Here is a 72,089-nt window from a genome sequence, read left to right as displayed (position 1 = left end):
ATCTCATTGGTTGCTTTTGTGTTTGGAGCTGGTCTGGTGAGACTGGAGTAGCAACCACAGACGCTCAAGCTCAATCTCGTCAAAAATAGATTCCTGAAGTAAGAAAATGTGACCATAGCTGGTGCAGGGTTCCTATCATTGGCACACGTCGTAATAAATACCAAAAGTTCGTGAAACTTAAAGTATTTTTGTCTCGATTTCTTAATTTTTTAGAAAGTATGGAAACTCCACAATCATTTGGAATATTGGTGACATTCTTCGGTCTTCTTCTTATTGTGGTAGAAATACTTTTCTTGAGGTAGTGCCATGACAGGTACAGGCACCACAGGGATCTTTTAAGGAAGCACCTTTATCTGGTATTTTCAGAACTTTTATTAAAAATGTTTCAAAAATTCCACTGGGAATCACAACAATTTTTTTTTAAAGCACGCTCTCATACTCCCAAACCTCCATTTATAGGTAATGAGTCGGGACTGCCTAATTAGAATTTTCACCTAAATGGGTTCATTACGTGAATGGATTCTGTTTATTACCTCAATGGATTTGAAGATTGCAAAGAAGTTTAAGAATGGCGAGTGGCCTGTAGATTTATCGAATGTCGATTGCTCAGATCTACTACGTGCTCATTACAATAAATTTTCTTTAAATTATGCTTCTACGTACTTTATTGGCGATTTCAATACAGATCCTCTTAATGAAACTCGTAAATCAAAATGGTTCAGAGATACTATATCAAGTATGACTTACAGCATAATCAATTCAGAACCAACTTTCTTTTACAATACAGGCTCTTCTGTGCTTAATCTTCTAATTACGGACTCGGCAGAAAAATTTTAAAGTCAAATATCGATGTCTGGAATTTCTAAACATGATCTTATATTTGCATCACTTGATTACTCACACGAAAATAAAGCAAACGGATATTGGCTTCGTGACTACAGCAGTTTTGATGTCACTGCTTTACAGGAGGCATTTTATAGAACGAATTGGAATGAATATTTTGATGTAGATGATCCTGATGTTATGATTAACATACTGAATAACAACCTCTGCACGCTTCATGAATATTTTTTTTCCATTGAAGTTCCGGCGAAAGAATCCGTGGTTCAACAGTAGTATAGAAAGGGCAATAATAGAACGGGATTTCACATACAGAAATGGGAAGTTATAAGCAAGTTATAAGCAGCTTAGGAACAAATTCAGTTCTGTTATATCAAAAGCAAAAGCAGAGTTTGACCACAGACAAACAGACGTAGCACTCTACAAAACGGCTTGGCACATGCATTTAACGATCAATTCAAATTTCATTTGATTTGCGCGATCCTTCCACCAGATGCGCTAGTGCTCGATCGCTTTGACGTTTGCCAGTGTACACGTTGCTGAATGATGCAAACGAAAATTACAGGCGATTTGTGTAGTAGTGTGCGTGTTAGCAAACGTCAAATCGATATCCATCATGGCCGACAGTGTCTCGCGCGGTTATACCAACAGGTGGCAGTGTGCTCATAAAAAATACACTGGGCAAAAGTTTTTGGTGAATTTCCTTTAAGAATTACGTCTGTTTGTTTGTGGTTTGACAGACAAAAGTTGAATGTCAACTTGCCATGCAAGCAACTTTGGCAGAATGTGAAATAGTAATAGTAATTAGTAATAACAAATAGGAACACCAACTCATACAGTGAAGATTTCACTGCGGATTCAATAAATGACTTTTTTTCTTCAAATTTCTGTACTGAAGAAACCAATAGTGTCCAATATTTAGGAAACGAAAATGGGTTTAAGTTTCGGCCGGTACTTGATAATAAAATAGTCAACGCAGTATTCGAAATTAAGTCTAATGCCGTCGGAATAGACTGCATTCCCATAAGGTGCGTAAAAATCTTAATTCCTCTTCTGCTGCCCATCCTGATGTTATACAAGTATAGATCGTGCTTCAATGTTTTCAGAATAAGAATTACCTCCAGTCCAGGCTTCTAAAAAAGACACGGACACGTTCAATGCTTCCAGTGAGCTTTTCGCTCTTTGAAGGAAGCACGACACTAGACAACGGACTAGCATGCAACGCCCAGTGGCACAGCCGAAAACTTTTCCTGACAGCTGCGGCGGGAATCGAACCCGCGCTCCTCAGCACGATGCGACTAAGAGCTTGGTGACCCTAGCCGCACGACCACGGAGCCGCTTCCTTTTCGAAAAACTGGTTCCATTGAGAGGCACACGTACAGCAAATTACAGAGTTCCACAACATAATTCTATGTATTACAGCCAATCCTTCTTCGTCAGAGGTATTGTTAACTGGAATAGTTTACCAATTTCTGTTAAAACAATCACTTCTAAATCAGGTTTTAAAAGAAATTTCCTACAGCACTTGCAATAGACGAGTAATTTAGTTAGTTGAAGAGAACAATCTTTCATTATGCACATTAGATATCTGTGTATCAATTTATTATTAAACTGTAACAATAAAAAAGATGTATGTCTTACGTTACAAGGTATTCAATAAATAAAAAAAGGTGTCATACGGCGTTTCAGAGGGGGATCAGAAGCGTTGCATGGGGGCTTCAGGGGCCTTTTTGGGGGGGGGGTTCCTAAGGATCTCAGTTGTGTTACATGGGATTTTATAGAGTTTCAGGGGGATTTCGAAGACGTTTTTAAAAGCTCCAGAAGATTTTAGGTGCGTTTCAGAGGCGCAACGTAGTCATTTTCGGGGGTTTCTGAGGGTCTCAGGCGCCTTACATGCGGTCCAAGAGGATTTTAAGAGGGGGGGGGTCTTCGGAGGGTCTTGGCGCGTGACAAAGAGTGTTGAGGGGGTTAAAGAGGCCAACAGTTTCTGAAAATACATTTTGGTTCACTGCTATTAAGTGTGCTTCAGGAAAATTTCAGCGGCGCTTATAATCGTTTCATAAACATTTCAGGTGATTTCAGAAGAGGTTCAAGACGTTCCGGACTGTTTACGATTGTAGATCAAGGGAGCGCTTAGATATTTTTAAAACAAACATTGAGCTTATTTGTAAGCACACAGTTGCATGAGGCTGTATAAGCATGACGTTCATTCAATCATTCGAGAACACAAGTTATGCATGTAGATTCGATAGTTTATACTCAAGAAAGTTTTAGGAAACCTTAAACAGTCCCAAAACCCCCACCCCCCTAAGCACGCCTTAAACTCCCCTTAATGTGAATATAGAACGAAGCTATACGTCGAATTTCCAAAAGCACAAATCTGAGGAACCAAATGACTGATCACCCTGAAAACTTGATCGATTGGTCACCACCAGCAGGTAACCAAACGATCAACTTTTCAGCGCAGTAGAATGTTTGGTTCTTCAGATTTGTGCTTTTGAAAATTCAAGGTGTGGCTTCGTTATATATTCACCTTAACTCCACTCGCTACTCATTTCCCGTAAACCAACCTTATCCCTAATCTAAAACCCTCCAGCTGTTCTGAATACAATCAAATTCCATTTAGGTAACGTTACCTTAATGGAGGGACCATTATAAATTTTACCTAAATGGATTCTACCTAGATGGAGGTTTCAGTGTAAATAGAATTTTTACCTGAACGGATTTATTACCCAAAGGAATTCAGTTTATTGACTAAATGGATTACACGGTTGCAAAGAAGATTAAGATTTAAGAAGGGCCAGTAACTAGGAGGGGGTCATGCGAAGTTTCATGAAGGAGGGTGATCCTTAGAGGCGTTTTCGGGGGTTCCGGAGGGTCTCAGGTACGTTACATGGGGTCCGATTCTCAAACAAACAATAAATTCACCAGTTGATGGTACACAGTTACATGAATCTGTACAAGCATGTATTTCGTTCAACTACACAAGTTATGCATGTATATTCGTTAACTATCTAACGTTTCTAAGGAATCTTAAATAGTTCTAACCAGGGAGGGTGATGAGGGGGTATCTCATAACCCTGAACACGCCCTAAACTCTCCTTAACTTCACTCGTTATTCTTTCCCGTAAACCAACCTTATCCCTGATCTTAAGTACTCCAACTGTTCTGAACACAATCAAATTCTACTTAGGTAACGTAAACTACAGTGTATCAAACAATTGTCCGTACAGCAATTTTTTGGTCAAAATAATTTTTCAAATAAATGATTATAACTTTTTTATACGTCAATCAAAAACATTGAAATTTTGACCAACTATAACTCATATCTTAAAGCTCCATTGGTAAAATTTTGAGCTAAATCGAATAAGTTTTCTGAAAATTATAGAACTTTTAGTAAAACTTATAACATTTTTGAATACATTTTTAAAACATTATATCTCAATATGTACTCGATGAAACTTTTTTCAAGTTTTTCGTGTTACAGCTTATACCTAAGGCTTTCATATGCAGCTTTGTTTGAGATTTCATATTCACTACAAAAAATATAAAAAATCTGTATATGTTCAGAGTGTCATTTGGAAATTTATCATATTTTGATCAATAAAAGTGCCAAGTGTTTTCAACTTTTTTAAACTCTCTTAATGATATATTTTTATACAGGACCTACTAAACTACGTATGAAGAGTAGGTCCTATGGATTTTTTGTTCAATTAATGCATTTTTGTTGGTGGAAAACGTTTGGCAGATTATATGTGCAAAATATGGTAAATTTTAAAACATCGTCAACTACATACGCACATTTTTCATATTTTTTGTAGTGAATATAAAACCCCAAACAAGGCTGCATATGAAAGACTCAGGTATAAGATATAACCCAAAAAAAATTGAAAAAAAATCATCGAGTACATATTGAGATATAATGTTTTAAAAATGTGTTCAAAAATCTTTTTAATAATTTTTATATAATTTTTACTAAACGTTATATAACTTTCAGAAAACTTATTCGATCTCGCTCAAAATTTTACTAATGGAGCTTCAATATATGATTCATGATTGGTCAAAATTTCAGCGTTTCTGATTGACGCATAAAAAAGTTATTAACATTTGAATGAAAAATTATTTTGACAAAAAATTTGCTGTACGGACAATTGTTTGATACACTGTAAATGGAGGGACCTAAATAGACTTTACCCTTGACTTTACCTAAATGGAGGTTTGATTGTAAACTCCACCATGAGCCAAATCTTCGACAAAATGTGTCTTCATCGATTTCTTCTGGGAGAGCTATGATGTTTTTTTTTAAGTTTTCGTTGTTTCATTTTATATCCTACTAGCTGTCCTGACAAACATCGTACATAAGCGACCCGATTTTGTCAGCCCCTTTCCAGAACACATTTTTTGCTCCTCTCAAAAATCTAAACAGATATTCACACTTTTTATCCCTCTATATTCTGCCTTTCAGCAGTAGGTTGACGATGATAATATTGAAAAAGTGGTGAAAGTTTGACCGCTAGATAATGAGAACAAAAAGTTCGTCGCAAAATGGAGCTGACAAAATGGGGTCCGTACTGTACTGCCTGCCTGCTGTGTTTTTTGACATACTGCTCTATAGACACGTCCCCCGCAACTTCATCTGTATAGGTATCAGGTATCAGAAGGCCGGCTCCAGAGGCACGTTATCCTCCATTTGGGACATTTGTGCCATCGCCAAAATAACAGCCTATTTCATCATCTACCTGAGGGAAGAGGAAGGAAAAAGGATTTGGATGGGGATAGGGACAGGTAGGGAAATAGGAAAAAATACCCTGGAAGAGGGTACTAACGCACAAGCGTACCACAATGGGTTCAAACAGCGCCCTGAAAAGGGCACTATAATAACGCATAAAGCGAAAGAGAGCCTATAGCTCTTTACCACAGCGGGTTAAGAACAACAGAATATCCTGAAGATTCAGGTTTCTGAAGTCAGTTTCACTTAATAAGTGTTTACCGAATACTCGGAAACGCAGTTGCGCGAAAACTGGACAGTTACATATCAAATGATACGAAGTTCCATAATCGGATTCACAGCTATCACAGGCAAATGAATCAGCTTGCTGAATATTCGCCATGTGATAGCTGAGTCGGCAGTGGCCAGTCAATGCTTTGACCAGCATGCTGCAATTCTGCTTAGACAGATTAGTTAGATACTTCGCCACCCGTAGAGATGGCTCAGCACTATACAATTTGGTTTGACGACATGACTCCAAACTATTCCAATATTGTCTGTGTTGAGTGACAGCCCAGGTGTGAATCTGAAGCTTAATCCAACACTTCGATATCGGAATAGCTGGCTCAGGGCCAATGAAATCATGTGATGCTCCAGAGCGAGCTAACTCATCAGCCAATTCATTTCCAGCGATGGAAGAATGACCAGGTACCCATAGAAGGTGAACAGCGTTTGCTGAATTCAGCTCCTCGATTTGAGTTCGACAAGCGATAACTATCTTCGACCTGGAGTTGGCCGAAGCAAGTGCTTTAATAGCAGCCTGGCTATCTGAACAGAAGTATATTACTTTGCCCATTACGTGCTGCTGAAGTGCTGATTGCACTCCGCACATAAGAGCAAAGATTTCGGCCTGAAAAACGGTGCAGTGTCTACCAAGTGAGTAAGACTGATACAGCCTTAGCTCACGAGAATAAACACCAGCACCTGCTCGACCTTCGAGAAGGGAGCCATCAGTGTAACATACGATGCCGTCTGAAATACTTCTTTCCAGATAACCAGATGTCCACTCTTCCCAGGAAGGGAATTTCGTGGAAAATGTCCTATATGGAAAATTACAAGCAATTGTAAGATCACTTGGAGCAAGGACAATTTTGTCCCAATTCACTAAAAGTGGAAACAACGAGGTGTGTGTTGATGTGCGGTTCACAGGAGTTTCCTCTAGTAGACCGAGTACCCGTAACCGGTAAGTGCAAGAAAGGGCTTCTTGTTTGAGATGAATGTGTAGTGGGGCAACGTCAAAGAGAACTTCTAGCGCTGCCGTAGGAGTTGAAGAGAACGCTCCAGACATCGCCATTAAGCACATCCTTTGGAGATGGCCTAATTTTGATTGGACCGTTCTCACTTCACCCTTTTGCCACCACACAAGACATCCATAAGCCAATATTGGCCGAACCACAGTTGTGTAAATCCATTTGATATACTTGGGTTTTAGACCCCAAGTTGTACCAAAAGTACGCCGGCATTGCCCGAAGGCCATACAAGCTTTCTTGATTCTGAACTCAATGTGAGGTGTCCAGGAAAGCTTGGAATCAAGAATGACTCCAACGTACTTTACCTGTTCAGTCACATCGATTTCAGAATCAAAGAGACGCAAAGGTCGAACGCCATTACGGTTTCGCCTTTCCGTGAAAAGAACAATAGATGTTTTACTCGGATTAACCGAAAGGCCATATTGGCGACACCAACCCTCAACTACCTTAAGGGCGTTTTGCATCAGGTCGAAAAGGGTGCTGATGCACATACCAACTAACAATGTTAGATAGTCGTCGGCAAAACCATAAGTAGGAAAACCGCTATTATTGAGTTGCCTCAATAGCGTATCTGCTACGAGATTCCACAAAAGCGGTGATAAGACTCCCCCTTGGGGGCATCCACAAACACTCAATTTCCTAATCCCTGCTAGACGCAATGTCGAGAAGAGATGTCGGTTTTTGAGCATTTGATGAATCCAATTGGAAATCATTGGAGATATACCATGACTCCGTGCGGCTTCCAATATGGCATCGAAAGGCACGTTGTCAAAGGCACCCTCGATATCTAAGAAAACACCCAAACAAGATTGCTTTTGAGCGAATGCTTTCTCGATATCGTAAACAACCTTGTGTAAAAGAGTCACAGTGGACTTACCAGATTGGTAGGCATGTTGGTTCACATGAAGAGGCACGTTGGCCAGATGAACATCACGGATGTGATGATCCACAATGCGTTCTAAGCATTTCAGAAGAAAAGAGGTCAAACTGATAGGTCTGAAACTCTTTGCTTCTTCATACGACGCACGACCCACTTTCGGAATAAACTTTACAGTAATATCCCTCCAGGATTTGGGAATATACCCTGTAGCAAAACTGCAAACAAGTAGTTTTTTCAAAGCATGTTTGAAATAATCAAATCCCTTCTGAAGCAAAATAGGATAAATCCCATCTGCCCCAGGAGATTTGAAAGGAGCAAAGCTATTAAGAGCCCACTTAATCGATTCTATAGTTACAATACTCCGAGCCGAAGCTAAAGAATCATAACTACAAGAAAAGACATCAGGTTCATCCGAAGATGTAATATCCACACATCCAGGGAAGTGTGTGCTGAATAAGCATTCCAGAACTTCCTCATCAGAGGAAGTCAGATCGCCATTTGGCAAACGGAGTTCGTTCACCCGGAAATCCTTAGATTTCGCAAGGATTTTGTTTAACCGACTGACTTCACTCAAGCTGGAAACATTTGAACAAAGGTTTTTCCAGCCGGATCGTTCAGCAGACCGGAGAGCTTTCCTGTAGGCCTTGCGAGCCGACCTGAAAGCCTCCGAACCAGCCGAACGTCGTCTGTTCCAACTCTTTCTACATTGTTTCCTGAGTTTCGCCAGATCAGAGTTCCACCAAGGGGTTCCTCTTGTGATTTTCACAGACCGTAGAGGGCATGCTTCTTCAAAAGCTTCCATGATGAAGGTCGTTGTAGTATCAACGGCATCATCTAAATCACTTGGAGTGTCAATGGATGGTGAGTATCCATGAAATTTGGCTGCAACCAAATCAGTATAAAGATCCCACTTTGTTGACCGAGGATTCCTGAAACGCAATGTTTGCGAAGTAACATTTGAATGTTCAAAAAAGATGTAGCGATGGTCAGATAAAGATTCTTCATCTGACACATGCCAATTGGTCAGCTCGTGACTAATTCTGCTAGAGCAAAGCGTTATGTCTAACACTTCCTCTCTAGCAGATACCATGAAGGTTGGGCGGTTGCCTATGTTAAGTAATGCAAGATCTGTACTACTTAAGTGCTCCATCAAACTGGAGCCTCTCAAGTTAATGTCTGAGCTGCCCCAGATGATATGGTGAGCATTAGCATCACTGCCAACAATTAGCGGAAGGCCTTTTGAAGTGCAGTATGCGATGGCTTGTTTGAAAGCATCCGTAGGGGATGGTTCATCATGCGGTAAATACACAGAACAATAGACGTATTTCCTATTGAGGTTTCCAACAGATACATCAATTGTGATAGCACATACATCTCTGGTGGTTAGTTCAGCGATGAGTGTAGCAACTATTGCGTTGTTGACAAGCACACAGGCTCGAGGCATGACACGCGAGTTTGCCATTTCATGTTTACTGAAAGTGGCAAACACCGGGTTCACAAGGTTTCCTAGATAGAAATTTCCCTTACGAAAGTAAGGTTCTTGTACCAAGGCCACTTGGGCTGTACCATTTTGCATAAGTCTGCAAAGATTGATCGTTGCTGTTCTTTTATGCTGAAGATTGATCTGAGCTATCTTAACCGTAGCCACTACCCAAACTAGGTAAGATTAAACTCTTCGCAACAACAGCACAACAAAGAACAGCAACAATAAAACCAAATCGGTATCGATTGGAAAACGCCAAAGGCGAGGATACACAGAATACACTGTGTAAATCGCATAATGCGAAACCATATAGGTGAAAATTTAAACTAATTAACAACATCTTCATAATCCCGCCCTTATTTAGCCTCAAGTGAGACTAAAGAAGGGCAGCTGATTGTCTCGGAGAAACACAAGGTCCACTGCACCATTGCTCCGGTTAGCGCAGTAAGGGCTACATACTGTGGAGGGCGCCCTGGTACTCCACAAGCTCCGTTAGCGGTTAGGTTTTTATTAGACCCCCCTAGCCATTCATTCCTAGGCACGGTAAGCATAAAGCCGCATCACACCATGAATTAGGGGTCACCTGTTGGTGGACTCTTACCACCGGAACAGGCGGTCCGTAGTGTTATTCTTAGCCAATTGAGACAATCGCTACCGACACTACACAGCTATCTAGGCTGATCGAGAAAAGAAGTTAATATTGATGATCAACTTCATACGGACTCGAACAGTCGACTGTATAGGAGCCCCCCTTTCCAGAGATCGTAGATGTCTCACACTATGCTGAGAACCTTCCCCGGTCCCAAAAGTATCGACTTCACGCCGATCGGTTCAGTAGTTTCCGAATCCATAAGGGTCACCCAGGCAACCAATAAGCATTTAAATAATCTGTACATATTTCTGTTTCATATCTGCATTCTATCTGCTTACTGCCGCATCATAGCAGTTCAACTGCTAAACTGCCCCAAAACAATTTGAATGCTACTTAAAATTTGACAGCAGTTGCGTAGCATTTCAAATGCACGGTAAGTTTTGGTTAACAAGTATCATAACTGCCACTTTATTGCCATAAAACTGCTAAGAGAAATGAATGATGCTACAACCTCAGAGCATTTCCACTTCTAATTTAAGTATCAAGGCTGTAGAAGCCACTATCATTCGCAGGCACTGCCATTCATAGGTAACAACGAAGAAGATCACGGGGAAAATCATGCTATGGCAAACAAATTCCTTTGCTGGTTTCCTATGATCGATTTCATTATCAGCACCTGCATAGCCCATAACATATCGAAGAAACTGCCGGTGTTAGCCTTAAATAGATCAAAAATCCAACGCACATTATCTAGATCTACAGCTTACCCAGTACCGTCGTCAACCCGAGGATCGAGAGATCAAATCCTAATTGCGAAATCAGCAAGAAAAAAAACAACAACAACGACAGTTCCGACCATGCAAAAGTTCCTTATGGCGCATATACGGCAGATTAGCATTCAATGATCTGCTGTAAAGGCGCATATAGTGCCGAATTAATGCCATTATAACTGCTTATTAGTTATCTGGGCAGACAGACAGACAGACAGACAGACAGGAATTCATTTATAGATCTAAAGATGATTCTGCCAGAAACGTGCTCAAAAGTGCAAGAGTTTAATTATTTTTCTGATGTTTGGTCGTGTGGATTTTTCCGCGGCAACGAGTGGTCATCATAATGACTACTGTGCTGTCGTAAGCGTTGGTGTGTAGTTTCGTGTTCTCCGGCGGACGTAATGGAAGATTCAAATAGGTGAGTTCGCTCCATATTATTGTTCGAAGTTTATGTTTGGATTTATGCAATATTTTCAAAAATTTGCCTTTTTAATTTGGGAAGGTTTGTTCCGACGTAGATCAACGTAAGCACTGGTAATTAATTGATTTCGTTACTTTTTACCCTTCTTACACCCATGAGAAGGGTATAAATAACGCTCGTAAAACCGACTTTCGATCCGAGGCCCGGAGGGCCGAGTCTCATATACCAATGAACTCAGCTCGACGAACTGAGCAAATGTCTGTATGTATGTGTGTGTGTGTGTGTGTGTGTGTGTGTGTGTGTGTGTGTGTGTGTGTGTGTGTGTGTGTGTGTGTGTGTGTGTGTGTGTGTGTGTGTGTGTGTGTGTGTGTGTGTGTGTGTGTGTGTGTGTGTGTGTGTGTGTGTGTGTGTGTGTGTGTGTGTGTGTGTGTGTGTGTGTGTGTGTGTGTGTGTGTGTGTGTATGTGTGTATGTGTGTATGTGTGTGTGTGTGTGTGTATGTGCGTTACAAAAAAAAGTCACGCACGTTTCTCAGCCGTCTGTCAACCGATTTGAGTTCTCTTGGAAGCAAATGAAAGCTACAACATCCTAGTAGAACGCTATTGATTTTTTTTTCGATTGGACGTTTGGTTACTGAGATATCTCTCGAAGATTACTTATGAGTCATATATCTAAACTTTTTAAGAATTTTGACCAAGTGTATCATAATAAATATTTCGGCCGTTTGTCAATCGATTTGGGTTCTCTGGGCACCAAATGAAAGCTACAGCATCTAAGTAGATCGCCCAGAAATTTTATTTCGATTGGACATTTGGTTACAGGGATATCTTTCGAAGAGTACTTAGGATTTATTCAACTAAACTTTTTGAGATTTTTGACCAAGTGTATCATAATAAATATCTCAACCGCCTGTCAACCGATTTCGGTTCTCCTGGCACCAATGGGGCACGTTCGGTGTAGTACTAGATTTGTAGTAATGAGCGGAATTTTAGTATGGTGAGAAGGCCAGTTCTCTGTTTCTGCAATGAAATGGTACAAAAAGCGTGGGTATTATGATTCGTTGCCTAATTTGATGCTGTTTGAGTAAAACTTTGGATAACTATGTTGTTTATGATGCAAGAAATGGATAAAACAACAACACTGTTGCCCAAAGTTTTGCTCAAACAGCATCAAATTAGGCAAGGAATCTTATTACCCACGCTTTTTTACCATTTCAGTGCAGAAACGAAGAATTGACCTTCTCACCATACTAAAATTCAGCTCATTACTACAAATCTAGTACTTCACCGGTCGGTCCTATTGAAAGCTACAACATTCTAGTAGAACCCCATACAATCGGGGCCCGTGGCGTAGTTGGTCACACGTTCGCTTCATATGCGGATGGTCATGGGTTTGATTCCCAGCCCCGGCACTTGCAATTTTTCGTCAGTTGCTTTTCCCCCGAGAGCAACTGACACTGATCCTCTTCTGAGCCCCATGGCTCAAACGGACCCGGATACCTGGACATCGGCGAACTGCTACTCATAATGGACCCCCAATCGGACTGGAAAGGAACAACGGCCATCCATCATCATCCTTGTGCTCATCATTCTACTAGGTATAAAGTAGAAAAAGTGAAAGCAGCAGAAAGGCAACCAGTTCGATAAAGTAGAATAGAATCTAGATGCTGTACAAAATGTAAGTGCAGCTGTCAATTGGAATTGCTCACGTAGTGCCCCAGTGGACAATAGAGCTGTAAATTAGGTTAAGTGATTAAGAATAAAAAAAAAACCCATACAATTTCATTAGGATTGGACATTTAGTTACCGAGATATCTTTCAAAGAGTACTTGGGAGTAATACCGGTTAACTTTTTGAGATATTTTTGACCAAGGGTACCATAATAAATATCTCAGCCATCTGTCAACCGATTTGGGTTCTCTAAGCACCAAATGAAAGCTATAATATCCTTGTAAAAGGCCCTGAAATTTTATTTCGATTCGACATTTGATTACTGAGATATCTTACGAAGAGTATTTAAAAAAAAAATCTTTCTTATTATTATATTCACTTGTTATCTTGCATTAGTTTTTGACCAGTCTATAGGAAATTTTTTTCAATTAATAATGCTGACCTCATACAAAGTGTCAATATTCCAGAATATGTGTCAATATTCCAGAATATGTAAGCTATTTTCTAAACATTCCATACAAGATTCTAGGAGGTGTCTGGCATTTCTGGTAGTTTACCCAAGTAACAATTTTAATTTTATCAAAGTTTTTTAGCGATTCAAAAACCCTAAACATAAAACCATTGATGCCGACTTCAAAATGCTCTCGAGTTCTTGTATGCCTCAATAAGCCTACGTTCTGGCTAGTTGGCCCAGTCTTATTGGGGTCTACAGGACTTCGTATGCAAACCGGCTTAGGATTTCGGGTTGTATCATACTTTTACCCTATCCCCCATCTTCTGACTTGTGAAATATTTGTTTTGATTATTTTTCACTCTCAATAATGTTCGATCGTCAGAATAAATTATCCAGCCATCAATTGGAAAGATGCCGATCTGAAATTCAGATTTGTTTTCCTATTTAATACGTGTCAGGAGACATGCCACGGAAAATTTGTGGTGAATGTGACTGTGATAATGACAAAAACTAAGTTTGCCACACAAACTATGCATAATTTGGAAGTTGAATGCATGTAATTTACTCGGTGGAATTGGGTGCAGAAATGTTTTTTCTACACAGCGGAGTTTAAAAGACATTATGTAAGTTTTCTGACAAAATAAAATGACGGAAACGTGTTGTATGGTTTAATTTGATCTCAAGCTGTACGTGAAATCATAAAATTGAGTAATGTTTTTTCTGTATTTACATAAATTATCCCGGGTAGCCGACATATTTTTCTGATAAAACTCTGTGTTCCTGATGATTCCTCCAATAGGGCTAACCCTCCTGAGGTGGTCATATCTGAGCTCATGATAGAACTAGCGGTTTTATCATAGCATTTTTTTGGTCTAGGTTACGGCCACGAAATCTTTTGTTGGTTTTATGCATTGCCTCACAGTTTTGTATATTTGTTTATAAAAAAAAACACTCCGACAACAACCGCAAATGCAAGTTTTATTGAAATGGTATATAATAAGTGATAAAACCAATTCATGTCTACTTGCAAGTCTTTAACTGAAGATGTTTATAGCAGAAGTTATATGATAGTTTTATGGAACGCCAAAGGTGCAAAGTAAAAAACTACCACATAAAACTAATTTAGAACAACTAGCTTTTTCACATGCTCGTATAAAACCAGGATAAAACATGAATAAACCTTCAAGGCATGCTGATTGTTACTTGGGTAGTCCATGATCAAAGATGCTATTTTGGAAACCAATCCACTAGATGCCAAATCCACAATATTTTCTTGAACTTTTGGTCAATTACACAAAATAAATATGTTAAATACAAATATTGCTAATTTGAAGAAAACTTTCCATTTTACGGAAGAACATAAAAGCTACCGCAGCTGTCAGACTACTGATTTTCACTGAGGTATCATCGATCGACCCAAACGATGCCATGGATACCTTGGATACGACGCCGATGATCATTGTTTGTTGTTAGTTTTCAAAGCATTTCGCCTTGCAAACTCTTGCTAGCATGCTTTGATATCACAAATAATTTCAATGATTCGATGATTGTCTTGGCTGCGGTAGGACTTTGACAGCTGCGGTAGAACTCTGCGGCTACCGCAGACTGGAAATTTTTCTAAAAATCCGCAATAATACAACAATAATTTTAATAAGTGTAAGAAGGGTTCTGTTCACCATAGGTGGATTAAATCGGGTTTTTCAGTTTTTTTTTCGGAAGTATATAGTTTGGCGACATGAATGTTTTATTTTGAAAGTGTCAGTGTTCGGGTGTACGGTTCAGTGTGCTAGTTTTTTTTTTTGTTTTCCCCGATTTCTTGTTTGTCTCACTTTCGCGATTGCGCTGATGATTCGACGGGAGCTCAGCCACCCGGATCAAAACTTTTCATATAGAAATTAAGTCTTTGGTTGGTTTTTAGTCAAAAGCCCTTTTGTTCGATGCGCCGCATTTCGAACTTCAACTCTGGTGGATGGGACTCGAGTTAAGTACGAGAAACTGAAGACGACCTTACAGTTAAGGTCGAAATACGTATTTGACAATGGATGCGAATTCTTAGTGGAATTAAAAGGAACACTACTTAACCCGATGTTCTTTTTACTAACAGGTGTTCCACTAACACGCTCAATTTCATCATCATCAATAAACAATATCTCTTTTAGATTCTAAATTTATGGAACATAATTGATTGATTTGACGTGGAAAGCCATTTCTACAACCAGATATTCCCAAATTCTGAGCTTCTTCCTCCATGAATTTTTTCCTGAAAGCTGCGGCGAGAATCGAACCCGCGCTCCTTAGCACGATGCGACTAATGGCTTGGTGACCTTAGGCGCACGACCATGAAGCCACACTAAGTAACTAACATTTAGAAAGATTCCCTAATTTGCAGCACACAGAAATCAAGACATCCCGAGCAGAAGAAAATAACAAGTGAATAACATATCAAGGTATTTATCTCAAATACTACCATACCTTTATATGCCCTTCATTAGGTGGTAATAAGAGGCAAAATAACAAAAATGAATACCAAAATTTTGTATAAATAACACCTGGAAAATAACAAGTCTTGTTATTTCAATAATGAATGCATACCTAAAATTTCAAGTGCTGTATTTGTTATCCCAAAGTTATTGAATAACAAACTAATAACATTTCTTGTTACTGAATGTTTCATTTGTTCGATGACTTCATGATGTAATAGCCAATCTTGTTCTTAGGTTATTTTAACTGCTAAACCAACAAATACTACATCAATACCAAACTCTGCTCAAATGCCTCCAACTGTTATTGTGATGTTCTCATAACATTTCGTAGAATAACGCAGCAATAACAATTTTAGGTATTAGAGCACATGTTGCTCTTCGCATGGTATTTGTAAGGTATGCCCTTCTGCTCGGGATTGCGTGCTAATTTTGTGGAATAAACTCATTTAACTACCATGCGCTAACTACTACTTCATTTGCTGCTGGGAAGAGTTCAATGGAGTCCCTTCCCAAGTAACAATTTCATTGCAGATTGGTTTTCTTTGATTTTTATTAGGGTTTTATTACAGCAATAATTAAAACTCACAGTTTTATTACTGCTTTTATGAAAACCATTGATAAAATGTTTTATAGTACACTTGAAGATATCCATAAAGACAGATTTTAAGAGTAAACAAAACTTTCCGATTTGTAAACCTTCTGGTAATCATTATTACCACAATAAAACTGTTAAAACTCTCAACAGATGGCGATCCGTTCGATTAGTAACGACATCTGTTGGTGGAAAAGCAGAACTACGACATTTCTAGGTTTATTGCGGTCATCATAAAAGTAAACTTGCTTTCGTTTTATTTTCGCTGATTATGGTTGTCGCCATATTGAAGAATTAGCTAACGTGAATGGAAATTAGTTCATTTTGCTCAAATTAGCAATGAAATGATAGTTTGCCACCATTTCCATAAATTGCTCACATAAATAAACTTTCTCTGCTTAGTTTTCTTGTGATTCGACATAGTTTTACTAAATTCACAAATTGATTTATTTCATTCCAAGATGATAATATTCACTATTTTCGAAGCGCATTAATTTTATGATTCTGCAACCCCAATAAGGAGTGTATCGTAAAGTAGTTGAAAATGTTTAAAATAGCCTCAAAAATAGTTTAATACAACTTTTAAGTAATTTTATTTTTGGAGATACTGTATAAATCCTTGAAAAAAGAAATGACTTTTATGATTTTCTAAAAATGTTCTTTTAACTGGGTTTTTAACCTAGATTACTGAACGCATGTTTTTAAATTTTTGCACACCTTCTAAAAAGTTGAAATTGCGAAAAAAGTTTGATAATGTTCGAAAATTGTTAACTTTTTTGTGCAAATATAATAAGCTAAAGAATCCTCATGATATAGGCAAATTATTTTTTCTAAGAAAAATCTCCACTGCATTTAAGCGCAATTCTTAAAAATGAAAAAAGGCCATTTTTGAGGAACCCCCTTTTTCTATGCTCCTCAAAATCATGTTTACACAAATAAAAAATACATAAAATGAAATATTCGCATTTTTTTAAATAAGGTATGTTTTTTAATTTATGGACGAGTAAGTTAGGGCAAAAAAAATAATTTCATAACCTTTTAAGATATTAAAAGCAGAACTTCAAAGTTTGACGAAAAAATAGACGTTTTTTGGAGTGGACCATTTTGTAGATATAGGAGATTTTTTTATCGAAAATATGAATTTTGAAAGTCGGTGTTGAATGATATGTTATGTGTACATAACTGTTAACAAGCATCAATATTTTCCAGATTTTTTATCGTACAAATTTTACTCGCTACAGATTTTTGAAATGTTGAAAAATCTTAATAAAATTGCATTTTGTGCAGATTTTTATTTTGTAAGGTGTATTCATTTAACCATATTTTCAATAATACTAAACATTTTCCAAATTTTTCCAAGGTATTCTTAACTTAACTATATTGTGAAGATTTCATAGAAGAACCGAAATGAAAAGACCAACCCAGCTTCGAGATAGAGCATTCTGAACATTTTCAACTACTTTCCGATACACTCCTTATTCACGGTAAATTCGAATGCGCATCAGCCTACCAGCACAATAACTACTGAAATATTGCTTTGAAATAATCGCTTTCTACTTACGAATGATGTATTCTCCTGAACTTTACGTGCCATCGAAGAAGCTTCTCTGCATCTTGAGCTGTCATAGTTTTTGTTGAAAAAAAAAACAACAACAATCGAGAATTTTTCAACTAGGTTTTAAAACGGGTTTATTGCTACTATTAATGCGGTTTGTAAAACCTCTCCGAGAGTGGTCCACTTAGCCGGAAGATGCTCTTAAAGATGTTATCAAGAGGTTTTGATGTATGATTCAGTTTTATTGTAAGTTTTATAAAATTGGTCATGAAGATCTCTTGTAGAGCCGAACAAAACTTAAAATGTTACTTGGGTTGGTATTTCATAACAAGTCAAAGCGGGAAATGCAACCGGACGTTTTGCCTCAACCAAAAAGGCGTTTTGCCTCCTACAGTTTTCCGGCGCCTAAAAAGTAACAATTTTTTTGAATTTTCCATTTCAATAGGAAATGTTGCGGGCACGTGGACCATACGTTGAATTCTCATAGGTAAGGGAGTAAACTACTCTCCAAGGCAAAATAGCAGTATAATTTGAGGTTTATTACAACATATGCTTAGGCGGGGCGTTATGCCCCTCTTTTCCCTAAAAAAGTGTTTCATACCAAGTGCGACATCTGGAATTTTCCACTTTGAATTCTAATGAAATATCAGGGAGCTCCATCTAACTATTTACGGCAGCAATGGAAGGTGTAGAAGGCGAATTGCAGTTAAAAGGTTGATTCCATAAAATCGCCTAAATTTCGTGCGCTTCAATCAATGAGACAATCTTTCCAAATGTGGAAAATCAGTGTTTCCCACGCTAGCCATTCTTTGGTCACGTCATCAGGATGTCGGATAGCAACCCGACTAAAATGGTTTTCGAGAGTCATCCGACCGGTACAAGAAGACGTGGAGCGCAGCGAGCTAGGTGGGTCGACCAAGTGGAGGACGATTTGCGGAACCTACGCAGAGTGCGGAACTGGAGACAAACAGCCATGGACCGAGTGGAATGGAGACGGCCCAGGTTTCCCTAAGCCAATCACAGGCTTCATTTGTTGGTTCTATGTACAATTCAGGTTGTTCTTGACAATCACGGAGTGAGCAAGTACGAATGTTACTGTAATACATGCTCACTCATGCTCATGATAGAGATCACATAATTTCAGAGCCAAATCAATTGAACAATGTATGCAAAGCTCGTCACCGACCTCACACCACTGCTGCATACCATCAACTAATTGAATGGAATTATGACATTCACGAAAACGCGATGCAACCTTTGCAATAATTTGGGTTCTTAATTAGGGGTAATGCATAAATGTTCATCGATTTAGTATGAGGCCAAAGTCAACAGTTTTTGCTTAGATTTAGGATGATTAGTGTTTTCGTTAACCGTTTTTTGTTCTTCGACGACCGAAACCTACTGTCATCAGTTCACAATGAATTCATAAGGCAAGCACTTTAGTGCACAATAAATACTCACCTTTTTATACAGTAAGTAAACCGCAACTCAGCTATCCGGTTCATTGCAGCAGTTCAATCACCAAGGACAGTTTCTCAACGAATGACAGAACTCAGGCAATGATTTTCAATTATTTCGACAGTTACTGTACACTTTTATTTGTTTATATTTTCAATAAAATCTCTTCTCAGATACTGATAAGTACAAGTACAATGGGTTGGGTCGGGGGAGAGTGGGGGAAGGGGAAATAAATCACACAATCTTAGGGTATTAATTTATGACATCATAGAATCGAATTATTTACAACACGTAGCGAATCGTTCGATGACCTGACTCTTCTGATATCCTAACTGGGGAAAAAAGCCCGCTCAGCAGACGACGATCGCCTTTTTCCCCTCTAGCGTCTAACACACGAAACGAAAAAACAGTTCCGAAAATGCGAACTTTTAAATACATCTAGCTCCTGGCTGTCACACATTAGAAAATTAATGTACAATGTAGTTAAATATTTAAACACATAGGGACGTGAGAAAAAAAAACTTTTAAACACTCAGTGCGGTTTTGTTTAGGTTCTGATCTTACTTAGCTAGTAGACAGTTGCTATTAGTTGGCGCGAGGAGCCGCAGTTCCCCCAATGCCCCCGAACCTGTTGGGTGGTGGAAGCATTTCCCTTGGCGGAACTGACAGCTGGGACGGAATGACGAACTCCGACGGCGGCGAAATCTACCGAATCTCAACCCACCCCGGACAGCATCTGCTTGGTGTAGTTGGAGAAGAGCAGGTGTTTACTGAAGTTCAGTCGCTCTTCGGTGGCTTTGCCGAAGCTGAGAGGGGGGCTGGATTCTTCGCCTTCGCTGTGACTGTGCTGGCCGGCACTGCTGGCGGCTCGCGATGACGTCTGGCCGTCTTGGGCACCTTCCTCGTGCGTTTTCATGTGCGCTTTCAGGTTGCAGGCCAGGGCGAACGATTTGTTGCACACCTCGCAAACGTGCGGTTTGTCACCTGGGGGGAAGAGTGAGGAGAAGGGGGAATGATGGTTAGTGATTGTTGCGCAGTTGGTCTACGGTTGTGTGTTGAAGAAGGGCGCTTGTTTGAATTAGCTTACATTCATTAGAACTCTAAAAATTTGGAATTCTTAACAGTTCTTTCCGTAGTGATTGGTTATATTGAAATCCACCAATAATAGTTTGAAGGTAGTGAATATAGAATCAGTATCCACAACTAAATGCCATTGTGTATTTTCCATTATACACATTGATGACTTTTTGCGTTATAACTACTTCCAGGAAAGCATCCAAATTGGATTCAATTGGATCTTGAAAGTTGGAATGGCCATGGAGAGGTCAGTGGTACCGTAAACCGGGGTCAAATTGATCTTCGGGTCGAAATTGATCAGACGTTTTTCAGTTAGGTTGAGCGAATTTTAAATAGTTTCCTTTCAAGTAACGTGCTGTTGGAAACCGATACTAAACGATATTTGCATGGAAACTATTTGAAGTATGCTTTATCTAACGGAAAATCGTGTGATCAATTTCGACCCGAAGATCAATTTGACCCCGGTTTACGGTACCAAAGAATCGTACACAATAGTATAAACTTCCCTTATACCAAATTGACACATCAAAGATTTGTTCTCACGCAAGCGACGAACTCTTGATCGCCGATGATCAATCACAGCCGAAATCCCGAAACAATTTTCCCATGTCATGATCGCCAGAATCCATTCTCAGAGCCAACAACAGCCGGATTTATTCCAAACTTCCTCAATTAACGAAAGCATAAAAATTGAAAACACTTGTCATATTCTTATGGGTCTGTAAAAATATTTTCGTTCACTATCGGTTCGCTCGGATCTCCCCCTTCTGTACTACGTCTTCTTCGTCGAACTTCAAACGGCAACTGGTAAGTTTCAGAAAGGCGATCAAAAGGATACGATAACGACTCCCTAAACCACTTGACTTTGACGAGGACTCACTTTCTCTTTCTCGCTCTTTCTCCCATCGTTCATTTATTTCCTTCCTTCATCTTCTTTCGTAGTCCTTCGACTCGCTCCGACCGTTGTTGCATATGCCTTTTCTCCCCGGGTTCCGATAAAAATTGGTTTATTGGTTTTGTATTTCCCATCGCGCCGCCGCCAGTCCACTCACTCGATCGCTCTTCCTACACCTATAAATTATTACGTATCGAAAGCCAAATGTTCCTTCGCACGCAACTTCGAAACTCCGAATGCTTCCCTGCAGGGCCCTTACAGTCAGTGCCGACGACGACGACCGTTGCAACATGTGCAACTTCGCCATCCTCACGTTATAGTCATCCTCGTCCACCACAATGGAACAAAGGAGGACGAGTCTGACCTCCTGACGCGACCTCCCGTCCCACTTCCCTATAGATTACCCTCTTCTTCCATTTGGTGGTAGTAGTAGTAGTAAAAATATAATTGGAAGGATACCTTTTTATTCTTGCAACAACAGGTGATTCCTTCCAAACCCCTTGAAAAATGGGAAACCAAAGGGAGACGGTTTTCCTTCCACACACTGAGAAATTTTGTCACTTTGATTTAGTCATAAACCCAGCACATTTTTGTCACAAAACGTAAAAAATATGTGATTTGGAAGAAAATTCCTCCCAATGAAATCAGTTTTGAGGGTAAATCAAGCAAAATTCCGGTGACAGTTTCCCTCAGTGTAACAACTATCCATCAACCAAAGGGAAAAAAGAGCGCGAAATTCCGTTGCAAGGCCGCCCGTTACTGTGTTCGTTTATGCGTTTATACATGTAGCGTGTAGTTTTGGAACTTACCGGTATGCAGGAAAAGGTGATTCTTCAGGTTCGTCTGTTTGGAGAAGCCTCGGGAGCAGATGTGGCACTTGAAGGGCCACGAACCGTTGTGGACGTACATGTGCGACTTGAGATCACCGGGCGTCGGGAAGGACTTGGAGCAGAGGCTGCACTTGTGCGGTTTGTCCTGTTTGGGGGAAAATGAAAAGAAAAATGGGGTTTGATGAGAATTTTTGCATAAAATAGGATCAAGATGAGGAAATAGTATCGAGAGAATGGAATCATTCACGCTTATGCATGCTCACACAATTAGTTGCTTTTCAAAATGGGATTCAAAAAAGCTTTGCTTAATTGAATTTATAGAGGATTTCGATTGAATTTAAATTGGCCTTTGATTATATTTTTATGGAGACCACAGAAAAATTGGAAAAAATGGTAAAATTTAGAAACAAAATATTTTGTTTTTGTGTAATTTGGAAAAACTTGGCAAAATTTGATTAAATTTAGAAAATTTGATCAAATTTAAAAAAAATGATCGATAAAATTTAAAAAAAGTGGAGAAATTTGGTGAAACTCGCCAGAATTAAGGAAAAATTTGATAAAATTTAGAAAAATAAAGATTTATTTTGGTAAAGCTTGGTAGAACTTGGCAAAATCTGGGAAATTTTTTTTTAAACTTGGTGAAATTTGGAATAATTTGGTGAAATTTGGTAAAAATCAGAAACAAAACTGGTGTAATTTGGTAGAACTTGGCAAAATTTGGGAAATATTTGGTACAATTTGGTAGAATTTAAAAAAAAATCTGAAATTTGGTAAAATAATTGGAATAGGGGTAGGCGGGGCAATATGGTTTTTGTCAACTTTACCTGGCAAGATGTCAAAAAAGTTTAGTTTTTTGATACATGTATCCTTTTAAAATCTATTTAGCCTCTATTGCATAAGAATGCTCACGAAGAAAAATGGTTTATCCACTTCAAAATATGTTATGAAAAATGTTAGTTTTTCATGACCGTCTTCAAGCATACGGGGCAGAATGGGCAATATGGACACCATGAGACTTTTACGAATTTCATACATTATTTACACCTATAAAGCCATTTCATTACAAAACAACTATTATGGATGAATAATACGCCGAAGTAGTTCATTTTTGTTCAGTTAATTTAAATTCAGGCTGTTTTGGATAAAGTTCGTTTTTTTTCGGCATGTACAGCTGTGCCTAGAACAACTATTTTCCACTGCCGTCGTTTTTTGACCAATTTGTTTCACCCTATGTCTACTATAGTGAACATTTAACCGAAAATATACTGAAATCGAAGAATTTGGTTGGTTTGTGATGTAGGTTATATTTTTCCCTTGCCGCTTCTTTCAAAAAGGTAAGTCTCCATTTTGCCCCGGCAGCAGAAGATATTTCCAAACTTGATTTTTGATATAATGAAGAAGAAAATATAAACATGTTAAGCATGTAGATACAGCAAAACTACTTGCATGTGTTCTAGAAATATCAGGTTTTAATCGACCTGCAATAAATTAATCACTAAATCTTATTTTAGATGATGTGAAAATTATAATTTCCATGCACAAAAAACGGAGGACGCAACTTTTTCGTGTAAAATCAAGTATAATTTTAATTTCGAATGTTTATTTCCTGAAACTACGTTGTAGACAAATGGACTATATTCTCCATTCATTAAAAAAAAGTTCAAAAAAGTTCGCATATTTCAAAATATTGAGGGTGTCCATTCTGCCCCGGGTGTCCATATTGCCCCGCCTACTCCTGAATTGTAAAATTTTATTGAATTTAGAAAAAATGTTGGATAAAATTTAGGAAAAAATGGTGAAATTGGTAAAATTTAGTAAAATTTGGTAAAATTTGGGAAAACTTGGTAAAACTTGGTAAAATTCTGGGGTGTCCGGTCATTTAGCCTAATGCCGTATGGTCGAATGTCGTTTGGCTGAACGCCATTTGGCCGAATGCCATCTGCCAGAATGGTCGTTTGGCCGAATGCCATGTGGCCGAATCATGTTCGAAGGATTTTTTTGACATTCAAACTACTAATATGATCATAAGTAATATTTCCTTCTTTTAATCATAGGCTATTCTTTCTAGGTTTGACATTGAGGGATTAGTTGACATTAAAACTGACAATATTTTATCAAAGATTATTCCTTTTTTGAATCATCGACTATTCCGATCCGGAGAACAGTGGCATGCTCACTTAAGTTTGTCATTCATTTTTCGGTCAAACGGAATTCGGCCAAACGGCATTCGGCCAAATGGCGTTCGGCCAAATGACCTGGAACCATTTTTTTAGCAATCTGTATCTCACATATGACTAAACCATTTTCCAATTCTCATTTTGAACAGAGACACATCCGCCGGGAAACAATAAAACACTAACGTGACCTTTCCGACGGCAAGTTTTAACGGAGCACCGTATTGCAACCCACGTCCACACATTCTAACGAAACAAGTCGGTACTGAAGCTGTGTAAATCGAGAATAAGCGATAAAGAACTGCAGGATATAGTTGGATTATTCTCGAATATAAACAAACTTTGTTAAAGTCATGTGTACAGATTCAAGCTTGAACATAGTTTACATTTTTTGAGAGAGTGCGGAGAGGAAAATCCGGAGAAAAGAGAAACCCGAATGACACATGTGACCAAAGCAATTTAACACGTGAAACGTGTTTTAAGATTAGGGGTTGAGTCTGCGTTACTCAGGCGAAATTTGATTGATTGATTGATTTTGCAATATTATAGAGATATTATATCAGCCCTTGGAAGTAAAATTTGGTAAAACTTGGTAAAGTTTGGCAAAATTTGATAAAATTTAGTAAAATTTGTTAAATTTGGTAGAATTTGGTAAAATTTGGCAAAATTTGGTAAATTTTGTAACATTTGGTAAAATTTAGAAAGAATGAATTTTGAAAAAAAATTGAAATTCGGAAGAACTCGGCAAAATTTAAGAAAAAATTGATGAAATTAAGAAAAAATGTTTTATTTTTAAATTAAAAAAATTTTAAATTTGGTAAAATTTGGTTAAATTTGGTTAAATTTGGTAAAATTTGGTAAAATTTGGTAAAATTTGGTAAAATTTGGTAAAGTTTGGTAAAATTTGGTAAAATTTGGTAAAATTTGGTAAAATTTGGTAAAATTTGGTAAAATTTGGTAAAATTTGGTAAAATTTGGTAAAATTTGGTGATATTTGGTAAAATTTGGTAAAAATTGGTGAAATTTGATTAAAAAAATGGTAAAATTTGTTTGATGAATTTTGGAAAAACTTGGTAAAATTTGAGAAATTTTGGGAATATTTGAGAAAATTTGGGAATTTTTTGGAAAAACTAGTAAAGTTGGGTAAATTTTGGTAAAGCTAGACGAATTTTAGTAAAATTTTATTTCATTTCGTAAAACATGTACAATTTTTTAACTTATTTAATTTTATTTTATTGATGCACAAGGGGGTCACGGGGCCAAGTCTCCAATGCAAGTCGAAGAACTCCCATCGTCCATAAGACCCCGTGGAATTTGGGCATTGCAACCTCTTTAGCCCGGCGGCTTTTAAGTTTATCGTGGCCTTAAGGATGAGAAGAGGTGGGAGTTTGATTTTGCATATGGAGCTGTGAAAAAAAGTGTTGTTAATTAAATCGTCAAGTCAACGTTATTTACCTTTGCGTACTTTCACACAAAATGGACATGTTTGACGATATGGTGCTTTATTTTCAGTATACCGTTTAGGCAAGTTCTTCTTGTGATTCTTGTTCTTGTGTCTTCAATGTTGGAAGCTTGGTGAATAATAATTTCAAACAATAGAAGGAACAATTGTATATCAACTTCCTTGCTGCAAATAGATATCAAGTATATCGAAAACAACACCACGAGTGTGCATCTTTTTCTGTAGAGTAAAGATTCATTTAAGCCCCGAGACCTGATAGCAATCATGCTGATCACAATATAGTGCCTTTGCCCAAGAAAAGTTTGAACATTTTGAACGATTTTTTTTGTCTGTATTAACGAGATTTTAAACCCTAGGCTAGTTCATCTCGGGACCCACTTTTTACTTCCCTTCCGAAGGAAGAACCCACATTTTGTGAGTATATCGGGAGTGGGATTCGATCCCAGGTCCTCGGCGTGATAGTCAAGTGTTCAAACCACCACACCAGGTCCACTCCACTTGAACGATTTTGAAAATTTTGTAAAATTAGGATAATTTCATAAAAATTGGTGAAATTAGGTCAAATTAGGTAAAATTTGGTAAAATTTGGTAAAATTTGGTAAAATTTGGTAAAATTTGGTAAAATTTGGTAAAATTTGGTAAAATTTGGTAAAATTTGGTAAAATTTGGTAAAATTTGGTAAAATTTGGTAAAATTTGGTAAAATTTGGTAAAATTAGGTAAAATTTGGTAAAATTTGGTAAAATTTGGTAAAATTTGATAAAATTTGGTAAAATTTGGTAAAATTTGGTAAAATTTGGTAAAATTTGGTAAAATTTGGTAAAATTTGGTAAAATGTGGTAAAATTGGGTAATATTTAGCAAAAAATTGCAAAATTAGGAAAAATTTGTTATATTTTGGTTAAACTTGTTGAGATTTGATCAGAACATCTAAAGGAGCGTAAGATATTCCCGGTGGCTTTGTTTTTTTTTTGCCATGGAGTGTTTTATAAAACTTATTATAATCAAAATTGGTCTTAACACATTTCCAATAAAGCTGAGTAATAAGATCAAATTTCAAGCTATTTGACAGTCATTTTTTTTAATCGGGTTCCAATTGAATAGAAAAAAATCTTCTTGGAGTTTTGATTAACTTGGACTCCTTTTCGATGTTAATTGAATTTTCATTGGACATGGGTTTTGACTATTTTTTTTTTTCATTTTTTATGAGATAAAGTTTTGGTAAATTGGGTAAAATTAAAATTCAATGAGGATATCAAGAAAATTTTGTTCCTAATTAATTAAGATCGAATATCAATTTCGAATCAGTGGTTAAAATTTGACTGAGAATTTGATGAAAAAAAAAATATTTTGTTCACTTGTGAATCTTAAATGATTGGCTAGTACACACAGAGTAAAATTTTCACTATTATGTTCTTGATTTTTCAATAAATTACGGCTTCCAGACATATTTAGAGGATGGATCGAGTGATGCCCTGATTGTTTCCTTGTTGAAAATGTTTTCCAGTTTAAATAAAATCTATTTAAACGAAAATAAAAAAAAATGTTTCTGAAAATCATTTTTCACTAGGATTATAAATCAGGAGATACCTCTGAATATCTTTGGGAATCACTTTCAAAAATGTTGCTCGAATATTTAGAAAATAAAAAAAAAATCCTTGATAAGATCTTATTTTAAAAGATTTGAATTGAATTTTGTTTGAATACTAATCGAAATTCTATTTTATTTTTTTTTTTAATAGAATGGTTTTAATTGTATTTTTGATCAGGATTGGGTAAAAGTTATCATTATGTTTAATAGTTTTTTTTATATATTCTTAAAACAATTTTGAGATGGTTCAATTTAAACTTCAATTGAATTGAGTTTCATTGCTCTTAATTAAATTTTGATTGAAATTCGGTAATTCTAATAAAGTATCAATATAATGTTAATGAGTTTGTTGCTATTTATCATTTTGTTTGAAGTAAGATTGTATTGTTTTTTTTTAGCTGTGTTTTTATTGCGTTTGACTCAATTTTATGATTGAAAACGGATACTCAATTTCCATCCATCTTTTCGCCTCATTTAAAGAAATCAAAGTTGTCTCGTTTTCTCATTAAAGGCCTCGTTCTTGTTCCGACTAACCGCCCACTGTTTCTAGGCTAGATTATGACTGAACATTTTTAAATTTTCAATAAGTTTGAAATTTGTTAGAAATTTAAAAGAAAATGTCGTAGAATCAAAAAATGCTTAAGTTGTTTTTTTTTGGCACTTAAAATTTATTGGTTTCTAACAAGATTTTTCTTGCATTTGAAGAAATTGTCGATGAATTCAAAACAAATGTCAAAAATGTTGATTAATGAAAATTGTGGATTCTGTTCTTTTTTGATAGATTTCATACCAATTACCTTATTCAATGATTCAAATGAATTAGATTGAATTTTATTTGCTTATCGATTAGATTTTGACTTTCTTTATATATGTATTTGTTTGAACTCTGGTAAAACTTTCATCAAATTACATAAACGTTTCCAAAGAATTTAATTTTTTTTTTTAAGAATTCGACAAAATTTAATCGTTATGGGTCGAAAAACTTTTTAGTTTTTTTTTCAACACAGTACTTTTCAAATAGGCACTGAGTAGACGAGTGCCTCGTCGGCAACATAAGGATTAAGCAAGATATAAATTACGTTTTGATTGATTTTGATGAAACTATAATTTAATAAGTTTAGTTTTAAACCCATAAATCCGTCCTTCATAATTTTTTTTTTCTTCAACCTTAACCTCGAAACAGCCGCGAGTACTTCGGCTTCCCAAACTAACATAGCTTTAAGGCAGTAATAAATTGTAAAATGTAAAATCATTGTAAAAACAAAAGATTTCGGCTCAGTTATGCCCATGTGGCGCCGGAGCCTTCCAAATAAATGAATAAGTAAAAAAATATATATAATTTAATAAGATCTATATTGAATTTATTAAACAACCCCCCTCCCTCCCACTTCAAAAATTTCAAAATATTGTTGTTTTCAAGCAAAAATTTTTCAGTGCGTAAAACTTCTGTTTTCAATAGCTTTTTTTTTATTTTTTCACTTATTTTTGTTTTCTTTTTTGTTCTTTTTTTTTGTCCCTCCCTTTCCTTATGTCTCAGACATATTTGCATCCACCTAAGATTGAATTTTGATTTAAAGTTTTTTGGCTATACAATCTTTATTGTAGAAAAACTTAAAATTATACCATACAGTCGATCAATTACCATTAAGTAAATTTTGAATGTTTAAATTTCCAATATATTCGAAATTTGATATGATTTTTTATCTTTTAAACAGGGTTTTAATTTAATATCCATTGAACTAAGGCCGAATTGTTATCGGTGAATTTTAAATTAAATTTGAATTGAATTTTTAACAATAACCCAATTATTAAATTTTTATTTATTTATTTATTATTTTTTTTGAAAAAATAGGCATCAATCAAATTAAAAAAAAAAAATGATTGAGTTCAATGGATCTGGACTGTAATTCTTTGCTTTTGAATCAGATTTAGATCGCATTTTAATGAATTTGACTGAATTTTTGTGGAATATCGGACTTTAATGGCAATTTTTTTTTCTTCTTTTTTTTTGTTAAGAGACTTTACCGCAACGCGGCATTCGCCTCTACTCGGCAAATATTTGGCATGATGACAAACAGTGTAATGGCGGAATTTAATAAAATTTAAATAAATTTTCGTTAGATTAAAAAAATACAAATAAGTTCTTTGTTTTTTTTTTGTGGCTGGATTTGGCAGTCCATTGAATTTTGAATATATTCAATCGAATTCTTACGCACAATTATGGAATCCATAACACAATTATGGAATATGGATTTTTATGTGGAATTCCAAATCAATTCAAAGGATTTTTTATAGGAATACGAAATGATCCTTATTGAATTACATTGTGTATGAACTATATTGTGGATTTTCGTATGTTTATTAGAGTTCGATTGTTTTTACGACCAAATAATAATAAAATTTCAAACTCATTTTCTAAGGGTTTCGGGAGTTTTAAAAACGATAGATTTTTGTAAATTTTAAATAATGTTTTGATTATTTAAACTGAAATTGATTCAGATCAGGTTTTGACTCAATTATGATAACATTTTCAATAAATTTGCATTAAAGAAACATTTATTTTTTTTTTAATTTAAGAATTGCTACTGTTTTTTTTTATTTTTAGCTTGACTTCAATTGAAAAAATAACGATTTTATTTTTCTTTCCCATTGAATTTTGGTGCAGTTTAGGTTGAAAAAAAATTTAGTTGACAAAGCAACCAAACATTTTTATTTTTTTTTTCTTTTTAACAATTTTTTTGTTTAATTAACATTTGAGGGGCCCCACAAAAACTTTTTTCGGTTGCAAGCATTAACTTCTTTTTTTCAGATTGCTTAAGGACAAGGTATTTGGAGTACATTGCTCAAAATTTCTAGAGCACCGTTTTTTAGAACCGTTGAACGGATTTGGATTAAAATGCATCACGCTGTTGACAACCACTGAACAATTAGCGTGATGCATTTTCATCCAAATCCGTTCAACGGTTCTAAAAAACGGTGCTCTAGAAATTTTGAGCTATGTACTCCAAATACCTTGTCCTTAAGTACTGTTTGAAAATGAAGAAAAAAATTTTTGCTCATGTCTCTGACAGGCCCCCACATCCGCTCGGGCTCCGGGCCCCCACAATCCTTAATCCGGACCTGTATGTTGGAGAGTTTGCATGAGCATTTGAGTATTTAGGGCTTTAAGTAATGAAATGTAGTAATGTAAGCACTCAGCTTATACCATTTTCATTGTTTTGAACTCTTGCGAAATCCAATTTCAAATTACACTCCGACTCCAACGCTTAAATTCAAATTAATATTTCTCAACTGACTGAAACTCCCACGCACCCGTCAACCCATTGCGATTCAAATCGTTAATATAGATGTGCAGTGAAATTCGATCACAAAACAAGTCGCCAAATATCTGTCCATTTCTCACTGGACCACACTCTCCACAGGCACACACCCCCGAAATTCCAGACACACACACACTGTCAGCCAGTGATTGATGATCACCACCCCGCGTTCGTCACTTTCAAACTCACCTTAATGTGCGTCATCCGATGGTAGTACAGATTGGAGCTGGCCGTAAACCGCTTGCCGCACACCTGACACTGGTGCGGCTTCTCGCCGCTGTGGATCCTCACGTGCGTATTGAGCGAACTGGACGTGCTAAAACCCTTCCCGCAGACGCCGCACACGTGGGGCTTCTCGCCGGTGTGCGTTCGCATGTGCCTCTTGAGCAGACTAGGACGATCGAAGGCCTTACCGCACACCTCGCACGGTAGCATCGCGCGCTCGCCCCGAGATGGGCGAGCCTTGGGGGAACTCCGCGCCGTCGGTTGGATTGCGGAGCAGGTGTCCAGATCGCCGCCGCTGGTACTGGCTCCGGACGAGATCGAAATGGAACTGTCGCCGGAAACGGACTTGCGTTCGTCTTCCGTGCCGGACGGGGGTGAGATCGGAAGCATTACCCGCGAGAGCAGGGACGTCGACAGGTCCAGGGGGGAGTCTGAAGGAAGATGAGAGAAAAAATTTGAAGAAGGTTAGGTGGATTGTTGGAATTGAGGGGTCGAGTAACGGACTTACCTTCCAGTATCGAATCCATGGTCTGGCGGTAGAGCTGACTCCGCATTCGGATGAAGAACAGCTCCTCGGGGCCTTCGGGCAGGTAGTACACCACCAGCTCCTGGTGGGAGGGGATGGGCTTGACGATCTCGTAGATCGGTTCACCTTTCACCTTGGCGCAGACGACGTTCACCTGAGGGCCGTAGGTTTCCGACACCCGCAGGAATCGAATCCAGTTGCAGTGGCGAACGCGCCTTCCGTTGGCGGTGGTGATCTCGTCGTACAGCCCGAAGCGGTGGCGAATCTGTGGAGGAGAAAGAGACAAAAAGAGACAAATCTGATTAGGAACGAACGAAGTTCGATTCGAAGCGTAACCGACCGAAGCAGAAAACATGCAACCTAATGGAAGCTCATAAATTGAAATGTACTTTTTCCCTATCCGAGCATGTCATCCGCATGCATGAACCGTCCTCGCTGAGGAAATAGACCTCGAACGCGAAATTTATAGACCGAGAGCTATTTTGCATGCTGAAGTGACAAAACACTGAGATCAATTCATCTTCCTAGATGAAGGACCTTACTTATAGACTCAAGTTACACTGTTTAAGCTCTCAGAGATTCTACCACCTTTTCCCCTTCAAATACAATAAATCGCATCAATCCATGCTGATCAACCGAAGAGAAAGCGCGTCAACCAGCAAAACACGCGACACAGATAAATAGCCACATTGAATTCAAATTTCTCCAGCTGACGAATGACGCGATCCCTAGCTGAAACATGCAAAGAACACACACGCGAAAGGACCCAACTATGTATGTTAATGACCCTCTGGAAGTAGAACTAAGACACTTGTCCGGGGAGAGTTCCACCACCGTTAAGAGATCATCATCATCAACATCTCAACCGTGTTGACAACACCACGTCGTCAGTCAGTCAGTCAGCGACAACGACAACGTCCATCCGAACTCTGAGCCGAGCTGAGCAACAAGTGTCGTCAAGTGCCCGATGAATCACGGACTGTCGTCGTCGTCGCCCCCTCTCTGGTTCAAGCTCTTCAAAGACAACCATTTTTACGGTCCGTTGAATGGGGCGCACTTGTTGTTTCCGTAGTTGAGTTGCGCGATCATTATGACGACGACGCTCTGTGACTGCTCTGAGGGTGTGAGTTTCCCGGCGGCGTGCGCGCCGCGAGCAAGCTTACCACTCCTCACAGTCGGAAGCGTGGCTTATGAAAATGATCACCCGTTGTCGTCGTCGAAGCGTGAAACCACGCTGGTTGCGCACCAGTGCAACATGATGTCGGTAATTTGTTAGAAAACGATGTGTACAATACAGTGTTCATACGGTCCGGTGTTCTTTATGGTGGAGGGGAACTCTACCGTTGTTGTCGGTGATTGAGGGTGGTAACTGGAGAGTGATCAAGTGGCGTTTAATGAAGACAACCTAACGCTAACTGGGGGAACAATATGGACGAATGTGATAAGTGGGTGTGAAAGCTTGGAAATGGTTCGGTGATTCCGAGGGGAGATGGTAATTAGGTTGGATTATGTTTGATTCGTCAATTATATAGTTTACAGTCATTGCACAATTATGGGTCACACACAATTATTAGTCACTTTTCACTTTAATAGATAAATATAAATTAATTGCAAGCTTTTGTTAGCCATTTTAATTTTTCGTTTATAAGTTGATTTGTTTTGTGTCACTATACGTATCGCACACGGGCTTATACGCCCAAATATACATATTTTCGATATTTTTTTGTACGGCGCAAAACATCTGTCAAAGTAACGCATCGATTTTGAATATCGGAAAGTGCGTGCGCTGCTTTCGTAAGCTCTGTAAAAGCGAGATTCAGTGATTTTCAAGTGCAAAATGGTATCGTCACCAGAACAAAGGTATAATCAACGTTCTAAATGTAGAAATTCATGGGACTGCAGCTAATTAAAGCTTATTTCAGGCAAAATTTAGGTGACTCATTATTGTGCCAAGGAACACCGAAAATCACACAATTATGGGTCACTTTTTGTGCAGCATAATATTGACAGTTCTGTGTACATGGACATTGCATACTTTTAGGCGTTTATCGGTGGTTGTGTTGAAGATTTTGTCCAAATTTTGAAAAATTGATTCCAAATCGTGAAAACACGCTTTGATAAGAGGTTTGAGACCAGTTTTAGATTCTACTATAGTTGATCTATCGAGAATAAGTGATTATTCAGTGAAAAAAAAAGACAAAACATTATTGTTGAGCCGATTCCTTTTTTTTTTCCTTTTATGCGATTTAGTTTGTGCACCAATGCGGGTTAAACTGACATAATTAAAAAAGTACCAAGCGAAATCGTATAATCATCGCAGTACGCAATTATGCGAATTCAATTGACACTTTGCGAGTTCACTCGAACGCTTTTGCGAATAAGCAAAGTTCGTCGCAAGAAAACATCGGAATATCGTCTACTACGATGAAGTCATACATTATAAAAGTTAATTTGCACTCTTATATGATTTTTCCTCATACATCGCAGTAAATTCGAAAAATAACATCATATGCGATGAGAATTGTCCCTCAGCCGTACATATATGTGATAGTGACTTAAAATAGTACTTTATACGATGTACAGCGTGCATCCTTTTGCGATTCCTGGTTGTCTGGGTAGTGCCCCACTTCCCGTAGGGTTATGTTCACATGGTATTTTGGGAAATCGGTTGAAGCAATGTGTTGAATGGAACCTTAACTTTTTCATACTTCTTGACACTCATTTGTTTTCCATCAATTTGCGCTTATTCAGACAAATCTTAACCGATTTTGATTATTCTGGTTTCGGTTGGATTGGAACTTATGGGTTGGATTGGTCAAACCGTTCCGGAGATATTCCGGATTCCGTTGGGATAATAGATTATCTTGGACCTGGGAACTCTTGCATTTGCCATTATCTTGATGTTTTGTACATTATTCCTTGACTATTTATACAACAACAGATCGGTACGAGGTTAGGGCAATATGCGGAAGCCCTCATAAACTCCATAGGAATCTTTCGGGTCACGCCACAGATTCCACGCCCCCAGAAATGTGGTCACTTACCGACCAGTGCTTAATGCTAGCTTGTGACGCATCAAACTTCATAAATTTTCAGCGAGATGATGGTAATATCAATCATTTTCTAAGAAGAAACGCTTGACCATGTCTTGGAGAAGATGCGTGGAAGATGTTGTCACTGGTCACTCATCAAGTAGAACCGATCCCTATTATGCGACCAATCAAACTTCATGAACTTTCAGAGCCAGTTCTTCCAGAGTTACACCCGAAAATTCTCCCGGAGTTCCCTCCCTTTTTTGTCTCGATGTTTCTTCTGAAAATTCTCCTGGGTTTTCTCTCAGAGTTACTCCCGCAATTTTCTTGGTATTCCATTCAGGATTTGTTAGAAATCACCTGGATTTCCTCACGAAGATTTTCAAGGAATACTTTCAGCAATCTCTCTGTGGATTTTTCATAGAGTTCTTCCTGGAATTTCCTACTGTGTTTCTCCCAGAATTTGTCCTAAAATACCTCTTGTGGTTTTCTTCTGGGCTCCTTTCAGAATTTCTTCCGAAATCTTCCGGATTTTCGTAGATTTCGTCCACAGTATCGCCCGAAATACATCTGGCAATCCCTGTAGGACTTTCTGCAAGAACACGCACATTTATCCTGAAAGTCCTTCAAGGGTTGCTTCCGGATATCATTTTTTTTCGAAACTGACCCAAAATTCCACGTTTAATTGCTCCTGTGTGTTTTTGGGAGAATTCCTAGGAAGTTATTTTATAGAAATTTCAGAATAGATTCTTTCAAAACTTTTGATATGAACTACAGAAGAAATTCCAGGAGAAATTATAAGAGAAACTCCAATTGAAACCACGCAACTCTGATGAATCCTAAGATAAATAAGACGAAAAAAAGGGCCCATATAGCCGAGGCGGTAAACGCACGGGTATTCAGCATGACCATGCTGAGGGTGATGGGTTCGATTCCCGGTCGGTCCAGGATCTTTTCGTAAAGGAAATTTCCTTGACTTCCTTGGGCATAGAGTATCTTCGTGCCTGCCACACGATATACACATGCAAAATGGTCATTGGCAGAGGAAGCTCTCAGTTAAAAACTGTGGAAGTGCTCATTGAACAGCAAAAAGCTGAGAAGCAGGCTTTGTCCCAATGAGGACGTTACGCCAAGAAGAAGAAGAAGAAGAAGACGAAAAAAAAAACAATGGGAAAAGTACCAGGAGGAACTACTGCAATCTCCTGGAGATCATCCCGCAATGTCTTCTGCAGTTTCTCCTCAAATTTTTCATGGAAATACTTTGGGAGCTTATTCCAGAATTCTTCCAGGATTTTTCATTGTACGAATGAATTGAGGAAGGAATCTCGTGAATATGTACAGGACTTCTACGATTCTTTTTTTTTCCTTTTTTTTCAAGTTTTGTAACTGAAATCTTGGCGGAATTTTTCCCGTTTTCTGTAAATTTTAGCACGGATTTCTTTACAGAGCTTCTTCCAAGAACTTTTAATAGTTTTTTTCAAGATCATATATAGCAACCCCTCTGGGTGTTTCTCTTTGAGTTCCTTCCGGGATTTCACTTGGAGTTCATGGGATGCCTGGTTTACAACAATTCTTCCTGTGAGTGGAGTCCCGGAAATAGATAAATTTGGAGTTATTTCTGATGGAATTCTGGGAGAATTCAAGAATATAAAAATATGAAACTTCTGGAACGATCTTCAAGAGAAATCCTAGAGAAAAATCCCAAAACAAATCGCAAGGGAATCTGAATTTTTGCTAACAAAATTCCAGGGAATCCGATAGTACTTATGGAAAAATATTGGAAAAAACACCTGCAATTTCTAGCGAAGTTTTTCTCAAAATTTCTCTTGAGATTCGACCCTTTACTACCCACGATTTATTTTTCTTGAGAAACTGTTTCTTCAATAAAAAAATCCTCTGAGTTCTGTCTTCTTGATTTTTTTATAGAGCAAATTCTGAGGGAACTCCGAGAGAATTCGAGAATATAAAAATATTAAAATTCTGGAACGAACTTCGAAAGAAATGCTAGAAAAAATCCCAAAGCGAATCGCAGGGCAAATTTTGGAACTCCCGAAACAAAATTCAAGAAAATTCGATAAAACTTCTGGAAAATACAGGAAAAAACAAAATTCTTAAAATTTTTCTTAAGATTCGACCCTCAACTACCCGTGATTTTTGTTCTTGAGAAACTTTTCCTTAAATATTTTATGGAAATGGAGTTCTGTCTTCTTGATTTTTTTATAGAGCAAAAATTTGGAGATATATCTGAGTGATTTCCGGGAGAATTCGAAAATATTAAAATATTGAAATTCTGGAACGAATTTAAAGGGAAATGCTAGAAAAATCCCAAAGCGAATCACAGGGAAAGTTTTGGAGCTCCGGAAACAAAATTCGAGGAAATTCGATAAAAGTTCTAGAAAAATTCTCCAAATTTTTCTTAAGATTCGACCCTCAACTACCCGTAATTTTTGTTCTTGAGGAACTTTTTCTTAAATATTTCTTGGAAATTTTCCCTGAGTTCTGTCTTGGTGATTTTTTAAAGAACTATTTACTTTTACTATTTACAGGTATATAGATTTTCCTATGCATATTCTTCTTGTTTTTTCCTGGCGCTTTTCCAAAGATGTTTCCTGATTTCTGCCAGGTTTCCTTTCGATTATTTCCCGTTTTTTTTTCAATTTTATTTACAAAAAAAAATCATCATGAAATTTCATCTGGAACAAAAGAACCTTTGAAGAAATTTTAGATGTAAAACTTCTTAAAACTATCTTAATGTAATATTTGTATACAGGACCTACTAAACTACATATGCAAAGTTTGTCCTATGCAGTTTTTGTTCAATTTTTGCACTTTTATTAGTGGAGAACGTTTGGCGGATTATGTGTGCAAAATATTATGGATGGATTCCTGAAGAAATTCCTGGATACATATCTTTTCAATTATTTTCAATGGAAACCCAAGAGCAATTTTTAAACAAATCTCTGGTGGACTTCTGGAAGAAATATCTGTTCAAATATCTGAAGGAAACTCTGGAAAATTTTCTTAAGAAATTATTGGAAAAATTTTATGAGACAATCTTTAAAAGAATTTATGAAGGAATCCATAAAGGAATTTCTGAAGCATTTTTTTAAGAATTTAAGAGCAGAATTTCTAAAGAAATCAATGAAAATGTACAAAAAAAACTTCTTATAGAAATTTCTGGCAAGACTCTTGAAGGAATATCTGAAGAGAGTCCTGAAGAAATTTCTTCAAGAATCTTTTAAACAAGTTTTGAAGCAATCTCTGGAGAGGAGATGTTTCTGAATAAAACATTGGTAAATTTTAAAACAGAATTCCTGGAGTAATTTTTGAAGGAATTGTTGGAGCAATTTTGGTAGGAATCCATTTAAATTTCTTTAAAAAAAACTTTGGCATATTGATGGTGAAAACTCAGAAAGAATTTCTGAAGGATTTTCCAGAAAAAAATGTAGGAGGATGTCTTTAAGAATTTCTGAAGAAAACATTTTTTGGAGATACCTGGAGGAATTCTGAACTTGTTTTTCTGCTTGAATCGCTGAAAGCATTCCTTCATTGATTTCTCCAAGAATTCTTTTAGTGATTTTTCTGATATTTCTTCAGTAGCTTTTCCTGGACTTCCTCCAGGGGTTTCGTCCGGGAATTCCTCAAAAAATTCGTTGTGGAACTCCTTCATTGATACCTCCTGGCCTGTTTTAAGGATATCTCATGAGTTATTTCCCGGGATTCCTTTGGTGGTTCCTCCCTAGATTCATCTAGGAGGAATTATTTCCAGGATTTCTTTGGAAACTTCTCCGGGGTTTCCTACTCGAAGTTTCTCCACGGATTCTTCTCGGGATTCCTTCAAAGATTCCTCCTGGGGCTGTTTTGGAAAATTGTTCTGAGGTTTTTCCGGAAGTCCTTCGGGGTCTCTCCCTGAGGACATTCAGAGACTCCTTTCTTGACTTTTTCAGGGAATTCAATACGCGATTTTACCCAGGATTCCTGCAGTGATTTCTCCCGGCATTCATTCAATGATTTTCCCAAAATTATTTCATGGATTCCTTTCGGAGATCCACCAGGGATTCCTCCTGGGATTCTTAAAGAGGTTTCTTTCGGAATTTCCCCAGGATTTTTTTTATATCTTCAGGAATCCTTCAGTGATTTCTCCTTCCAAATAGCCTTTTTTAGTCATATAGACTAGAAGAGGTTCTTAGGACTAGCATAAAACCAAAATGAAAGGTATTAGGTTTTATGACAGTTTTCAAAACCTTTACAAGTATAATTAATTATCAGCATGTTACTTGGGCTGGGATCCCATCAGGAGTTTTCGTTAAGTGATTTCTCTTGAGTTTCCTTCATGGATTTCTGCCAGGGTTTTATCAGGAATTCTTCCTGGATTCTCTCTTAGATTCCGGGAGTAATGCCATAACTTCTTCCAGGATTCTTCTTCGAATTTTTGAGATTGCTTATCAAGTTTTTCAGGAATTCTGCTGGTAGTCTTTAGTTTCTCTTATTTTTTTTTCTAGATTGCTCCATGTAGGAATGAACAAGAGTATTTGTTAGCATAACAACCCCAGTAACCTTTTGATGACCAATTTGTCTTGTAGAGGTTTTGAAAGCCGCCATAAACCTGTTGGTTAAATCATGGTCTTAAGAACCTCTTCTAGTATATTTGACTAAAAAATATTACTTAGGAAACTACGTATCAAGTATGAGAAAATATGCTACAAGGGAGCAGGAAAACATCACAAAATAAAAGGAACAAAAACAACGTCATTTATGGATTCTCCCTTATGAAAAAATCTGTACCGACCGGAAATTGAATTTTTATGCCGGGTTGTTTTGAATGAAAAACTTGTAGCTAGCTCTGTGGCAACCCCTGAGCTCACAGTTGGACTGTGGATTCACTATACAAATACTGCAATAAATGTTTGAATCTCCGACTAACCTGACAAGGTACTTGTTGTCGCCCTCACTGATAGTTTTGTAGAATGATTCAAACGCACTTCGCATCAAGCGACGAACCTCCATAAATCTACACACTTGCCATCACCGTGGAGACAACACTGTCCGAGAAGTTGCCTATCGTCTCTCGAAGGGATCAATTACGCCTTCACGCTTCGGAAAGGACCACCACCGTGTAGGTAAGCACTTGTCGCTTGGTTCAGACTCAACTCGTCGTCGGTCGGTCACACCATTAGTCGACCCAGACACCAAATCTAATCGAACGACGACAGTCACCGTTCGCTCGGGCGGACGGTGACAGTCGATATGCCTACATGATCGCGCATACGGAGGTCTCCTCGTTGCGGCCTAGAACAGATTGGGCGCACTTGGTGCGTGGGTAAACCCTGGTTCCGAGCGCAAGAACGACACCGACCGTTGGCAAACAAGTGTGTCGCTGTGGAAACGTGTCTGATCGATCCGAATGATCACCCAAGTAGATCCCCTCTAAGCCAAGACCCATCGCACATTATGTGGAAGGTCCATTTTTGGTAGCGCCTTCACACCGGAGAGGTTGAATATATTAATCAAAATTCGCTTCGGGCTCTTGATTGATTTTTAATTACACTTTTTTCTTCGGTTCGGGGCAGTGCGACGACGATTGCGCGAACAATCGTCAAACGCTACCGTCGTCGTCGTCTCCACGCGGCTCCCGGGTGATTAATGATCCCGAATAATTCCCCCCGAGAGATGTCGAACGATCTATCGATCGCCGTGCCGCCGCAGCTGTACAAATTGATTTCGCTTAGGCCGCGGGAGGAGGGGGACCTTCGATAGAAAAGATCCATAAACGTACGAACAAATCGGATCAGGTGGACCCTTGTCACCGACGACAGAAATGACGCGACGGCGGTTGGGTTGAGAAAGTTCCCAGCCAGGCTGACATAAATTTCTCAATTTTATGTAACGAGATCGGGTTGATCGGGGTCAGGTGCGTTACTTGATCGACTTTGTGGAAAGTGATACTCGTAAATTCCTGGATTAATCCTTGACGATGCGACCTGAACATTCCTGCGCCCAGCGTGAAAGCCGATCTGTCTCGTTATTGATCCTGCGTGAGAAGATGCTTCACCTGCTGTTGTGTCACACCGATGAAAGGGACATGGAAGAAGGACCCGAAATCGATCCATTAGGGGTGTCGATGTCATAAGGTATAACGACGACGCGGTGACCGGACAACGACGATGGTTGCCTCGATTAAAAGAAGCCTTTGGGCAACAACGGGCGGATTTTTTGGAGATCTTTATGATAATTGGAAATCGAGTTTTTTTTTCGGATTTGCTTGGCGGCGATCAGAAGCCCGGAATGGAAATCGTGGCTTCATTTGCAGTAAATCAAGGCTCGGTCCCCGTAAGGGAGTGGATCATTTGCAGGTTAATTAAGCACGAAAGGGGTGAAGGTGGGCACGTTTCGATCGAATATCACCGATTTAATTATTTAAGCCAATTCCGTAAATTGACTACTAAAAGCCATAATTAAACAATTACTTAATTATGCAACGGTCGTGGAATGGAAAGGGTCAAAGAAGAATCATGCAACCATCCCGTTGGCAGAGATTTGCATAAATCAGGATCACAATACGGGCTTCCGATCACGAGTTTCTGCTGCTCGTACTGCCAAGGGTGTAGTCAGGTTCGATACATGGTTGTAACTTCAGTTATCAATTCACTTAAGCACAAATGAGTCGCAAGGTGTTTGAAAAGTGATCAAATCCATCGAGTTGTTTCTTTTAAATCTGAAACGTTCCACTGCATAGAGGGGCTTTATGGTATCACCCTACCCTTTCCTGATTATCCCTATGCTTGCTGCCATTTGCGCAATGTTGTTCTCGTTACACGTTACCCCCTTTCGATCGTTGTTCTCCACTGCTGATCCGAACTCATTCTCCCTGACTCCAAACCGAGAACTAATCGATTCCCACCGAATTTGAAAGTCAAATTAAGCCCCGCGCGATTGATCCAGAATCCCCCCGAAAAAAAAAAACTTCTTCCCGGGCACCCAAATCGGGCATGTGATTTACGACCGCGTTTTTTGATTGACACATCCATTCAAATCTCCTGCGGTCCGCTCTTGGTCCGAATGAGGCGCGGAGTAAAAACCTGACCCAGAAAGACCAGTTTTTTTCGTTCGCCGGACCGTCCGCTAAGCTAGATCTCCCAAAACTAATCTTCGCGCAGCACAATGAACGTGGATGACGGCGGCGGCGGCGACGGAGGCCGCATAAGAAACCAACCAATATTGTTCGTTACCGAATATGAGTCAGCGTAAAGCGAGCCCTCCTTACCGCAGCCAGCGGTCCGCGAGGGGGCTAATTCCACGGTTCCTCCAGCTCGGAAACTCATTAGCGGGCTTAATACGACGTTTTTTGGTGCGTTGACCCGTTCCGCCGGGTCGATGGTGGTTGGTGATCGTCGAGCCGACCGGGGTTCTAGGAACTCTAGCTAGAATCCATGAACCTTACCGAACGCACACCGGTTCATCAGTCACCGATCAGCGTCGATTCGGAATTAACGAAGCAATTATAGGGTTTTATTGATTTATCTCTTTACTGAATGCTGCTACGCGCTGACTAGGAATCTCAAGGTGCTGATTAGTTGGAATTTGACGCTCCAATCGAGTGTGGATGACCTCGCCGATAAGGCAAACCGGCAGGAATGAGAAGCACATTCCACATGGCGATCGCGCGGTCCATCGATGCGCGATGGTTGATTTATTACCCTTTCGCGAGAGTACAACCGAAACCCGAAACAATACGGCGGGAATTCAGAACTTCAGTGGAGAAGCTGTTCCTTATGAGCTTTTGAATATCCATCCGTTTGGGCACGGTCGTCAGTCATCAGGCTGGAGGTGAAATGCGAAGATTCCGACTTGCCGGAATGATGATCAATTTAGAACGATGACCTGCCGCAGACGGGAGTACCATCAATCTTGGGGTTTTTGTTTTCTTTTTTGGGTTTGACTGGATGATGTTTCAAGTTAGACGAGGGTGCGGCCATAATTTATAGTTTACTGAAGGCAAGTGTTTGTTTCATTGATGGTTTTGGTTTGGGCTTTATTCGTAGTACATATCCAGACATTGTACAGAAATAGCCAGAACGATTGCTGAATGACATCCTTTATCTTACCAACTCTTCGTCAAGACCTTTTTTCAAAATACTGACATGAAATGAGGTCACCAAAATTGCTCTTTTGCACATATCTTTTAGAATACAGCTGCAAAAAAACGATAAAAATTATTTCGGCTCCGTAAAGCGTTACACGCAATTGAGCCCTAAACAAAAGAATTAAACAAAGTGGGCTTCGTGGCCGAGCGGTTAGCGACGTCAGCCGTTTAGGTGTCTCGTATGCCTCGGAGTGTGGGTTCGATTCCCGCTCCAGTCGGGGAAAACTTTTCGTCTAACGGAAAATTCTCCACTGGGCCACTGGGTGTTATATGTGTAGTCCGTTGTCTAATGTTGTAATGTTCAGTCTGTAGTGGCCGAAAGGTCAAAGACGGTGTAATTGTCTTTTTTTTTTAAAAAAAGCCTTCGTTTTCTTCTTCACTCAGAGCTTTGCAAAGAAAACGAGATCGCAATGGATGGCTTAGAGATGTATTAGAAAAATGCTATAAATTGAGTAAGAGTTTCCCATGCCTGCTTCAAAGCTGGTATCGCATCGCTGCGATACGACCGTGTTACTACTGCCAGTGTAACTCACGATTGTACGGCACGAGCATCAGTAAGAGCATGGCATAATTCAATGTAGTGACAAAGAGAACTGTGGGTTGTTGTCGATCAAAAAAAAAAACAATAAATCTCACAATCTATGTTGGATCGTGAGCGGTTGTTCACAGATTTTGCTCATTTTATTTTTTTTTGTTGGTTTATTTCGGCAAAGTGCATGATTCTTTTCACCACTGCTTGAAGATGCATTCAAACTTTGATGACAAATGTTTGGTGCGAATTTGATTATAATTGGCAACAAACATTGAATCCCTAGCCGTAATAAGGAGCAATACCCCGGTAAATTGGTGAGCTCGTTTCATTTTTTTTTTCGATGTAATATACACCGGGACAAGTTGAAACGGGTGGGGCAAGATGAATCGCGAAGTTTTGGAATAGATTTCAATATAAATTGGGAATTTATCCATTGCTAAAGTATTGTTTGAATCAAAAACTATGTGTTACGGCCATATAGCCGAGGCGGTAAACGCACGGGTATTCAGCATGACCATGCTGAGGGTGACGGGTTCGATTCCCGGTCGGTCCAGGATCTTTTCGTAAAGGAAATTTCCTTGACTTCCTTGGACATAGAGTATCTTCGTGCCTGCCACTCGATATACACATGCAAAATGGTCATTGGCAGAGGAAGCTCTCAGTTAATAACTGTGGAAGTGCTCATAGAACACTAAGCTGAGAAGCAGGCTTTGTCCCAGTGAGGACGTTACGCCAAGAAGAGAGAGAGAGAGAGAGAGTGTTACGGGCACGGCTTTCAAATGGTTTAAAATCATCAGAAAACATCATACCTTACGTCATGACGTGATTGGATGTGATGAAAAGCCACCACCACAGATCTTGCCATGTCGTATGGTTCCCCTTAACAAAACGTAATATTTCTGTCTGGTTATTTGTCCCAAAAAATGCATCTCCCAAGCAACACGACTTGTTTCAAAGCCAGTACCAGCAACATCAGTGCAATTTATTCACTGTTCTAATTAAGGACAACACAACACAATTGCTTCTTCTTTGAAACGCAAAAAGCGCAAATTTTAAATCGTTATGCAACATGAGCCAGGGGGAATGATAAAAAAAATGAAAAAAATATATTCAGACTCGAACCATGGACACTAGGAGTATTAACCACTCACCTTACATACTACACCAGAAGCTCTGAGAAAGATTTGCTGCTCACTGCACCATAAAAGCTACTGAAGTCACGCGTTACTTCATTGTACCGTCTTTGCCACAAGTTAGAAAGCTGTCAAAATGAAAAGACGCGCAAGTTTTCCGCAACACATTTGGAACCTAATCTGAACAAACAAACCAAAGTGAGATGTGAGTTACATAGCACATTTAATGCAAGCTGACTGTATTGTCACTTGTGAGGAATATGTTAGCTCCGCCTCCACAAACCGATGTCAAATACGATGTTTTTTTGTAATTCCTATGAAACAAAGCTGCAGCTTAACGATATTCGGAGTATAAATGCAACTCAACTGACAAGATGAAAGTTGCGTGCGCTTTTATTGCAACTCTTTTAGACCAAAGCATAGAAAACCACATTTTGGATGATGTTGCAGGTGCTGCTTGGGCTATTATATTGCAGACTGCTACAGTCAATCCAACCATCAACCGTAATAATCCGTACATATGTGTTGCTTGGGAGCTCTCATCTGACTCATTTGGAACGAACTCACCGAATTCACAATCACAGTGAAATATTATTGTTAATCGAGGATCAGCCAGCAATCAGTCGCGTGATTCTTTCGAATGAGATAACGTGAAAGCCAGCACTTAGTAAAGATCCTTCACTCCAGTTTAAACTCCATCCAATCCATAACAAAACTTAAATTCAAAGTCACTGATGCTCCAGTAATTTTCAGAAGTCGAGCAGAACGCACTAAAATTAAGACACAGTAAAAAAACTATTTTAAGATATCATCGCATATGTGTACGGCGATGGGGCAATTTTCATCGCTTATGATGTTATTTTTTAAGCTCTATGGGATTTATCTGGTATAGTCGTATAACAACACAAATCAATGTCTATAAAATATGTGAATATTGTTGTAAAAGATATTCCTCAACTCATGAAGTGTCAAATAAATTTGTGTAATTACATACGTACTACGATGATAATGCGACTTCTCTTGGTACTAAATCTTATTAAGTCAGTTTAGCTCGCATTAGTGTACGAATTAAGTCGTATAAATGCAAAAATTAACTCGATGAAGTATACATACAAACTCGCATAAGTCAGAATCCTATATGTTAACATAATGTGATTTATTATATAATAACAATTAGAGAACTGTTGTTCGACTGCGTCTGCAGTGCCAAAAAGCTATAAGAAAGTGAACAGCCACCATTAGGGTTACAAAGTCATCTTCTTTTTGTTTTCGTGAACCCTGGTAATCAAAAACTGTACGGAAAATAACGCTCCATCGTTTTTACTAAACAAAGTCTACGAAACTCGCACAGCACAGGTAAATCGAGCGCCTTTTTACAAACACTGAGGACCACTAAAGTCGTGTAATCTGCTAATTTACATCACAGTAGTACACACTGTAAATCGCATAAGACATCACTTCAATTGAAATAGCGTTATGATTGTCCCGCCAATTCACGTATATCGCATCCGCTTTTGTACGCATAAGACGATTTTGCTGCATCTTATGCAATGTAGCATCCCGTATAAGGGAACGTTCAAAAATTACGTCCAACATTTGGGGGAGGGGGGGTCTAGAAAAGTGTGACAGTACGTGTATTAGGTATAGGAAAATAGCGTGACAGAGAGGGGAAGGGGGTGTCTAGAAATCCCAAAAAATGATGGACGTAATATTTGAATCTTCCCTAAGAGCACGAATAACGCGGTCAAAAACTTTATTATACGTACTGTATGTTGATTATCTGTGCAGGGACGGAAATTTGCACAGAAAATGGTAGAGCTGGAAAATGTCCTGACTTTTTGCCTTTCTCGTAAGCCAAAGTTTACTGAAAGGCTGTTTGTTCACTCAAAAAACAAGTATTCGACAGAAGGCTCGGAGGGTCAAGTCACATATACCAATCAACTCAGTTCAATGCAATGAGATGATGTATGTGTGTATGTATTAGAGTGGGTCAACGTTGTATGGAGAAACTTTAAATTTGATCGTATCAACCTGGAACAAAGCTTTTTCAATCTATATTAGCATCCAATATAACTGTGCAAAATTTGGGAGCGATTGGCTGTATCCCCGTATTCCGCATTGCGATTGAAATTTGTATGGAAGTTAGTATGAGAAAACGTACTTTTTTTTGCATTTTACTCATAAGTTGAATTTTTTAGTCCAATACCATTAAACTAATGACGTTAAAGTGTAGCCAAGGATATGGCGAACAACTTTGCCGAAGACCACGAAGTGATCTGACGCTGTTTAAAAAAGTTATTCGCCTGGTAACTTAGGCCAAAAATTGAGATTTTATTATTGATGTTATTCCTTTACATGTTAAATGTTAAGCACCACCGGGCCTTCTGCACGTAATAACTTTTTCCACAAGTGTCGGATCACTTTGCGGTCTTCGGCAAAGTTGTTTGGCATATCCTAGGCTATACTTTACCGGCATCAGTTAGATTGTTTTAGACGAAAAATTTCAATTTATGAGAAAAATGCAAAAAAGTACGTTTTCCCATACTAAATTTCATACAAATTTCAATCGCAATGCGGAATACGAGGGAGCAACCAATCGCTCCCAAATTTTGCACAGTTACTTTGGACGCTAAAATGAATCGAAAAAGCTTTGTTCCGAAAAATCGACTTTGTTGATCCAGTCTAGTATGTATGTCTGTGTACAAAAAAGTCACTTACTTCTAAGGCACTTCCCATTGGCTGATTTTTTTTTTAATTTTAGCACCAATCGAACCGGAATTTTACCACATTGTTTGCTATAATTGTGACCAACCAAAGCCCTCTTTTTCAAATATAGTTTTCCCTTGAAAAAGGCCACATCCCATGGCCGAAACGTCGGGCAGATTAAAATAAATCGTTTGATTTTGTAAGACTGAGAGTGCCAAATTCCTCCGATTATCATAGTTCCAGTCGTTCGCCAAAAAAAAAAAAAAAAAAAAAAAAAACGTTTGCTATCAAAAATGGTCCAGATCGGTCGAGGCATTCCGGAGTTATGACCATTTCAGTATTCCGGACCAGCACCGGTAGAACTGGCCAAGCCCTATCATGCGACACATCAAACTACGTCAAATTTTGTGCGCAAATCAACTCTTGAAATTCCCCGACGTTCGCCTATAATTCAAGATGGCGGCTCAAAAATCAAGGTGGCGTTTTAATGTAGAGTTTTAGTCTCAAAAATCAAAAGCGAGATAAACGATACGCTTTCTGGTGCCATTGAATGGATTTTTGTTGAACGGATGAAAGTGGGGTATTTTTAAACAATTCACTTCGTTTTGTTGAAATGGGATTTCGAAGGCACAAGAAAGGTGCCATCACCTCTGGGTGGAATAATTAGGGTTTTTCACAGACATTTCCCTGCTGATTCCAGCCCTGTTTACTGGTATTGATTCAAACAACATAAAAGTTAATAGAATTGCAGTAAGCAATACTAACTCTTATAATCAAGATCGGGTTCTAATGCTTGATCCCAGTTCGGAAGTCCAAAGACCCCACGAGTCATAAATTATTGCACCAAAAGAACGAAAATCCGGCAACAAAAATCACTCCTCACAATCCATCACAAAGCGTCATAAAGTCCAAAGAACCAAAACCCGAAGAATCCATCAGCAGCACACTTAACGACGAATAGATCTCCGAAAGCTGTTAATAGATCATTCCACTCCGATTGCCGCCGCTTCCAACGTCAAACTCGGCTTTGTCTCTAGTATTGAGTCTACCTGCAACTCCCCCATCAAATCACAAAGACGACGGACGACGCAGTCAGAAAGAACCCAAATTCACACGCCTTTGAACTTGAATTCAAACCTGTGACCTGATCCGGAGCTGAGGCCCGAGATGATCTTTTAAGTGGTTTCCGAATAAAACGACTCTCAGGTGAAGATCAAGTCGGCGAACGAAGAAGAAGAAGAAAGAAATGTTACATCAAATTGCTGCGTGTCCCTTTTTCATCTTCGATGGACGCATTCTCGGTTCGGTTCTGGTAGGTTACCGGAAAATGGATGATCAATTAGAGGGTGTTCTCGATGCGCAGAGACAATGACGTCTACGAAAACGACGACGATCAACAGGGCAGGTGCTCTGGGACCCTGGGTTCAAAAAGCGATCAATCATTGTGTGGGCCTGCAATTATCGGCGCCAAACTCGAAGATGCGGTGGAAATTTCGGGCATTCTTTGAGAGCCGTTGAATAAGCTTGGCAAAGAAAGTTGAATTTTTGACTAGGGTCAGTGTTGCGGAGCTGCTAATTGCTCTCTATGGTAATGCGAAGTGGTTCGCACCCTCTTAAGATTGCGTGGTATTGCGGACGTCTCGCTGTTGTTCGTCCGTCGTCGTCTGTTGGTTGCAATTGGACTTAATTGTTTTAATTATGCGACGGTGTTTTTTTTTTTAACTTTGCTTCGCTTCGGTGATTGACACCCTACGAAGGAGACAGGGGGTGAAAAGCAATTCAACACATTGCAACGCCAACAGTGGGCATATACGGGCGCATTTAACGCTCTTGCCCCTCTTGAGTGAGCACGATCAGTCTCAGTTGACATAATTAATGCACGCACCTCACGTAGAATCCCTTCGTGTACGCCCCTCAACTACAGTGAAAGCTCACTCACGCAGAGCAACAGAAGTGTCCCTTGGATCCTGACGCCGCACCGTCACCGATCGAGTTTGAGCGAATTTTCAATCAAGATCGCTCCACCTCGCAAAAGTTCAACGATCGCCTATCGGCGCGGTTGATCGTCATCGCCATCCGTGCGCTGAACTTGATCCTACCCTTGTGTAGTACTAGACGACTAGACGACCCGATCCACCACACGTGCCCCGTGTGCGAACAACTACCACCGATCCCGAGCTTCTTAATTGACGTGTGGTAATTTCCATTTTTGAACCCTTTTCACCTTGCCGCCACCGACCGACGCGACGTGGCGGTGTCGCCCTCTACCTTCCCAGGGCCTACGTGAACCAAGGGGTATTATTCAATTCAGAGTATCATAATTTCTGCGCTGCTTCGCAGCTACCACCATCTGTCTGTTTTTCCCAAACTGGGAAAACTTGTAACTTGCAGTCACTCACTCAATCGGGGAATGCAGTTATGTTGTACTTTTTTATGATTTAATTGACGCCACCCGACCAACCAACAACCAAGGGCGGGCGACTTAGGCGATTGGAAATTGAAAGTGCAATAGACTCAAGTTCGCGCGCGCCGATCACTCATCACTTATATGGGGATCAGCGATGTCGTTGCAATGATGCTGCACACCCAGTTTTAATTACCTGCTGTGTGTGATCTATGTGCGCACAGGTTTTGCACGAAGATGTGCGGAGAGATGGAAACAAATGCCGCGGAAGACGATCGACCGCTTGATCGTTTCGAGCTCTGCGCTGGTGTAAATGAACTGATGATCGTTACGTTGATTGATTGTGGTGAACTGGTTCTGCCAGGTTGCTGCTATCTAAATGAGGAGTTGACAATTGTGGGTACTCTGGTTGCTGGTGATTGCGAAATAGTCGCGGTGATCACTGTAGAAGACAGACCAGGCCTTCAGACTTGTGTACAAAAGGTGTGTAATTGATAGGCAAATAGACCCATTGAACAGGGATTGAGATGGTTTTTTGAGCGGTACCCCATGGATTCAGAGAAGGTTGAATTGATATAGAATTTACTTTGCATTTTAAAACAAATATTGTGTAAAAACGATCTCTGCCTTTAAATTGGCAACCCATGGATCTGTGCCACAGCCACCTTTTCCGTCGTCATTCAACCTGTCACTTTACTCCTGCCGATCGGCAAATCATAAACCAACGGGAACGTCTCCCATGGGCGAACGATTGCATCAACATTTCCTTTCTTCGGTTTTCTCATTGATCAAAATTCTGACGCGGCGGGTTACATTCAAGCTTCATCTTCTTCTTTATGGCTCTACGTTCCCACTGAAACTTGGCCTGCCTTATCTTCAACTTAGTGTTCTTTGAGCACTTCAACAGTTATTAATTGATGGCCTTCCTTTGCCTGCCATTGCATGAATTTGAAAATTGTCAGGTACAGACAATCCCAAATAGCAGTTTTATGACCATCTAGTCCTAAATAGGTTTTGACAACTGTCATAAAGTCGAATACCTTTTATTTTGGCTTAATTATGGTTCTAAGAACCTCTTCTTGTCTACCCAGGGAATTAGAGAAAAGTTCCCGACCAGAGCAGGATTTGAACCTGCCGTCTTCGGGTTGGCGATCCTAAGCCAATGCTAATCATCATCACTTACTCACTGGAGATGTCTGGAAGCTGCAAGCAGTCATTTTAGACCAGTAGTAGTGGTCTTCTTGTGCTTCTTGTGTCAGTATTCGTACGCTGATATGATTGAAATCAACTTCTTCTGTGATTTGCATGCGTTTTCATGAAAACATCAAACGTATAGTTTTTAATTAATGTGGGACAACATATGGCATCGTTGTGATCCGGTCATCACTCTACATTCGTTTTGAATAATCTTTGCTTCAATATTAAACGTTTTTTATGAATGTCAGCAGAGGTCCTCATCGTAACATTTTTTAGTCAATTAATCGATTCTTAAAACCTTCATAAAACCAAAATGAAATGTATTTGGTTTTATGACTGATCTCAAACCCCGTACAAGACTTATTGGTCATCAAAATGTTACTTGGGATTCTTAACATTTTGATGCTTGAGATGAATCATAGAGCAAGGAAGTCGCTATCTCGATGGTTTTATCACAGTCTCAAATCAGTTTTACTCTCAAATTTTGGTATTTCTATCAACCATGACAAAACATACAAAAAAAATGACCTCAATATTCGCATTCCAAATGGTGCAACCCAAAAAAAGAAGTTTTGGTTTAAAACTGAATTGAGACTGTTACAAAACCATTAATATTCCCTGAGGTTTATCTGATGTTATGTTACCCTCTTGATGAATCAAAATCAGTGGTTCTGAAAAGGTAAGCTACATCATGTAGTTTGAGATTGATTCTCAATGTTTGAACTTTGTGAGAACGATAAAAGCATCGGCCAAGTCCTAACAAATCATGAGCATGATCATCGGTCCAATGTTGCTTCTCTGTTATTGTTAGGACAGTTCTACTTACACAGGAAACCAACTGATGCGCACCTTTAATGTGTGAATATTGATTGTTCCCAAGTAAAGCCAAAGAAAGAACAAGGAATTATGTGTTGACATAATACTCACTGATGGAAGTCCAAAATGAAGGAGAACGTGCCTCTGGAGCCGACGAACTGATGATGGAAGTCAAGGAGTCCTCTGCACTACAACGAGTAATCACTTGGACTTCGAGTAGGAAAGGAATTATTTTTATGATTCCATTCGTTGATTGATTGCACAATGGTCCTATAGCCATACAATAATTCCAAAAGCTGTCTTCAGAGATGTTTTTTTTTAAACACACGGTAATGAACTGGAGGTTGCATAGACTGGACGATCAGAAGCATGAGACAACGGAAACACCCTGTGGATCAGTAGAGCATTTTCCGTTTGACGAAAAGTTTTCATCGACTGGAGCGGGAATCAAACTCCCAAAGTAACAATGACAGCTGAATAACAGCTTATTCAGCCAAAATTTTCAAAAACAAGCTTAAGAGCGGCTTAATAATCTCTTGTACAACAATTATATGTGTGGGGTCACACTCCGAGGCTTACGAAATGCCTAGACGACTGACACCGCTAACCTCACGACAACGAAGCCTACATTTGGATCTCAGGATTACGAGCAGGGATGCCAGCTGATATTTAAAAAAATCTGTATTTAATATAAAACAAAATCTGTACGGATGTTCAAAATTCTGTCTAATACAGATGAATCTTTTAATATGACATTCCTGATCACAAGGCATGTATCAGCTTTTGAGATTTTCCTCACGAGCAATGAAATATTCCATTTTTTTAAGCTTTCACTTCTGTTTATTTTAACCTAAGCTTATTCTACACTTATTTTCTACAAACACATAGTTTGAGCTAAACAAAGCAAATGTCTTTATCCTATGGTTCAACAGATTATATTTTATATATAAATGAAAGGATAACACCTGAAAAAAGTTTTCATTCGTCTGTTACTTTTTGTACACTGATATCTTGCGAAAGTTTTGTTCTAAGCATACTTGCAGAATACATATTTTTCCGAAGACAGCTTTAAATCATTTTAGAAATCATCAATTTGAAAAAGGTAAACATGGTTCTCTTCCAAGAATATGTTTATTTTCAGTATTTCATATCTCTTAAGGACAAACGTCATGAAATCCCGCTTCAACAGTGCATCAGAACTTCAGGCGCACAAATCTCAAGAAGCAAGCTTCAAACAACAGTGCATTTTATTATTCTGTTCTTGCTCACTTGTAATTAGCTTAAAATAAGAAGCTTAGGTGCACTGGTTTTGTTTACGAAGCGATTTGTGCTTTCGAAATCGTGAGTAGGTGCAAAAGTCGGCCATTAAGACGGCCATTTTGGGACTCTAACAAGTCTGTCCTTAATTGGTGCTAGTGGTTTTTTTTTAATATAAAAGTATCATTCAAAAGAATTCGCTTTCATCTTCAGTGGTAGAAAATTGAAAAAAAATACCTGTTTTTGTTCAAAGCATTCAACTATGTGATGAAAGTAGGGTATTATTAAAAGAATAATGCACATAACTACGAAAATTTGAGAAAAACCTGTTTGTCATGGTCAAAGAAGGTGCGTGATAAGTATAAAAAGCATTCGGAAAAAAGTATTTTAGAAATGTTATCCAAAGAAATCATAGGATAGTGGACGTATTTTGGCCCGGGGCAGGTATTTTGGCCTACCTTGGTAATTTTATTATATTTATCATGTAATCTCAAAATCAATGGCAATTTTTTATTGGAAATCTTGGCAAAGTTTTATTGGAAGTTTTAACAATAATTTGCCAAGATTTTGATGAGATTATATGGTGAATGTCTTGAAAGTCCCTAGGTGGGCCAAAATACCTGCCCCGGGTCAAAATACGTCCACAACCCTATTGGATGAAATCCAATTCCAGTAATTGAAGATAAAAACACTTTAAATCCGAAATTACAAATCCCAAATACAGAAGTTTTCAAAATATCATAACTTTTGAACCTGTTCGTCAATTTTCTTTTTTTTTTGTTCAAAAGATATAAATATTAAAAATTATGACAGTTCTACTTACACAGAGAGCCAACTAATGCGCACCTTCAATGTGTAAATATCGGTTGCGCCCAAGAGCAATCCAACAAAGAACAGGAAATGATGTGTTGACATAATACTCAGTGATGGAATTCCAAAATGGAGGAGAACCTCTGGAGGCGACCTACTGATGATGGAAATCAAGGAGTCCTCTGCACTATCACGAGCAGTGACGTGAATTGTCAGACTAAAGAGGCACAAAACAAGCAACAAAGACGACGCGGCGAATGAACAAATTACAAATCCCAAATCCAGAAGTTTTCAAAACATCATAACTTTTGAACCTGTTCGTCGATTTTCTTTTTTTTTTTGTTTAAAAGATATTAAATTGTAGTTTTTAGAAAAAAGAATGGGTAAATTGTATCTGGGTAAAACAAAAAGAGTGTCATTGTGTATTATTGGCTGGTTTCTTCTTTTAGTTAGGGTTCTGTCGGCAAAATTGTCTGGAACTTGGTCGTATAATTCGGCTGGGTTGGGAAAGATATCAAGCCAACTTTGAGTTCAACCGGTTTCCAAAATCGTACATGACGAAGAGAACAAAATGGGCCGAAAAAAGAAAAGGTCTCCTGTGTAAAATTATATGTTTTCACACGTTTTCTTGGCCTCGGGAACAAAGGAATACCAAGTTTTTTTTTCAGAAAATTTTAAAAAGTGTTTGTTTTTTTTTAAATATTGAAAGCCATATATTTCAATTTAATACTAGCTACTATTTCAATGTAATACTAGCTATTTCAAATTTCATTGTATCTGCTTTTTCGTAAAATAAACAATTCAATAAAAAAGATTTTAAAATCTGTCAAATGGTTCAAAATTTTTATATTTTTTTATTTTTTAGTTTAAAAAATGAGTTTTCACTCTCTCTCTCTCTTTCAATTCGTTACCCTAATGATGACATATAAAATGGTCTAATTATTTTCGATGTACTACAAACGCACCAAGTATTACGACGTTTAGAGTTTGGAGGAATTGCTGTTCTAATGATAAACAAAGACAAATTTAGTATGTTTTTTGCTTTACACTTTACCAAATAAATTGTCATTAAAATTGAATATGGAACAAGTGCAGTGGAATGCTTTTGATGACCATCATTAACCTCCCAACGGTTCTATTTTTGGTACAAAAATCCACCCTGACCATGTTGTGTTCGACGAACAAGGCTGTGCTCGGGGTGTTGCATTTTTTCAACGACAGATTTGAACTGATCCATCTATTTATCTTAAAAATGTTACTTAGGATACTTTCGCTTCGATGTAGATCAAGCCCAGCAGTTCATCCACAAATGTCTCAAGCTTTATTAACTACTGAAATCATGTATGACACTGTACTTTTTCAACTTCGAGTAGTATTGGATTCATCGGAACTAGTCAATGAAACATAATAAAGAAAAGGTTCTTAAAGGATTTTTTCTAGAAATATCAGCAGAATCAATCGCATGCACTAGTTTTGTACAAGGCAAAATGCGCTTAACCAGAATACTTTGATCTGTTGATATGAATCTTTTAAAACTCCACTCGAAAACTCGTCCAAAATACCAACGTTACTAGTTTTACAGTAGTTTGAAATCTTAAGGCATAACCATTAAAATGCCCAAATTTATTATTCTTCAAAACAAAGAAATCGGTCGATAAAACCACGTTAAAGCCTAAACGTTATACGTACTTGGAAGTTGAAAAAATCTGCATTTGGCAAACTAGTATGTAACATTCTAAAAAGAACCACATCTCCATAAGGAAACTAACAAGGCAGACACAATTCTAGTCTTGAGCACTGTTCAAAGTTCTTTTCTCAAATATGTCGCAGGAAGTGTTTTGAACCTCCAAACATCAAGTGTATTCAAAACTAATAGATCCTGAAATTGCACAGTGTAAGTTAAACTTATGATTTAAAATATCGCTTCTAGTCATGCCTATGTTGCACTTTATTAAAAATATTCCCACGGTCAGAGCCAACGTCAACTTGTCCGCCCCAATTTTCGCCCATAAAATTATCACAATCATCATTTGTCAAATGACGCAAATGCACTCATTTTAAGAAAACTTCTCCCCTTGAACCATTCTTCTCGCTTCAGCGAGTTTTCTCCAAAGTTCTCGAAAACGTCTTCCAAGACGTTTCCACCCTCAAGTAATTTCCTTCCAAACTTCTTGGGCGCACATATCTCACTCCCGGTCATGGGAGAATGCGCACCCGCAAGACCCGGCTGGAACCACACTCAAAACAACATCTTAAGGAAACTACCGTGCCGTCGGACATTCACGCAGGGAGGGTCCGCCGCCCTGACCGGCAGCCGTAAATTTCCTTTCACACCTGGGTGAGTTTTCTTCGGAACGGCCAGCGCGGAGTTCTCACGCTGCCCACGGAGGCGTGTATCACCCCGGCGATCAAGATAACACAGAGAAGTTTTCGGTACTTACATCGTCCTCGTCCACGTAGCTGTAGACGTCCAGGTTGTCGATCCGGACCGTTCCCTGGAAGGGATAGCACAGCGTTCCCTGCGGGATCGCCGAATTGGACCACACGGTAGCGGTTTGGTCCCGGGAGTTGCGCGCTCCAAGGCCCGTCACGGCCAGGGCGAACTCCTGCGGTATCAGGACGCAGGTTTCCATGATTATCTGCTGAGATTTTCTACACTTCACAATCTGTTTTTCGACATGTAATTTTGATTGAATGGGGTTTTCTATTCACACTGTTGCACAACGCACTTGACACTTGGTTCAATCAGACTTCGCTTCACTCATCGCGCGACAGAACATAGTTTACAAACGGCGGATGATCTTCGATCAGAACCATAAAATCTCCCACAAATATAACGAATCTTCAACGTTCAGGTACACCGGAAAGTTGCTATTGCACACGTTGATCCGCGAGTACCGACGGGGCAGACTTGTCCAAAAGACACACACCACACAACCGAATTGTCCTCGTAAGGAGAGAACGCGATCGTACGACGCAAAACAAACAAAACCGGACAACTTTTCACACCACCCAAAAACCGGGAGTTCAAGTCCCGGACGACCTCTGTTGAAAACCGAAACAAATACACAACGCGGAAAGGAAGCGCTCGGGAGAGAGCCCTGTTGCTAGAAAGCCAACCCGCTGGCTCGACGTTTGTACAAACACTGTTCGCTGGAGATCGTCGCGATCTAACCGTGACCTTCTTGGTCCAGACCCGTACGTACCCGGAGCTGATCGATACAGTTTCTGTTGTTGTTTCCGATCGTTCTCTCATCCACGCGAGCGAGAGCATAAAGCTCACCTGAACCGCTGCTGGAGAGACACCGCACAGGAACCTGTCCTGGCAAAACCCGACGAACTGTAACATACCTGCGCATACAAAAGAGAGAGATCGCGGCCCGAACCCCTGGAACCTGTTGCGTACTCACGCGCCTCACCAACTCACCGTAAGGTGCTTCAACTGGTGCGATCTCCTCCATTCCACGCCATTCTCAGCCATACACATATGTGTGTGGATCACTATGAGCCCACAGAAACCACTTCACGGTAAGGTACCTTCTTCTTTCGCTATTCCTTTTATTTGTTCATCACCGAGTCCTCTTTATGCTTCCTTCAGTCTCCGCCTTGGTTTTTGCCGGAATACCGCACATAACTGCTCGATCGATTCCCTTTCTCTCGCGTAAGCTCGCTCTCTCCCACCTGTATAACACCTGTAGCTCGAGCGTTTCATCGATTCGAATCCGTTAAAACACCAGTCGATCGTCGATCGAGAGCGAAAGCTCACTCGCAAATTCTCACTCTCCCACCGCATTTCCACACATTCTTCGATTCTTTGTTTCCGATCCCGATCGTCGACCGGCCTCGTTGGTCATCAGCGCATAAAACCCTCCGTGATTTCTCCATCTCAGTCACACCCTCCAGCATGCATCTCACTCTCTCCCACGATCGTTCCATACCTGCTCGATCGAACCGTGCTCTGATTGGTTCGAATCACCGTTCCTCGCCTCTGATTTGGGGTGGGATCAAACGGTTCGTCGTTCCCTCTCTCTCCGGATCCAATTGTAGTCTATTGAACACACTTCGATCGGTGATCGTTGAATGCGCGATCGTTTGCAGCTTCCCTCTCTTTCCCATCCCTCGCTCAACACCACATCAAAGAGAATAGCAATCTCATTAAGCGAACACGCTGCTGCTGCTGCTTACCACCCAACCCAGCACGCGCTCTTCCTCGCCACCCTGAGCACAGTGGGCAAGTGGAGGATAACGAACCGAAACGAAAGCGCAGTTCGTTCACTTCTTGGTCTTCCTCCGCGGCGTCTTCCAACCCCGTGATGGTAGGTCGCCGGGCCGGTCGGTACACGAGAGCCGATGAACGCGAAACTGGCTTCTTGGCTTACGCTTTGATGGTTGGCGATCGTCCTCCTCTTGGGTCGTCTTTTGGGCCCGCGCGGTAGAAGTTTTCCTCCGCGATCCATTCCCTCTTCTTTCCCTCACCTCGAACATGGCATGGAGGGTAGATTTTATTTTTCCGGCCCGGACCGAGTCGATTGAGATTTACAGCAGCTCTGCTGTGCATTGCACATTATCAATGGACGCGTTCGAAAGATGGGTGCATCGCATCTGGTCGGTCCGCGCATACTGGCCAATCGTTGTTGTACGCATCTCTTCGCGCATCATCGCATCAGTTCATTCATGGTTATGCGCGGCGGAAGCGTCGAGTCGCATCGCATCGATGCAACGTTGGGTAATGGACAGAATCGTGACCGCGAAATTCTCACCAGATTTTCATTGATGTGGAAGAGGGTTGGCATGATGGTTTATATAGAAAAAGATTGGCGAATTATAAAATGAAATTCATGAAAATATGTCGAATAAGTAGTTGGATGACAAATTTTTGGCTGTATAACAGGAACAGTGAATCAAAATTCAACCATCGCGCAACAATAATGACAATGTCGCAACCTGTATTTGTTGCGACAAAACAACCCATGCGACATAAGTTTGTCCCAACTTGAAAATAATGGGATTAACATCGTACACCACGAGTTTAGAGATTTTTAAGCCTTGCATTGCGATTTTCGAACGGTAACTTCGAGTCGGTAAACACTGCAACTCTGGTGAAGCTCTATCATCAAACAGTTTCGACTTTGGGTTTGTAATAATTGTTTATTCACGAGTTGAAAAGTACGCAACAAATTCAGCTTCCGTTTTGTCTGCAACAAAAAAAAATCGAGATCATGTCATTATCTGTCACCAGTAGGGATAAAGACTAATCGTCGCACCTTCTTTGTTGCTTGTTTTGTACCTCTTTTGTCTGACAATTCTCTTCACTGAACAGGAAGCATTCAAGATGGGCATTTACGGTATTGTTTTTAAGAAGGATGGATCAGGAAAAATCTCTTCTAGATTTTTTAGAAGAACGTCCACACCGAAACAATTTCATTACATCTGACGGTTTTTTAAACAAATTTGATGAAAACACAAGGGATTATTTTTTTTTTCTATCTGTATTATTCTTCGTACCCGACTCCCGACAACTTATTTTCAAAATGCTGGCATTTAGTCAATTTTCATCCGACTTTCTTGAAGTCGCCCTCAATCGATCTTAAATTGGTGCTAGTTTGTTATACTCAAAAAGCCATGCACTATGCGGAACCATTCCGGGCATATTCCGGATTGTGCTGGGGTCAGAGGGTAGCCAAAATGTCTAAAAGTGATTATTTCGTGTGTTATTGTTTTTGAACCATCAATTTTCTGCGAATTTTTTGTTACGAAAAGTAAAACACAACTGCGATCATCAGATTTGAATAAGTTGACCCATCAGGATCCCAAGGCAGATTCCGCGGGGCCTCATTGGGGACACTTCTGGTTTTCAACCTAAAAATACCGTGTGATACACTAAAACCCCAATTTACGCTCAAAACGGGGGGAGCGTAAATTGGGGGAGCGTAACTTGGGGGGAGCGCTATTTGGGAATTAGTGCGTAAATCGGGGGAGCGCTATTTGGGAATTAGTGCGTAAATCGGGGCAGTGTTTTTTTTTCAGTTTCATAATTAGTTTGTGAAGATCGAAATCACAAAGTTCCTAACCTATTAGAAGGTTATAAGTTATTCAATTACAATTAATAATTTAGCATTTTTGCTAAGTTCAGTGGTTCCCAAACTACGGTCATGGGCCAAGCGAATTTCTCAAGAATCAGAGATGTGAAAATAAGGTGAAAAGGTTTTCCGAATTCTGCACTTCAGGGAGTATGTACTTACCACAATGTAGTTGTATTGCAACAATCAGTGGTTTCCAACCTATGGTCACGGGCCACGTGAATATCTCAAGAACCGAAAGTGCTAGGAAGAAGAGCAAATGTTTTTCGGATTGATCATCTCAAGGATCAGTATCTCTGATATAGATATGTTGAAAAATCAGTGGTTTCCAATCTATGCTCACGGGCCACGTGAATATCTCAAGAACCGAAAGTGCTAGGAAGAAGAGCAAAGGTTTTTCGGATTGATCATCTCAAGGCTCAGTATCTCTGATACAGATATGTTGAAAAATCAGTGGTTTCCAATCTATGCTCACGGGCCACGTGAATATCTCAAGAACCGAAAGTGCTAGGAAGAAGAGCAAATGTTTTTCGGATTGATCATCTCAAGGCTCAGTATCTCTGATACAGATATGTTGAAAAATCAGTGGTTTCCAATCTATGCTCACGGGCCACGTGAATATCTCAAGAACCGAAAGTGCTAGGAAGAAGACCAAATGTTTTTTTTCGGATTGATCATCTCAAGGATCAGTATCTCTAATATAGATATGTTGAAAAATCAGTGGTTTCCAATCTATGCTCAGGGGCCACGTGAATATCTCAAGAACCGAAAGTGCTAGGAAGAAGAGCAAATGTTTTTCGGATTGATCATCTCAAGGCTCAGTATCTCTGATACAGATATGTTGAAAAATCAGTGGTTTCCAATCTATGCTCACGGGCCACGTGAATATCTCAAGAACCGAAAGTGCTAGGAAGAAGACCAAATGTTTTTCGGATTGATCATCTCAAGGATCAGTATCTCTGATATAGATATGTTGAAAAATCAGTGGTTTCCAATCTATGCTCAGGGGCCACGTGAATATCTCAAGAACCGAAAGTGCTAGGAAGAAGAGCAAATGTTTTTCGGATTGATCATCTCAAGGCTCAGTATCTCTGATACAGATATGTTTAAAAATCAGTGGTTTCCAATCTATGCTCACGGGCCACGTGAATATCTCAAGAACCGAAAGTGCTAGGAAGAAGAGCAAATGTTTTTCGGATTGATCATCTCAAGGATCAGTATCTCTGATATAGATATGTTGAAAAATCAGTGGTTTCCAATCTATGCTCACGGGCCACGTGAATATCTCAAGAACCGAAAGTGCTAGGAAGAAGAGCAAAGGTTTTTCGGATTGATCATCTCAAGGCTCAGTATCTCTGATACAGATATGTTGAAAAATCAGTGGTTTCCAATCTATGCTCACGGGCCACGTGAATATCTCAAGAACCGAAAGTGCTAGGAAGAAGAGCAAATGTTTTTCGGATTGATCATCTCAAGGCTCAGTATCTCTGATACAGATATGTTGAAAAATCAGTGGTTTCCAATCTATGCTCACGGGCCACGTGAATATCTCAAGAACCGAAAGTGCTAGGAAGAAGACCAAATGTTTTTTTTCGGATTGATCATCTCAAGGATCAGTATCTCTAATATAGATATGTTGAAAAATCAGTGGTTTCCAATCTATGCTCAGGGGCCATGTGAATATCTCAAGAACCGAAAGTGCTAGGAAGAAGAGCAAATGTTTTTCGGATTGATCATCTCAAGGCTCAGTATCTCTGATACAGATATGTTGAAAAATCAGTGGTTTCCAATCTATGCTCACGGGCCACGTGAATATCTCAAGAACCGAAAGTGCTAGGAAGAAGACCAAATGTTTTTCGGATTGATCATCTCAAGGATCAGTATCTCTGATATAGATATGTTGAAAAATCAGTGGTTTCCAATCTATGCTCAGGGGCCACGTGAATATCTCAAGAACCGAAAGTGCTAGGAAGAAGAGCAAATGTTTTTCGGATTGATCATCTCAAGGCTCAGTATCTCTGATACAGATATGTTTAAAAATCAGTGGTTTCCAATCTATGCTCACGGGCCACGTGAATATCTCAAGAACCGAAAGTGCTAGGAAGAAGAGCAAATGTTTTTCGGAGTGATCATCTCAAGGATCAGTATCTCTAATATAGATATGTTGAAAAATCAGTGGTTTCCAATCTATGCTCACGGGCCACGTGAATATCTCAAGAACCGAAAGTGCTAGGAAGAAGAGCAAATGTTTTTCGGATTGATCATCTCAAGGATCAGTATCTCTGATACAGATATGTAGAAAAATCAGTGGTTTCCAATCTATGCTCACGGGCCACGTGAATATCTCAAGAACCGAAAGTGCTAGGAAGAAGAGCAAATGTTTTTCGGATTGCACATCTCAAGGATCAGTATCTCTGATATAGATGTGTTGAAAAATCAGTGGTTTCCAATCTATGCTCACGGGCCACGTGAATATCTCAAGAACCAAAAGTGCTAGGAAGAAGAGCAAATGCTTTACGGATTGGCCATCTTAAGGATCAGTATCTCTTATATTGATATGTTGAAAATTAGTGGTTTCCAATCTATGATCACGGGCCACGTGAATATCTCAAGAACCGAAAGTGGTAGGAAGAAGAGCAAATGTTTTTCGGAGTGATCATCTCAAGGATCAGTATCTCTAATATAGATATGTTGAAAAATCAGTGGTTTCCAATCTATGATCACGGGCCACGTGAGTATCTCAAGATCTGAAAGTGCTAGGAAGAAAAACCAATGTTTTACGGATTGATCATCTTAAGGATCAGTATCTCTAATATTAATATGTTGAAAATCAGTGGTTTCCAATCTATGATCAAGGGCCTCGTGAATATCTCAAGAACCGAAAGTGCTAGGAAGAAGAGCAAATGTTTTACGGATTGATCATCGTAAGGATCAGTATCCCTAATATAGATATGTTGAAAAATTAGTGGTTTCCAATCTATGATCACGGGCTACGTGAATATCTCAAGATCCGAAAGAACTAGGAAGAAAAGCCAATGTTTTACGGATTGATCATTCTAAGGATCAGTATCCCTAATATAGATGTGTTGAAACATCAGTTATTTCTTATCTATGGTAACGGCCCATGTGAATATCTCAAGAACCGAAAGTGCTAGGAAGAAGAGCAAAGTTTAAGTTTCAGTTCGTTTGGCCGAATGTCGTTTGGTCGAATGCCATCTGGCCGATAGGGTCTTTTTTTCGAATGCCGTTTGGCCGAATCATGATCAAAATAATTCAGAGGAAGTTTTTGACATTCTAACTGCCAATATGACCATCAAAAGTATTTCCTTTTTTCAATCATAGGCTATTCTTTCTAGTTTTGATTTTCGTCGATTAGTTGGCGTTGAAACTACCGATATTTTATCAAAGCTTTTTCCTTCTTTGAATCATGGACTGTTCTTTAGAGATATACTGAAACGGGAAGCAATGCCATGGTCACTATATTTCATCATTCATTTTTCCGCCAAACGGCATTCGGCCAAATGACCTTTTCGGCCAAATGGAGTTCGACCAAATGGCATTCGGCAACCCTATTGTATAATGCTGCTTGAGATGCATAATTTGAAAAGCCAATTTCACTTTCTCATCGCCTTTGGGATTCTTGAGGAACGAGCTTGGTGGTCTAGTGGCTACCGCTTCTGATTCATTTGCAGAAGGTCCTGGGTTCAATCCCTGGCTCGTCTCTTTCATCCTAATTTGCATCTTTCTATCCACTTTCTCTCTCACTCTCTCTCTCCTACATATACATCTCATGTATATTCGTATGTTCGTAGCGATCGCTAGAACCAGAAACGGATTAAAAAAAAGCCGTTTCCATTCCTTCCAATTTTAATCACAACACAGTGTCAAACGCCTACAAGTTATGCAACCAAGAGGACTGTGCTACTTCACAGTAATCTTCACACAATCTATCGCTTTACGCCTGGCACCCTTGCACCAATGCATGATCCATGTGCCAAAAATAAACATTTCCCACCAACACACCAACATCCGCAGAGGATTCAACGGCCTGATGTGGGCAAGCGATTGCAATCATCACTTCCCTCCCCTTCCCCATTGACCTGCAACCTGACGCAGCAGGCGCCATTGTCGCCTAAAAATACAAGACCACCAACGCTTACACACTGAAGATGCCTGTTAGTTCCAAGCAGCTATCTCATTGGTTCCTTGTGTGAGTGTAGCTGATCTGGCGATAGTGGAGTAGCAACTGCGGGCGGTCAATCAAGCTCAAGCTCAAGCCTTTAGGATTCTTGAGGAATTCGCATGGCCCGTAACTCGAGTTTGAAAACCCCAGAGCATTGTAATGCATACCCCTTGAGATGCATAATCCAACAAATATTCACTCTTTCTCCTCGCTCTTTAGGTTCTTGCGAATACAGCATGGCCCGTAACCCCAGCTTGAGAACCACTGTTTCTCATCTCTCGTCTAATCTCTCACCTCATCTCTCATCTCATCTCTCATCTCATCTCTCATCTCTCATCTCTCATCTCATCTCTCATCTCATCTCTCATCTCTCATCTCATCTCATCTCTCATCTCATCTCTCATCTCTTCTCTCATCTCATATCTCATTTCATATCTCATTTCATATCTCATCTCATCTCTCATCTCATCTCTCATCTCATCTCTCATCTCATCTCTCATCTCATCTCTCATCTCATCTCTCATCTCATCTCTCATCTCATCTCTCATCTCATCTCTCATCTCATCTCTCATCTCTCATCTCTCATCTCTCATCTCTCATCTCTCATCTCTCATCTCTCATCTCTCATCTCTCATCTCTCATCTCTCATCTCTCATCTCTCATCTCATCTCTCATCTCTCATCTCTCATCTCTCATCTCTCATCTCTCATCTCTCATCTCTCATCTCTCATCTCTCATCTCTCATCTCTCATCTCTCATCTCTCATCTCTCATCTCTCATCTCTCATCTCTCATCTCTCATCTCTCATCTCTCATCTCTCATCTCTCATCTCTCATCTCTCATCTCTCATCTCTCATCTCTCATCTCTCATCTCTCATCTCTCATCTCTCATCTCTCATCTCTCATCTCTCATCTCTCATCTCTCATCTCTCATCTCTCATCTCTCATCTCTCATCTCTCATCTCTCATCTCTCATCTCTCATCTCTCATCTCTCATCTCTCATCTCTCATCTCTCATCTCTCATCTCTCATCTCTCATCTCTCATCTCTCATCTCTCATCTCTCATCTCTCATCTCTCATCTCTCATCTCTCATCTCTCATCTCTCATCTCTCATCTCTCATCTCTCATCTCTCATCTCTCATCTCTCATCTCTCATCTCTCATCTCTCATCTCTCATCTCTCATCTCTCATCTCTCATCTCTCATCTCTCATCTCTCATCTCTCATCTCTCATCTCTCATCTCTCATCTCTCATCTCTCATCTCTCATCTCTCATCTCTCATCTCTCATCTCTCATCTCTCATCTCTCATCTCTCATCTCTCATCTCTCATCTCTCATCTCTCATCTCTCATCTCTCATCTCTCATCTCTCATCTCTCATCTCTCATCTCTCATCTCTCATCTCTCATCTCTCATCTCTCATCTCTCATCTCTCATCTCTCATCTCTCATCTCTCATCTCTCATCTCTTATCTCTCATCTCTCATCTCTCATATTTCATCTCTCATCTCTCATCTCTCATCTCTCATCTCTCATCTCTCATCTCTCATCTCTCATCTCTCATCTCTCATCTCTCATCTCTCATCTCTCATCTCTCATCTCTCATCTCTCATCTCTCATCTCTCATCTCTCATCTCTCATCTCTCATCTCTCATCTCTCATCTCTCATATTTCATCTCTCATCTCTCATCTCTCATCTCTCATCTCTCATCTCTCATCTTTCATCTCTCATCTTTCATCTCTCATCTCTCATCTCTCATCTCATCTCTCATCTCTCATCTCATCTCTCATCTCTCATCTCTAATCTCTAATCTCTCATCTCTCATATCTCATATCTCATCTCTCATCTCTCATCTCTCATCTCTCATCTCTCATCTCTCATCTCTCATCTCTCATCTCTCATCTCTCATCTCTCATCTCTCATCTCTCATCTCTCATCTCTCATCTCTCATCTCTCATCTCTCATCTCTCATCTCTCATCTCTCATCTCTCCTCTCTCCTCTCTCATCTCTCATCTCATCTCACATCTCATCTCTCATCTCATCTCTCATCTCATCTCTCATCTCTCATCTCATCTCTCATCTCATCTATCATCTCATCTTTCATATCATCTCATGTCATCCTTCCCTAACCCTCCATCCTATCCTATACACTCCCCTCTACCCTACCTTCTACCCTACCCGCTACTCTAACCCTCTACCCTACCCACAACCCAACCTTCTACTTACCCTACCTTCTACCCTAATCTCTACCCGAACCCTCTACCCCACCCTCTACCTTAACCCTCTACCCAACACTTTATCCTACCTTCAACCCTAACCCTATGCCCGATCCTCTTCCCTACCTTTTACCCTACTCTCTACCCTACCTTCTACGATACCATCTAACATTACCCTCTACTCTAACCATCTACCCTACCCTCTACCCTAACCCTCTACCCTAACCCTCTATCATAGTCTCTACCCTACCCTCTACTCTAACCCTCTACCCTAACCCTCTATCATAGTCTCTGCCCTACTCTATACCCTAACCCTCTACTCTACCCTCTAACCTAACCCTCTACCCTAACCCTTTACCTTACTATCAACCCTACCTTCTACCCTACTCTCTACCCGAACCCTCTAGCCATCCCTCTACCTAAACCCTCTACCCAACACTCTATCCCACCTTCTACCCTAACTATCTACCCTACCCTCTACCCTAACCCTCTATCATAGTCTCTACCCTACCCTCTACCCTAACCCTCTATTAAAGCCTCTACCCTACCCTCTACCCTAACCCTCTACCCTACCATCTTACATTACCCTCTACCCTAACCCTCAATGTATCATATGTATCACATGTTACTTGTTCCCAAATACCTAAAACCCCAATTTACGCCTAAGGAGCGTAAATTGGGGGAGCGCTATTTGGGAATTAGTGCGTAAATCGGGGGGCGCAAATTGAGTTTGGCGCAAAAGAAGTGAGCGTAAATTGGGGTTTTAGTGTATATCAATCTTCATGATTTCGAATGACTGAGTCAGAAACAATAGGCAGAAGTCTACATTAATTTATATGGCCACTTCGGAACATCTAGCACAGGTTCCATGGGGATGTCATTGGGGACATTTCTGGTTTGAAAGCAAAACATGCTGTGTGACGTATCAATCTTCATAATTTCGAGAGAAAGGGGCAGAAAATATTGACTGAAGAATGTATCAACTGATGTGGCCGCTCCGGACACCTGGAACGGGTTCCGCAGGGGCCTTTTAAACACAATAACAAACGAAATAATCACTTTTAGTCATTTGGAAAAACAGACCCCTTCTCCACCTCCTGACCCCAAGACAGATCGATTGAGGGCGACTTGAACAAAAAAATAGAATGAAAATTGACGAAATGCCAGCGTTTTGAAAATGAGTTGTTGAGAGTCGGGTACGTAAAGGTTAACGAGATTTTCAGCCCTAGGCTAATTCATCTCGGGACCCATGCTTTACTTCCCTTTCGAAAAAGAACTCGTATTTTATGAATTGTCAGGAGTAGGATTCAATCCCAGGTCCTCAGCGTGATAGTCAAACCAGGTCCGCTCTACATAAAGAATTTTTTGCTAAGGATTACAATTTTCATTTTTTATGTTCAGTCAGAGCGGACCAAGTACAATAGTTCAATATCACATGAATTGTAGTCAATCAATGACCTATTTAAGAATTCTTGACTTTAACATCTAACAGCTAACCAATTTTATACGTATGTTCATAGTTCGGTACGTTCTTGAAATATTATTGTTTCACAGTGTTCATAATAATTCATTCAGAGGGCTGGCATTTTTCAAATATTCGTTCAGACAGAGTGAGCCAAGTACAATTCTTAAGTTACTGGTGAAATAAACTTCTCCGTCAAACGGGTAATGGTACATTGCAACAGCTTATAAACAAACATATTTTGATATAGACAGGATTACAAAGAATAGGTAATTTCAACTTGTTTTTCTCAGAGTAAGATGGTTCACTCTGTCTGCACGCAAAATGCCGAAATATGCTTCAACACGATGGCCTGTGAAATTCGATAGTTAACAGAACAAAATAGGTTTTATCGTGTTAACTTGTTCCATAGTCATTAGAAAATGCGTTGAGAAGTCGTCTGATTCGGAAACGTGAACAGGAACGACAGTTTTCCCATTTTTTTTTTATTTTTTTTTTTATATAATCGTGTCCCAGTGAAAAGAAACAAACCAGATGTAATTCCTGAAGGAAGCTTAGGAGAAATTCCTTAATGAGTACCGAGGAAAATCAATGAAGCAATTCCTGGAGGAATCCCAGATGAAATGCCGGCAAATATCCTTGTAGGAATCCAGTAAGAATTCCCTCTGGAAGTTCAGGGAAGCTTTCCAAAAATAAAATCCTGGAGAAATCGTCAGCAGATTCCTGAAGGAATCCTTGAAGGAACCCCAGGAAAAAACCTTAAAGAAAACTAAAGTAGGATCAATGAAGAAATCCCAGAAAGAATTCAAAAAAGAATCCCAAAGTAAACGCTGAAGTATTATCGAAAAAAAAACACATTAATCCACCTAGTGGTGATAGTGCCTTTCTCGTCGAATATGTACTCATGATGTTTCCGTCGACGTATGCCGACTTGGTTCTTAATCATGAAATACTTTGTTTAGAAGTGCAAGAATTTTATCAAAACCATCATCGAATTGGGAAACTTATAAAAGGCACATATTCCGACGTTTTGTTCAACGTATAGGCAGAGCTGAAACATACCAGACCTCTCAGTTGACTACTTGTCCATCTCTACGATCACTGGAAGCCAATCAATTCTAAGACAAAAGTTCATCTCATTGGACGCACTGGCTTAATTTCCCCAACAGTGGGGAGGGAAAAAATACCAAGGCAATAATAACAAGCTTGGAGAGAAATGTTTTTCACAACCTCAGGTCACTTTGACAAGGCTGTTTCTGCACTCTTTAGGCTATATTCAAGCATCATTTATTACAAGATTCATGTAAAATTTGATAAAAAAATGAAGGCAAGTGATGTTTCCCATACTAAATTCCATTCAAATTTAAGTCACTTTACAGTGCCCAAGGGCGCAACCAATCACATCAACATTTTGCACAGTAATATTAGGCGCAAAAAATTTCTTAGGTGTTGATGCGATTAAATTGTAAATTCTCCATACAATGTTGAACCATACAGGTTATCGAAAAAAAAAAACTGCGATTTAATGTGTTTGGCCAATTTCGGCGGGATATTCGAAACTGGTTTAGGAATATGTTCGATTCAGATACGGTTCAAGACTGTTTATCGTTCATCAGATTCATCGCGATTAGATGTGTCGCTTCCATGGGTTTTGTTCACTTTTACCGTCTACCCCCGTTAGTTTGACCGTATCTCAACTGAACACTTTTTAGTTTGAACCCTGTTAATATGCACATCGTTCAAACTAAAAATGGTTAAAACGTTATTCTGATCATGGAACGGAGAGAAATGAAACAAATAACCAAAGCAAAACAGCAAAAAGGTTACCTTCAGTTTGTTTTTTGTCATCTATAGGTTTACTAGAGGTTCAAATTTAAAATGCACCTCGTTGGTTTGCATTAGAAGTGGGACACTCGGAACCGATTCCGGAATGGTTCTGATGTGGTCTGAAACTGTTTTTCTGCTTACCGTTCATCAGGTTATCGAGAAATCCGCTATTTGGTGTGTTGCATAATTTTGGTTCAATTTCATATTTGGTCGCTTCCGGTGGGACACCCGGAACCGATTCCTGAGCACTACCGGTTCATATATGGTCTGAGACTATTTTCCTGTTAACCGTTCATGAGGTTATTGGAAAAGCCGTTATTTGATGTGCCGCATTCATAGGTTTGGTTCACTTTTATATTTGGCTACTTCGAGCGGGACACCCGGAACCGGTTCCGGAACACGTCCAGATTAGATACGGTCTGAGACAGACATCACCTCAATTCGTCGAGCTGAATTGATTGGTATATGTGACTCGACCCTCCGGGCCTTCCATCAAAAAGCCATTTTTGGAGTGAACATGCAGCCTTTCCAGTACACTTAATGTACGAGAAAGGCAAAAGTCATAAAAGGAACTTAGAAGAAATTGATGAAGGAATCCTGAGAGAAATCCCGGCAGAAATTTCTGACTGAAACACCGAGGAAGTTTTCGAAGAAACTTTGGGGAATAATCTTAACGGAATTTCGCGAGAAGTCAATGAAAGAATCATGAAAGAAATATCTAGAGGAATCGTTGAAAAGTTCAGTAGGAAGCTTCAAAGGTTTGAAATGAATCTCAAGAGAAATTTCTCATAGAATTGCGGTAGGAATCCGAAAGAAATCCCTAAAAGAATCCCAGATAATCAACAAGAAGTTCCTAAAGAAATCCTTTAAAAAAACAGGAAAATCAATGAATATATCTCTGGAGCTATTAATGGGTAAACCCTGGTAAAAATTCTTGAAGGATTCTCAAAGGAAAAAAGTATGCATGAAATCACTGAAGCAACCCAGAATAAAAGCCAGGTTTATTCCTTCAGGAATTCTTGATGAAATCTCGGGAATATCCGTAAAAGAATTCGGAAAAAAAATCCGGATGAAATTTCTAAATGAATCCTCGAAGAAAAGTATCACGGATCGGATTTTTTTGGGACAGAATTCTAGAAAAAAAAATCTTGCAGGAGTTCCTGAAAAAATCTCAGAAAAAATCCCAAAAAGGAAACCGAGTAAGGATAAATCTAGGGATTCCTTTTGGGAATACCGGGATGAACCTTTGAAAGAATCCCGTGAGGAGTTCCTGAAGGGATCCTTAGAAAATTATTTCTAGGGATCTCATGAAGAATCCTGAAACGAATAACGGGAGGATTTCTGTGAAAAATCCTTTGATGAATCCCTACAGGATTGTAGGGAGTAATTCCATGCTAGATCATCCTTGGATTGCTTCCGAATTTTATTCATAAATTTCTTTACAAAATTTCTCCAGTGATTCTTTCAAAGTATCGGAATACCTCTATTATGAGCCACATGGCTATCATCTGTCACAGGATGCTATAACATAGTAGGAAGTATATCAAACAGTATTTAATCCAATATTCACAGGATTTCACAGGTATTCCACTAATACGGTCAGGTTTATAATTATTCCACTAACTTATTTTTAAATTTGTCCAAGTATTTATTAAAAAAAACTTCCATGGATATCCTAAAATTTTCTTGCAGAGATTCCTTAAGAAATTTCTCCATTTCATTTTTCAGGCACATATGAGGGGCCCAGAATCAAAAGGGTGTAAGTGACCATTTTGTCGATTTTGAGCTGAGCATATCAAAAAGTTATTCAGATTTCAAGCTTTCAGGAACTTTTTTAAGATTATTTTTGCGATGATTGGGTCGATTTTGAAACTCCATACATTTAGTATGGGATGAAAAATTGGTGAAAAACTTTAAACCTCATTTACTCGAAAGTGGTTTTTGTCACTTGCACCCCTTTGATTCTAACCCCCTCATATGCCTTTATAAAATCCTCCATGATTTTCTTTAAAAACTGCTCAAAGGATTCCTTCCGATATTTCTTCAAGAATTGTTTCAGAAAACCATCCATGGATTGCTTCCGAAATTTCTGCATATATTTTTTTGGAAAATTCCTCCAGAAAATTCAGTGATGTCAGAATCAGAAATTCAGAATTTCTTTAGAAACTTCGGCAATATTTCCTTCAGAAATATGTCCATAAATTCTTCCAGGAATTCCAAATTAAATTTTCACAAGGATTGCTTTGTTAATTCCTCTAGCGATTTCTCCTTAACTTTCTCAAAGGATTCTATCAGAAGAATCGTTCTTTTTAAGAATTTCTTAAGGTACCTATCTTACACAAAATCCTCCACGAACATTTCAGAAATCCCTCCAGAGATGCCTTTAGACAGTCTTTTAAAAAGTAATGCTGTCTCGAAAGTCTACCATCGATTACTCCAAGGATTGTTTCAGTGAATTGTCTAGCGATTGTTTTGGAAAATCCACTTAGGATTCATTCATAAAAGTTTCCAAGGATCAGACCTGATGCAAAAATACCCTTGAGAATTAAGGAATCTTTAGAAAAACGCTTGAGGGGATCTCAAGAATGGAATACCGGGAGGATTTTCAGGAGAAATCCAGGGACAAATTATCAGGACTGTAGGGAGGAATTGCAAGATAGAACCTAGTAAGAATCCTTGGAGAAATCCATGCAGAATTATCAGGAGGGATTCCTGAATATCTTCATAGTTAAATCTCTGCGTGAGGAGATGCAAGTGGATTAAGATATTCATTACACCAATTATATCTAGTGCTGAAAATGTATTTTTTGACGTAAACTACGTCTATGGGGAAGGTACGGTATTTTTAATTGATATTTCTGTGTATTTCAACTTAGGCTAATTCTATACTTTGCTGAGAATGTCATTTCGACATATCGAAATTCAATCACCTACAGAAGTGAGATGAACCAGCTTATCTCTATAATAAAGTAA

General features: G+C 39.2%; 1 protein-coding gene across 1 annotated transcript; it reads right to left on the bottom strand.

Annotated features, from left to right (window-relative positions):
* Positions 1–19,311: 19,311 nt before the first annotated feature.
* Positions 19,312–57,783, bottom strand: LOC109429916 (zinc finger protein 235). The gene is made up of 5 exons (XM_029864228.2): positions 55,788–57,783; positions 31,299–31,581; positions 30,755–31,221; positions 22,000–22,165; positions 19,312–20,202 (listed from the first exon to the last, which is right to left on the bottom strand). The coding sequence occupies exons 1-5, from the start codon at positions 55,977–55,979 to the stop codon at positions 19,934–19,936; spliced, it is 1,377 nt and encodes a 458-aa protein (XP_029720088.2). The 5' UTR covers positions 55,980–57,783; the 3' UTR covers positions 19,312–19,933.
* Positions 57,784–72,089: the final 14,306 nt, after the last annotated feature.

This window comes from Aedes albopictus, chromosome 2 (genome assembly GCF_035046485.1).
Source record: "Aedes albopictus strain Foshan chromosome 2, AalbF5, whole genome shotgun sequence".
Lineage (NCBI taxonomy): Eukaryota > Metazoa > Arthropoda > Insecta > Diptera > Culicidae > Aedes > Aedes albopictus.
This window is presented reverse-complemented; position numbering and strand designations above follow the sequence as displayed.

Coding starts and splice junctions, on each gene's coding strand:
- LOC109429916 (XM_029864228.2), bottom strand. CDS start 55,979: ATGGAAACCTGCGTCCTGATACCGCAGGAGTTCGCCCTGGCCGTGACG. Junction 31,582..55,787: donor GCTACGTGGACGAGGACGAT/GTAAGTACCGAA, acceptor TCTCCTCCACAG/ATTCGCCACCGCTTCGGGCT. Junction 20,203..21,999: donor TCACCTTTTCCTGCATACCG/GTAAGTTCCAAA, acceptor TCTTCCCCCCAG/GTGACAAACCGCACGTTTGC.